Genomic DNA, 72,089 nt, shown 5'->3' with positions numbered 1-72,089 from the left:
ACTTGTTCAACCTTAAGTTGAACTAACTTCATTATTCTAAAATTGCTAGTCTTTAATTATAAGCACCATGCCCTCAAAGGAGATCTAAAGAATATTTTGACTGCTTTTTCTCTACCTACAAAATACTGATAAACAAAAAACAAAAAACAAAAACATACGATATGAGTAGATTTAAATGTCTAAATCTACAGGCATTACATCAAAACTTTGACCACGTTCACAGCTCCCAATTCATATTGAAGCTTAAAAAAGATGAACTTACTAATCATCAACAATTTGCTAAGTAAGAATGTCACTAGCCAAAAACTGCAACGGAGACAAATTGCCATGAAATCTATGATGCTTCTCAACGAACATTCCTTCTTTCTTACCACGACTCATCGAAGAAGATAAAGAAACTAGGGAAAAGAAAGCGAATCCTGTTGGGCAACAAATATAATTGATTGATACTATTATTTACACTACAATACAACAACAAATAAGTTAAATGGGGAACCTCCTAAGAAATAAGACTGAACCAAAAAGTAACACAAAAAAAAGGCTGAGGAATTTGTGGGATGGGGTCAGAATGGAAGTGAAGGGTTTTGGCTCTCTCCTCCCCAATAATTTGACGAGCATTCCGCACCACAATAATCAAAAAAAAGTAGAGAAAGATTGCTAATACAGATCTACTAACGAATTTCTAAATTTGGGAAGATGGAGAGAGAGCCCCTTCAGACCTCCGAGCAGCCTGGCCTGTAACCGATGACTTGTCTGAACCACGAACATTATATCTCTCATAAACTTTTTCACGGTTCTCTGACCACCAAGTCTCGGCTTGGTGCTCCCCGAATCTTCTGCGGCTGCAGATTCAATTACAACAGAACCAAGATTATATCAGAATGATTGGAAGCAATGTTATCTGAGCACAAAACAGATTAATCAAAACTAGGTAACACTAGCAAATTTTCCAAGATAAAAAAATTGAGTTATAAACAGAGGATTATTCTCCGCTGGTGTTGTTCTAGATATAAAATATTTCGTTGTATGAGGAGGACCATGCAACCATGGTGTATCATTAGTAAGTTGAGCAAAATCAGTCGAGCCAATTACCTGAAGCGAACTCGTTTGAGATCTCTAGTGCCATCTCGAAGAGCCATTAGGGTAATATACACTCCAGGCTCATATTGTTCAATCCATTCAGCCTCAATTTGGTTAGGGTTGCCAGAAGGCAGAGAATTTCTTGATTTCAATCCGTTTGCATTGTCTTGTAAAGATTCAGCGTCTTCATTATCAACAGCTTGAGATGCACTATTGATGTTCACCTGTGCCTCACTACCATTAGGCAGTCTAACTTCACCTCGATCATCGGTACCATTGGAGGTCAGGATTTGATTGTTTGTAATAGCGTCAATGCTACTAGAATCCCTTTGGTATCTGCTGGGGCTTTGCATTCCATATGTACTAAAGTCCATGCTGGTTTGAGAGGCCATGTAAGAGCTAGTGACAGAATCAGATCTCGAATGGCGTTCCCCATTAGCATCAGGATAGTGAATGCCATTTGCGTCCAAACCATTCGGTAGATAAGCTAGTTTGAGGCTCTCTACGTCATAAGCCCCAGGCGGCAACCTTTCAGCCATGTCTTTGAGCTGTAAAAAGAGAAAATAATAGGGGGAGGGGGGGGGGACACCTTCACATTCAGCAAAATAACAAGGGTCCAAGAAAATTCTAGTACGCAATAGACGACTTGAATAAATTTGAACCAACATTACATTTCAATTTGAAAAGTTTGCATACAATTTATAAACACATGTATATATGTGTGAGAGAGTATATGCGTCTGTTGTGAATGTGTTTGTGTGCACGAAATGTATGAGCATACCTGCGCCATCAGCGACTTCATAGCTTCTTTTGCAGCTTTGCTTTTAGCAGATTCTTCGGCCGCCAAAGCCATTGCTTCCTGGGCTTTTTTTGTTGATTTCTGCAGCTCCGACTCCTGAAGTTCACAACGATGTCTCAGGTTCTCGACCTAAGTCAACAAAAATTACATCAGTTACAAGGAACTAGGAAATACTATATAACTCGAGCAAGATGTAGAGAACAAATGGAAAAACTTAACATACCTGAGCCCGTAGTTTGTGAACTTCCTGATTTAAAAGCTCATTGGTCTTCTTCAAACTGTCAGCAATGCTTTTGGAGAATGAAAGTCCTGCAGTGGTAGGTACCGGTGTTGCTGAGCGTGGTGGACTTGGCTTCCTAGAGAAAGGTGACACAGATCTGGAACTAACACCCGATTGGATCATAACTGGTTTTGGAACTGCCCAACGCAGATCACCAGTGGTCGACAAAACTACATCTTTCAGCTGTAACAAAGGAGCTTGAGAGGAACGACCCAAGGAAAACGTATCAGCTTTTTTCCCTTGTTTGACTGCTTTACTATCTAGCTGCTTGATCAAATCAAGATTGGGTGGCATTCCTGATTTTGCTGATCGTATATCAGCCTTGTCCAGCCTGTCCTTGTTCTCACCAGAAAGGCGAGGTCCGGCACTTCTCCTGTTATTGATTCCGATCTCAGCAACCTTACTCAGTTTTGTAAAACAAGAATCACATACACGATACGGTTTGTTTGGATTTGGAGCCAGTGCTGCCCTTATCGCTTTTCTTGAAGTACATGCATGGCAATGCACAAGCCCGCAGTTGTAGCAATTGTGCCTTTTCCTTGTGAACCCAAAAGCCTGTCTACAGGCTGAACACTGAGACTGCTCAGCACCAGAAACCCATTTGTGAAGACATATCGCAGCAGTGTAATTAGAACCACAAGCAATATATTTCACATGTCTATCCTTCAAAGCTTCAACCAAAGTGGGGGCTTTCCTGTCCTCTACATCCCCGTGACCCAATCTCCCATTGGCTCCCTTGCCCCACGTATAAACCTCATTTTTGGATGTCAAAACAGCCACATGGTATGAACCGCAAGCAATATCTTCAACAATTTCCCCCAAAAGTTTGTCTTCTACCAGACAAGGCAACTTCCCATCAGAATAAGGATTTCCAAGTTGTCCATAGACGGTACTTCCCATTGTAAAAACATGGCCAGCTGTGGTCAAGCAGACAGTTAAACTATGCCCACAAGCAATTTTGTGAAAATTGTAATCAATAAGTGCAGGTACACAAGTAGGTTCCAGTCGAGGTTCTTTATCACCATGTCCAAGACGGTTTTTATCTCCATCTCCCCAAGTAAATAATTTTCCAGATGAAATACTAGCACTAGACTGCGTCACGATAACTTCAACTACAGCAGCAGTATGCCATACTCCACATGCAGCAGCAATCGTCCTCAGACCTGACAGAGACTTCACCTCCCTGGGGAACAATACATTTTCCCTATCACCATGGCCTAAAACACCAAATGTTCCATCCCCAAATGTGAAGAGCTGCCCAGTTGATGTTATTAAAGCAGTATGCCATGGACCGCATGTTACTGATGCAACTTGAAGTCCTTCCAGAGGGCCTGATATTCTCTTTGGAATCCAGTGGCTGACATCAGTGCCATTACCTAGAAGCCCAGCATTGTGTGTGCCATCCCCCCAAGTATATAATTCACCAGCCATTGTAACAGCGCAGGTGTGAAACTCACCACATGCAACAAAGTCAATGGTGCAAAGGGACAATGATTCAACAAACCGAGGTTGAGTGACATCCTTCCCAACACCATGGCCTAGTCGGCCACCAGATTCTTCACCCCATGTAAAGATTTCACCTTGCCTGGTGACAAGGGCAGCATGCTTGACCCCACAAGCTATATGATGAACATCCAAAACTACATTGGATTCCAGTGGTCTTGGAACAAGCACATCTGCCCTTGTACTCACCGTACTGGAATTTTTTTCAGGTCCAACCTTGACAATATTATCACATATTACCTCACCCCATATATAAACATCGCCCAAAGCATCACAATCATCTGGTGCAGAACCATGACTAGAAGTACTGGGGGCACTGGAAACACTAACTCGGAACACGTCTGAAGCAGATCCTTTGGCTTGAATGTTCTGCATATTTGCTTGATCCAAAGCTACATGTGACCTTTCAGACTGCACAAAGTTATAAGGTTGATAGCTCTTAGGAGAAGTATTTGGGTTGGAACTTAAGGAAGCGTCTGGAGAGCTAATTTCTTTTGTAGCACTAACAGAACTAGAACTTGGACTATTTGATGTCAAATCTCGATTATCCTGCAAAATTGTTCAGTTGGAGGAGTGAGGACATTAGAAATTTGATGTTCTTTGCATGTGTAACGTGCCCTAATATGAAGTACTACACCCAAAAAAACAATTTAAGACTAAAGGATACTGAAATAATTTTTTTCTATTTTTCTTTTTGGTGAGTATAGGGGGCAGAGTGTGAGGACCAATTGAATCAACTTGAAAAAATAATTCAATTATTCTTAAATTATTCGATTAGATAATAATTGAATAATCTTTGATGAGACGAAATCAATTCAAGTCATGAACTAATGCCAATCCAAATGAATCACATTCCTCATCAGGATTACAAATACCAAATTCAGGACAACAATCCAAACAAGCATCACCTGTCACCTTTCCTCAAAAATCAATCCAAAGAATACCATTCACTTCATTGCTCACACATAGCACTATCTCTTCAAGTGTCATTTCTTAGATATTATTATAATTTTACGCAGGCCACATCCCCATGCCGAAGACATCATCACAAGCTAGCATAAACATCAAACTAAAGAAATAGATAAAACACAACCAGTGGCCAGTCAGTTTGCCAAGATACACCCCAATGGGAACTAGACAATGGCATTCATTGCCACTTGGCAATCAGTAGAGCTGTTATCTTGTAATTTGTGTACACATGATCAGTTATTTGGTAGATTCTAAAAGGACCCCCACGTTATAAAACAGAGACTGCCCGGAACAACAGAGAAAAAGGAAGGGATTAACATTCTGCAACTAGTGTTATTTAAAACTGGAAGATGCCGTCCTACGATTGTGACAATAGAACCAAAATGGAAATATTACTTGCAATTCAAATTAAATTTCCAATCAGGATCATGCACAGGCAAATGATTCAAGGTCAATAAGAAATGTGATTTCGAAATACTCAATCCTTTAGAATTTCACATTAAATAAAAAAACATGATAAACCAATCTTAAAATTGAAACAAAGAAGTTGTTCAGTAGGTAGTGTTACATCAAAGTAGAGGCCTCCATCACTCCAACCGTCAACCTTTGAGCGTCCACCTTGTCCAGAAGATATCAAAGCTTTTAGGCCAGTGATCCAGAACTCTGCCTCAACCTTATCCTTACAGATCTGAAACAACAAAATACATGTTTAACTCAATGAAAACTAGAGATAAAACCGCGAAGTCGCAGGGTAGGGAAACTTGATCTATGTAACTCACCAGATCAAGGGATCTTTTTCCGTAATTGTATATGAGAGAGAAGGACAAGTAATCCTTTTCAGGACGAAGATAACGTCGAAAAACAGCCTGGAAGTTAAATCGCAGGTAAGACTTAAAGAGTTAATCCCAACTGTAGAACAATTTAAGGTTATTACGAGAGAGGTATTCATCATAAGTTCAAACTGGAGTTTGATAGAGAAGAATATGATCTCACAGTTCTTTGCCCAGGAATGATTCTAGACACTGAAGCTAACTTTAAACTCTTTTCACCGCTGCTAGAGATCCAAACTAAAGATAATTCATCCTGAAAATTTTCCATAAAGACCAACATGAGCACCATGTTGTCAAAGAAAATAAATCATAGAGAAGCCCCAAAATCTGCCGAGGGAAAGCACAATTGAAGACACATTTTAGTGGAAAAAAGAAAGTTCCAGAGGAACAGCACATGGTGCCAACACTGGAAATGTAACCAAAGCAAACAAATCATCAAGCCTATATTGCACCTAACCTCAGGGCTTAAAAAAAATAATTTCTGATTGGGCATAAAAGTTGCTGCATTTTGTCACCAATGTTAAGAGTGTCCGAAATATACTATAAAAAATTCATATGAAGTTCCTCCCAGAATGGTGTCTTTTTATGTATATCAACCCTTGTCACTTCAAAGACTAAAAAAGCCTCAACGAAGGATGGATGAAAGTTGCAGCCGAAGAATGAAAGAAGTCATTCATTTGACATGAAAGGGGAAAAGCTATCCACCATTTCATCTATTTCTTTCTTCAATTAAAATATGACCAACGTTACCATACTATACAGGAACAAGAAGATTTGGGAATAAATTTTATAGAGAAAACAGATGATTATGATGTAATCCTTTTTCTTTTTATTTAATGAAAAATGTGGTGTTCAGGTCAGCTTACGCTCACCTTGACCAATTCCATTGGATACCTGCTACTTCCCACCAACACATATACCATGGAACTCTGCCCATCAATGCTTGGACAGATAGGGAGTAATCATAGTGTTTTTGCCTCCAGGGGATTTTAACCTGAAACCTCATGGTTCTCACCCCACTTCATTGACTACTAAGCCACACCCTTAGGGTAGAAGATGTTGCTCTACTCGGAATTACCACAATTCACCAGTCCCCTACTGAACTGTGAATCAAAATTTGATTTTCTGAAAATCATTCAGTATCAAATTGAAACATTTTTTTGATTAATTTGGAATGCTTATACCACAAACTGTGTACATTCTTAAAATCATATCTTAGCTAATGCAAATTCCTAGCAGTTCATATCACATTATGGCACTAATTTCTGTCTCTACATCCAACTCTCTTTTTTTCTTGAAAAGGTAAAGTAGCTGTCTCCATATCCAACTCTACTGAAAAATATGAAATTACAACAATATCTGCTTCCACATTTTCTGTTATGCTTTCTAGATTCTTTCTAACATATGAAAATATTATATTTTAATAATTTATCAAGTATGCCGACATATGACCTACGCAAGCCCATCAAACCAGATAACATTTAGGCTAGGCAGAGTTCCCATTCCATGAACTGAAAGAATTTCTATGTCACAAAATCTCAGCTGATGTAGTAATGGGCAAACGAGAAAGAAGAGAAAGCAACCACTTTCAGATCAAGTTGTGGGTTAGGAAACACACTGGACACAGAAGTTTTGAGCCAAGACATGATTCTGAGTAAAACATTAAAGAGCATAAAAATATAACTAATATATAAGTATTTTGAAGTAAATAAGAAATTCTTAAAAAAAATTACAGCTTCACTTAGGAATAAGTTTGTTTAGTTTTATTGTTTCAACTCCTGCTGAAAAAAGTTGCTCATCGAGGCTTAGATCAATAACCCTACAGAACCAAGTATCTTATAAACAATGGGACCATGCTCCTTAAAGTTCCAACTTTTGTCTCCCTATTTCCATTATAATTATATTCAAATCTCCAATTCACTAAACCAAAATAGAAGTAGAAAGTTCCCGAGAAATATTATACTGCCATAGCAGGTGACTCAATATTCAATCAAAAAGACTATACAGCATCAAGAGAATCATAAGATCATGCTGAAGCTCAATGCCCATGATAATGCAAAACAGTAAGTATGATGCAGCTCTAAATCTATACACTCAGCAGTCCTACTTCATTAAACCCTAATCAACTAAAATGTGCACACATGCTAATGTCAACTTACATTAGAAAGTCTAAATGGATAGAACTTGGGCTTCCCTTTGCGTCCATATTTCAACAGTTGAGCTCCTTTCTTTAAAGCAATTAGTGCCTGCAAATGGTAATAGAAATGAGTCTAGAAAGACATTTCTTCTGGAACAAGATCATAATGAATTAGAGATCTATGACTAGACTTAGTTTTTTCTTTTTTTTTATCAAGAACTGATAACAAGATTGAATCCTTTAACCTTCAAACAACAACCTCTGTTGGAAAAAGAATCACTAACTGCTGAGCTCACTTCCATCTTTATATGACTAGACTTAGTAAAGAAACTTATGGCAAGAGTTAACTGAATAAATGATAATTGAAGGCTAAATTTTCATTTAAAAGAAGGGACTAGTAATCCAAATGCTGTCAGCCAGTAATTTACAACAAATAGACTAGTGGGTATGTGCGATTGTGCCACTCATTCCAGGCAGTTTTTCTATCACCATTTTATCTTCCCTCTGGAATAGTAGTTAAAGGTTAGCGGAATCACATCCTAATGGAATAATCTTGCCCTAGGCTTTCTATATGCAACGAATTTAAGAATATATTTGGCAATTTTGGGAATACTCATTTCAGTCTATAACATTTATTGATCAGTGTACGACAAGTTCTACTGCTTCTTAAAACAGCCAATTAAGGCCCTGAACGCTGTAACTCTGAACCATGGAAATGTGAACAAACTCAGGAAGAGCATTGAAGAGCATGCACAGAAACATTGGGACCTATAAAGTCTCCACCACACTGCCAAACCCTCCACAAAGAATCTTACTTCAAAGATCAACCAATCTTTCTTCTTTCTTTTTCTTTAACAGCTACTTCAAGAATCAATCAAGTTCATTTGAATCCCAAACTAGCTGTATAGTGATAATTACTTCTAAAATGTATCATAAAAGAAGGTTTAATCAACACTTTGGTGAAGTGCAATACGCTTCTAATAAAGATCATTTGAATCCCGAACTAGCTGGATAGTGATAATTACTTCTAAAATGTATCATAAAAGAAGGTTTAATCAACACTTTGGTGAAGTGCAATACGCTTCTAATAAAGATGCTTTTTTTTTGCCCTCTAAGACTGCATCTACACTTAGAAAAAACCTGACTACTGCTGTTCTAAATTTACCGAAACAGGAAAGGTCAAAGAATTCTTCAAAACAGATAAAACAAAAATATCATAACATAAGTTTGATGTCATCAACGGGCAAGAGAAGCAAAAACAGAATTAAAAGATCTCATATTTAACAAGTAAAGCGCACCTGCTCAATATCACGGTCGGCATCACCATAGCTAACAAGATCTGCCATTCCATGTGAAAGAGCAACCAATTTCACACCACCGCCACCTCCGCCACCTTCTACTCTCAACACCTCCGCTCATCATCAACTCCTCCTCCAACTCCGGCGACGACGACGACCACCGCGCAACGCCGTCCGTACACTACCATCCACACTTCAAAATCTTCCAAAACACCCTAACCTCAAAAACTTTTCAACATTCACTAAGAATCAAACCCTAGGAATAAATCCTCACAGATCTGAACAGCTCCACTACCTACCGCTTCTCACCACCAAAACTCGCCGACGTCCGGTCAATGCTTCAAGTCAAACTAAAGTCGTCTAAGTCAAACAATAATTGCAGTGATTCTGTATTTTCAACTGGAAAACAAAACTCTTCCGGCCGTTTTCCAGTGGCCGGAGAAAGGTGGCGCCGCTAGTGAAGCGGTTCCGGCGCCGGAAGTGTGAAAATTTGGATAAAAACGGAAGAATTGTGTGAGAGAGAGAAGAGAGAGAAAGTAAAATGGAGTTAGAGAGAGAAAATTGAAAGAGGAAGAAGAAGGTGGTGTCCGCGTAAGTACAGAGAGAGTCAAAGAACACAAAAGGCGTCTGAGATGAATGAAGAAAATTAAAAGGAAACACATTTCCAATGCTTTTTTTCTCTTTTTCTATCTTTTTCTTTTTTCCCTTTTTAACAGTTTTACCCATGAGAAAAAAAAACTGTACAAATTCACCCCATCAAAAATAAAAATAAGAATTTGGCACTTCTTTTCGAAATTATGTTTGAACATAAAAAAATTTGAAGTTGAATTTTGAAATATTCTAAAAATTGAAAAAAGGACTCATAATCAGGTGATTCATAAAGATCGAAGAGCCAGAACTTTTTGTAGTGCAAAAAGGCAAGTGAATGAATCACATCTCCTTAAGAAATCAAAATCGGGAGATTCAAATCCAAGAGTCATTCAAAAGGTTCACTTGATAATTTCTTACTTCAGTTGTTTTAAGAGTCTCCGCATCCAGTTTACTCCCCCTACAAAATTCTTCAAATTGTATTTGATACTTATTTTTATGTTCACTACTCTAAATTACTCATAAAAATTCAACGTTTTTTAAGGTTATATTCATATTCAAACACAACTTAAATTATTCATCGAGTGGCTCAAATAATTCATAATGAAGGTTAGATAGCGCTTGTTTGCATTAGAGTGAAATTTATCTAAGCGCAGTCAAAAATAGCAAATTCAAATTTCCTTGTCAAAAAAATATGAATTTAATTTTTTAATACTATTTTTTATTTCTTTTTCTTCTAAAACTACATTTATTGAAATTTCACATTTTTTATATTCAACCGCCCACTTTGAGGTGCTGATTAGAACAAAATGTTTCTCTCATGGCCCCCATGAAATTTTATAATTTCTACGTCACATAACTGTACAAGTATTTTTTTTTTTCTTTTTCTGAATGCTGGTTTTAGTTTGATTAATCTCACTTGGGGTTTCTATGTTCATTAGTCATACTTGACATTTGATTTTTATATGAATAAAATGAGGGAGACATTAAATTTTAGTCCAATAAAAGGTAGCCAATTTTGAATTGGATTATTTAATCATCACCCAATTTTAAAAAATAAGATTAAGATAAGATCAAAAAAAATAAGTTCTGCAAAATAAACATGAAGAAGTCGTCAAGATTGGAGTGTGAGATTCACCCTTTATTTTTAGACTAGTAAAGGATAGTTCGTACTGTGCACGGACTAAATAATATTGTGCTAAATATTTATGTAAAAAAAATTATTTCAATTAGTTGAATTTATTTTATTTTATCAAAAATTGTTTACATAAAAAATATTATATTATTTATTTTTATAAGAAAAACCAATTGTATTAGGAGTTTATTTTATTAAATTTAAATTATAATTATATTTTAAAATGATAAATCAGTTTTATTAGGAGTTTATTTTATAAAGGTAAAATTATTAATTATATTTTAAAAATTTTAGTTTTGATTACTATTACTTTATACATTTATTTAATGATAAAAATTGTATTGAATGAAAATAATAAACTTGTCTTGATATGTTAAAATAGATAAATAAAATAATAAAATGACAAAAATATCTATTAAATAATACTAATTCCGGGGTTATTCCCTTGCTTATACAGTAACTAGAGTGTTTTAGAATATTGTTTCGGAAAATGGTTAAAAATATCACTAAACTATAGGAAAAGGTTTTAAAATATCATTCATTCATCTTTTGATCTAAAAAGATAATTATATTCATCTTTTTGGTCTAAAAATACTCTTACATTCAACTTTTTGGCTAATTCTAACCCCTTGAAACTAACAACCCTTTTTTTTAATAATATTTATCATGTGTCATTTTTTTTATTGGATGAAATAAAAATCCACTTCCACTAATTTTTTTCATAATTTATCTAAGCCAAAAACAATATACCTATTCAAGATTCCAATTATTTTTTAAAAAAAATATAATAGTTTTTTATTGCTATAGCTTTTTCTTCTTCTTTTTTTTAAGTTTATTTTGGAATCATGAAGAAGGATATTGTTTTGATTTGGATAAATTATGAGGAAAATATAAAAAAATATTATTTTTTTTTGTTGTAGTTTTTTTTTAATTTGATTTTTTTATGGTCATCAAGCATGTATATTGTTTTGATTTGGATAAATTATAAAAAAATATTGAAAAACTTATTTAAAAAATCTTTTAGTTATATATTTTATTACAAGATAGATTTACAATAACTATCTAAAAACTATCTTGTAATAAAAAATTTATTTATTTATTTTTAACTATTTATAATAACTAATTTAGTTTAAAATATTTTTTTACTATCCTGTAATAACTAAAAAATAATTTAGTTATACGTATAACTAAAACCTTTTAGTTATTTTATTTATACGTATTGTAAAAAAACAGTATTATTAAACAGAAAAGAAAAATCAAGCCAAGAACTAAAAAAAATCTAGTCTTTTTTTTCTAGTTAACCGGATAAAAAATCTAGTCTTGTTTATTAATGTTGCTTTTTTCACTACAAAAAATTGGATAAATTATGAAAAAAAATTAGTGGAGGTGGAATTTTTATTTCATCCAATAGAAAAATGACACATGATAATTATTTTTTAAAAAAAAAGAGTTGTTAGTTTTAAGGGTTATAGTTAACCAAAAAGGTGAATGAAATGGTATTTTTAAATCAAAAAGATTAGTAGAAAGGTATTTTTAGACCAAAAGATGGATAGAGGGTATTTTAAAATATTTTCTTATAATTCGGGGTATTTTTGGCCCTTTTCCGATATTGTTTAAGTTTTTTAAAGGAAGAAATGTTGCTATCACAAATTTTATTAAACTTGAAATCATATCTCATTAAACCTTGCTCTTTTTGATACTATTATTTTTTAATTTTTTAATTTAAATTTTAAAAAAACGAATTTTTAAAAAATGTTCGCTTGGCATGTAATAAGAGCGAAAGTTTATTTTTATTTTAATAATAATGTAAAATCAATAAATCATTAGTTTAACTTTGGAATAATATATTATAAAGAAGATGAAACCAAATGTGTTATGTTTGAATTACATATATTAAAGATATTGAGACGCTCGCTAGTTGATTAGAATTATATAAGTATTAGTTATTATACTTTCTATCCTGCATAAAATAATACATCAATTTCTTCATAACTTATATATGTATTTGATATGTATTTTTCTATAAATTGCAAACCAAACATAGTATTAACTTTAGAGAAAAGGCTAAAATATGTCATTGAACTTTAAGAAAAGGCTCATCAATGTCATTCGTTAAAAGTTTGGCTTATTTATGCCATTTTCGTCTGAGAAAAGGCTCATCAATGCCATTATTTGTAAACTAAAAATATTTTATGTTTTACAAAACTATTTTATACACTTGATCAATTATGATTCGGCACGTCATTAACTAAATTATTATTTAAAATGGAAAAGGTTCAAATATGTCATCAAACTTTGAGAAAGGGCTCATCTATGCCATCCGTTAAAAGTTTGGCTCATCTATGCCATTTCAGTTAACAAATAATGGCATGGATAAATCTTTTCTCAAACGAAAATGGCATAAGTGAGCTAAACTTTTAACGGATGACATAAATGAATCTTTTTTCAAAGTTCGATGGCATATTTGAGTTTTTTTCTTTAATTTTATACATGAATAACTTACTTCTCATTTAAATACCAAATGTTATAACTTATACAGAAATTAATACATGAATAAGCTACATATTTATCAGTTGCCAAACTACAAGATTTTGTCTAATCTTAAACTTAAGGAAATTAAAAAAAAAAATTGAATATCAATCTGTTCTACATTAACAAAGTAAAGCCAATCACTAACATAAGCCAATCTGTTCTACATTAACAAAGTAAAATTTGAATAATCAATCTTTCTGATTTTTTATTTATTTTTTGACTAAGATCATGTGTATACTGCAGAATATGTGCCTTTAGCTAAATTAATAAATATGTTTGTATTAATTATTTCAATATAGATCAGTTTGACATAGATCCTAGAGAACTTTTAATGATTAATAAGGCTATAATATCGAGTGAGCAAATTTGGTAGGAAAAAACTGGTGTATATGTATTTTATTATTAAAATAAAATATTAAGTGTATGTTTTAATGGATATAAATTGATAAGAATGTGGTTAAAATTATTTGAGTGAGTATTTTTTAATAAATAATTATTACTTTTAGCGATACTTTTTATTTATTTTTATTTATAGCAATACTATGATAAATCTGCACTATATGTTAAAAGTAAATTATGCATATGATATAAATGTATTATAAGTGTTTTTAAAATATATTATACTTTTTTGTAAGAAATTGACACAATGTATTATAAGTGTATTAAAGTATGTGATAAATATATTATTCATCAATAAAATTTGTATTATAGGTATTTTATAAATTATTCTCTGTAATATGTATTATAAATGTATTATAAGTGTTTACTGAAAATAAAAATGTTATTGCAATAAATAATAAATATTTTCTTAATATAATATATCTATGTAAGTTTTTCATTATTTTTTGTGTTAGGTTATGCAACCACTAAGCCGTGTTTTACTTCATTATGCCTTGTAACCTATGTAACTTCCAAGACATAATTTCTCTATTCATTTACCTACATAATTATCCACTTTATTTCTATTCAAGACGAGGAAGAATTCCTCACCTATAAATAGTGGTTTTCTTTCTTTATGAAATACATGTCAAATAAGATGAGATGAAATATGTTTTAAGTGTGGAAAAATATTATAGCGTGAAGTAGTGAAAGAGAGAGCTGAGACAAGAAAATATTATAAGTCTTCAACTATATTCACTGGACAAAAGAGAATATCCATATGTTGAAGGAATGTCTTCTCTTGGTGGAGTTTTGGACTTCAACTAACCCGGAATTGCTTGAGTTGTACAACTTTGTTGAGTTGTTGTATCCTAGAGGGGACAAGTCAAGAGTATTGCTGTTGGATCGATGTAGATTATGTCGCGGTGGACTTGAATCTTCTTAAAGAGAGCGAGACATCTAAGCCTCAGGTTGAATGAATTATTTGTTTATTTATTGTCATTTTATTTTTCAACTGTAATTTATTATAATTGTGGTATATTACACCAACAAAAACTATCTAAAATTTCACGAACACCATATAATCATTTTTTATAATCAAAATGATAAAGCAAACAAAAAGAGATAATTATTATTTCCCGTCAAGAAATAAGATTATTGTTTTTCTTGACAATTTTTTTTAATTCAATACTGTAGTGCTCCTACTGAAGTCATATAATTGATAAATGGATAAAGCGCTCCATAATCAAGATGACTTCATATTTAGAGGGACTAAAAATCGAGACCTCTGATTAAGAAAATAAAAGAGTACTTACTCCTCCATCACAACACTTGTTAGTGTAATTGATAAATAGTTAACATCTCATACATACTAAATCTTATTTATGAACCATGTTTTGAGTTCAAAATTCTTTTAAGGCATTTTACTCCTCTTAAAAGTAAAGGGGTGAATTAAGTAATTTAAGGAAACACTGGGGTTGGGGTGAAAGTAATTATACATTTGTCTCTGTTGCATATGCCGGTGTCATCGGATTTGGACCAAACGAGGGATGCTGGTCGGGACGAAAGCCAGTTCTCTTTGACGGAAATACCCTTTTCATTGTTAAGTTGACGTGATATATTATGATTATCGGGAAAAAATGCTCCTGCCTACATGGAACTCTAATTTCTGTGTGATACATAATGCCACGTAGATTAAATTCCTATTAAATTTAGGCGGAATGATCTGTGAGACCCTTATACTTGGCTCCGTTTGTCACCTGAACTTTTCTACTTACGATTTTGCTAATTGAACACTTAAACTCAGTGAAACTTAATATTTTAAACACCTCTGACTGTTGACTGGGCTTATGTGGCAACTTGACGGCTGAGTTGGACAAAGTGCGTGAGTTTCACGCATTTAAGGAGAGTGAATGATTGAATAAGGACTAAAATAAAAAATAAAAATAAAAATAAAAATAGGGTTATTACTAAAAAATTTGACTGATAATTGATATTTATTCTTCCATCGTAAAATCAATGGCTCGATTTATGAAAATTATTGAATTTTGAAGTAAATGCAATTCAATTTCTTAATTAATCACCCGACTCCACCACTGAGTCGAGAGATCGCCGGTGATAGAGTGCAAGATCGGAGAAGGAAGGTGAAAAAATGGTGCCGAATCAACTGAGGGCATCCCACATACTCATCAAACACAAGAAAATTAGGCGCAAATCTTCTGGAAAGATCCATAAGGCCGCATCATCTCCAACACCACTAGAAATGTCGCCATTACCTAGCTCAAATCTTTTTGCGATGACATCATCTCCGGCAACTTTCAATAAATCAAGAAAAAAAGGGTTATGAAAATAAGTTTGAGATTTTCATTAAAAAATAATATTTGTTATAATAAAAATGATGTGGCAATTTATATCTGATGTGGATAGTGATGTGTTATCCACATCAGCGCGTTTGAGAGACAAACATGATTATAGGGATTTAAAATAATATTTTTTAATAACTTTAAGTGTTCAGTTAGCAAAATCGTGAGTAGAAGAGTTCAGGTGACAAATGGAGCCAAGTATAATGGTCTCCCAGGTCATTCCGCCTTAAATTTAAACCATTAGGATATCTCCAACTCCTAATCTAATTTTCTATTTTACTCGGGAAAAAAAATTCTCCCCTTTTATCAATATTATATTATTATTTCTATTTTATTTTTATTTTTTTATTTTATAATATAATTTTTTCTCTTTTTTTTTTCAAATAATCACTCTATATAATTTTCATGTAATATAGAATTTATGTTTTTCAAATTCTTTATTTAATATAAAATTATATTTTATTCTAAATTCTAAAGAACAACTACGAATAATTGAAAAACGAAATCAACAAGCACAACCACAACAATTTTCTGAATCACACACACTAATTTTTTTCCGAATATTGTTAAATCTGAAAATGACCTACTGGATTACTAAATTATTATTGTGATTTTAAAACTATAATGTTATGTATTGTATTGTTATCTTGTATTTAAATTATTATGTTATGTATTGTATTTTTAAATTAAAATTTTCATCTTATCATTTGAATTTTGTGCATTTTTCATTGTGGAAATTAATACTAATATCAAATTATATCACTTAATGTGACGAAATTGACAAAGATGTTTAAAATATTATTAATTCGGAATGAAAGTAGTAGATATTAAATAATATATTTTTTAAAATATTATATTATATTATATTTAAAAAAAATTACGAATATTAGAGATTTAATTAATAGTCTTATATGAAAAATAATATATTAATTACAAAATAATAGAAATAATAAGATAATATTCAAAAAGTGAAATAGAGAGTAAGACTATTCAACTCTCTATAATTGAAAAGTAGAGGCGAATTGGAAAGGGCATTCTCTATTTTACTCTCCAAATATATAGAGTGGAGAGTAAAATAAAGAGGGGTTGGAAATGGTCTTAGAATTTCACAAATTCGCTTATGAAGTATCTATCCCTTCGTGAGATGGTTTGGTGGAAAAATGAGTAGAAAACTCATATTTTATAACACAAATTTCTTATTGATTCGTGATGAAAAAAAACTTTGTTTATGTTAGTGAATTTTCCTCCCCAATGCTAAGTAAGGTTATATTAAATTCATTGGCTTGTGCAGAAGAAAATCATATACTTAAAAAGTCCTTCTGAATCTACTTTTCGACCATTTTGCTGTTTCTTATGATGAATTTTAAACTATTTAAAGCTGTGTATGATTAAAATAGGTTATGTGCAAAAAAGTATTTTTAATATTTCAAAGATGACTTATATATTAATAAAATTTGGGAGTACAAACAAAACAAAGAATTATTTTTAGGATTTATGTCATTCTTTCAATTTCATTTGTTTTAGTACTATTGACTTGATATTTCACATTGCAAAATATTTATTTTTAGTTAAACTTGATAGGTTATTTTTTTGTCAAATGTTTTAATAATTTTATGACATTATATTTATAATATTCACATTTTTGTCAAACATACATTTCATAATGTTCATAAAAATCTTATACTTTTAGTTTATTTGATTAAATTATTTAAAATATACTAATTTAAAAAATATAAATAAATTAATTTTTTTATAATTTTAGTTAAGAATATATGTTTATTAATCAATATTTAATTTAATGTCATTTATAAAGATCCTTATTTGTCTAATATAAATTTTAAATTTAGAAAATTAACTTTTATTTTTAAAATTTAATATAACTTTGTAATTATAATTGTGCAACCAAATAGAACAATTATAATTAGTGGCAAATAAATAGATCATCGTAATTACTAGACTATATAATTACTATCCTAGTAATTATACCAATTTTAATTATCAAACAAATCCTAAATGTAGAATCGAAAAGTATTTCTAAACTAATTAAGATTGTAATATGATGAATAAAATTTATTTATCCCATAAATAAAAGTTTAGAATTTAAGTCTTCACTTCCTCGATATTAAAAAAGCTTGGTCATGCTCGATCGGATATATCGGATGGAGATGCGGGGTGAAAATCAATTTTTTCAGAAATTTAGGCGAAAAGGGTAACAAATAAATTAGTACTACTAGTAAGGTTGGAGAAAAAAGTGCAGAGTTAAGGTAAATTATCAATGTGATCTTCCTTTGCTTTTGAGAAGTTTATCTAGAAATTGGAGAAATATTTTATTGGAGAGTGAGCCCTCCTTCTTGGATTTGGTAGGTGAGCGACCATTGTAGGTTTAATCATCATGCATCAAAGCAACAAAATCATGTGGGCCCTCTTTGTTTGGAAGATCACCAACCCCGTCCCACCTCAATGAAAGATTATACCTAGTTTTTTTTTTTTTTTATATTGTGTATTAAAATGTGTGAGTGTGTTAGAAAACAATTGAACTTACATGTTGTTTATGAGAAAAATCATAATTTTGATTAACAAGTAAAATTTATAAAAAGAGATTAAAACAAAGGGTAGGTTAAAGTCGATTAGGTTCACTTTTTTTTTTTTTGGGGGGGGGGGCATATAAAAATACAATCTTATTCATAGAAACTATAAACAAATAAGGAAAAGAAGTAAAAAGGTCTTTTATTCGCTTCAGAGTCTTTTTTCGGAGGCCACAAAAATTGAATTACTGCGTCAACGATAATACGTTTGGCACTAAAAAGCTATTTTATAACACGTATCTATGTTTTGATTTCTCATCTGAAATTAATATGAATAGGTGATTCAGACGCTCGAGATTGATTATTGAGCTTCCGAGGATCATTATGATATCGTGTCCAGTTGTAAGGAGGTCTTCCCTGGTGGACCCTCTTTTGAATGCCCAACCATGTGTCGGTATTATAGGGGCAAGCATCAAGGCTTTTCGTGACATATCATGGACAATCTTTTTCATTTTCTCCGAATCGTAACAATATTTCTTCGCAATCAATTTTACCACGTGTCATAGTCTAATCAACTCTTTTTAGTGGACTCAATTCCATACAGATAGTCCCTTACTTTTTGAATATCTAATGCAACATATTCAAAGTAGAAGATCCTTCGCACTGATTTTAGAGATGTAGGCGATTAACATTTTGTCACATATGAAAATGTGTTGGTATTTGTTATGCTTGTGGTGCCTTGTCGTGTATTAACTTATAGGTCGGGATCGTCACAAATTTGAGGTTGCCTTGAATGTCCCTTGGCAATACATCATGCGTCTGTTTCCTCGTTAAAACTATCATGAAAATTCACCCGGAAAAAAAATCTTGGTCATAAAAAAGAGTGTAACATCTGACTTTGGCTTCCTTGGGAATTTCGCTGCCCTGGGACTGCAATCAAGAGTGTTTCTTCTCAATCAATTTCACCACGTGTCATAGTTTAATCAGCTCTTTTTAGTGGACTCGATTTTATCCCATACAGATAGTCCCTTACTTTTTGAATACCTAATGCAACATATTCAAAGTAGAAGATCTTTCGCACTGATTTTAGAGAAGTAGGCTATTAACAGTTTGTCACAAATGAAAATGTGTTGGTATTTGTTATGCTTGTGGTGCCTTGTCGTGTATTAACTTATTGGTCGGGATCGTCACAGATTTGAGGTTGCCTTGAATGTCCCTTGGCAATACATCATGCGTTTGTTTCCTCGTTAAAACTTTGTCATGAAAATTCATCTAGGACAAAATCTTGGTCAAGAAAAAGAGTGTAACATCTAACTTTGGCTTCCTTGGGAATTTCGCTGTCGTGGGACTGCAATCAAGAGCATGTTCTCCTTAAGTCTTTTAATTCGACGTGTTTTTGATCATGCCACATTCTTCAGTGTTCTCGTAAGTTTCTTCATTGAACAACTTAAAAATAATTAGTCAAACTAAAGAAATTTTACATGTTTAAGTGGGGGAAGTGTGATTCTATGTGACTATTTGAATAGAAGAGTCATATCATCTGCTCGAAAAGCAATGTCTTTTTTTATATCTAGGAGAGTATTCCATCTGACATTTGGTCGGTCTGTGGTCTTGGTGCCTTCCTGCTCGGAGTCTGGCCCATAACTCGATTTGAATATGCTTAAATATGTGTTTGTCTTATTATCTCATGTTGTGGAATTTCACTAAATTATTGTTAATGTGTCTGTCTTATTAGAAACTGGGGAGAGTTCCCTCAATGTTTTTGAGAGATATCAAGGATATTCATCTGATCTCACGCAAAAAAAAATATTTTATCATAAAAGATTAACTGCCTCGATTCTGATCGAAACAATATTAAATTTTGTCATTGGTCGAGAGTAATGGTTTGGTCTATGCTGGAGAACATGTAGCCATAAGGACCATTTGTCATGATCCTTTTTTGAGAATTGTGTTCTAGCAAAAAATGGAGTAAAATGAAATATTTTGAGAACATTAACCTCTTTATAGTACATCTAATGTATGCAACTGATTCGATTTGGACAAACATTCTAATAATGAGTTATGAAAGAACTATTAATCCTTGTAATAGTATTTAATTAGGTTAGGCATAGCCCAAAAACTCATGTTTTTGATCTCGGTTAAGGGTCTATAACTTTTTATTATATATTATCCATTAACACAAAAAAGTTTATTTTTTCTCCTAAGATCTTATTTATTTGCACTTAAAGAAAGTTTTAATCTTAATCATTCAGTCGGTCATTAAGTCTGTTGTCATGACTCAAGCTAATTCCTATGCGTGACACGACGATTAGAATCTCGAGGGACTCCAACCAAGCCTCTTAGCATATCTTTCATGAGCATGCATAAGGTAATTAAGACATATAAAGAAACATCCTAAAAGTGAAAGAAAGGTCTAAAAAAAGATGTCTTGATAAATGAGGAATCAAACTCAAACTCCAATGGAAAAACAACAACATAGACTCCATGAACATCTAACACACCTCTACTAATCTAGATGGAAACGTAAGACAAGTTCCTAGCTCACCCAATATAAAAGATAACGTCGTAATGAAAGAAATTAAACTCATGTTGGTTGCGCTCTCGGATCATAAGGACTCATCAAACACATAGTGATAGCAATAAACCAACTCTAGCCACGAACGGGACTATGAGCATGATCGTCGGACCCTACATTATGATACAATGTAGGCAAAACATATGCTTTAGTACATGAATTGCACTAAGTATGTGAGAATCATGCATGAACAATAATTATCGGACATAATTAATATGAAAATGTGATGCATGACCAATACCTTAAAAACTTGAGTAAAACTTGAGAACATTTGAAGACATAATCATGTGGTCAATGCATCATAAGAACATCATCATAAGCTTGTAAACATAGCATATACATATACAGAGGGGGGGGGTCTTAAAAGTCACTATGAAAGTCATAAGTTTTTGTGAGAGATATCGTTAACCAACATAAATCATGTGAGCTATAACATGGAGTTCAGTGTTTTTCTCACAAACCAAAAAGATAGGGCCCATACTTGCCAGGGTAAGTACCATAACATCGCCTAAGTGGATCCACTAAGCTACTAAGAAATCAAGCCTTAACTATCGGGTGACCCTTTCTAAGGAATCAAGCTTCTACTAATGGGTGATCCTTCTTTCTAAGGTGCCACATAGTTATGGGACAATAAAATTTCTACTAACGATCCCATGCCTCTACTAACAGGTGAGCCTCTATCCCAAGATCCACACGGTGCTAGGTCAACTCTCAACGAAAAATCATACATAATATAACATATGATTTGAAGATGGTAAGAATATAGTAATACCAAGTTCATCGTAAATACTTGAAAATCATAAGAATAGCTCCTTCAACATATCATGACATCATAACATATTCATAAGGATACTTATCTAAAGCATCAAAATAATGATAAGCTTTCATATTGTGAGACAATCTTTCACAATCTTTATACTTGCTTGAACCATCATTCATTACTTTCATGACTCATTCATAAGTCCTCGAGGACCATTCATAAAATCATTTATCAATCTTGATCATAATTCTATAAATTCATATTTGAAAATAGCACAGGGCATAGATCCATGAAAATCAACTTGAAATCGTGAAATTTAGCTTGATTCATGCATAATTAAATCAATGATAATGAAATAAACCATAATTGATTAACCAAATGCAATCTCATAAGAATTAGGGCTTAAAAGAAAAATTCATAAAGGAGAATTTAGAGAAAACCTTGGAACTCCATGGATGAAAGAATCTATAGATGAATTTTCACATACCTTAGACAATTAGAGCCCTAAATGCACTTGAATTGGAGGCTTGAACTTGAAATCCCTTGAAAATTTGCTTGAGAAAGATGATGACCTTTGGGAGAAATTTTTAGAGAGATGATTTGTGTTTTGGGTGTTAGGGAGTGAATGAGGGGTTTCAGTGGATTTGGGATAGTTAATAGAATATGATTTGTACCTAGAAATCGTTCAAATACACTAATAAAATAATAGAAAAAGACCAAAATACCATCTTTAAAATAATTGAATGGGGACCCTTCACGAATGCCCTTGACGTGTCGTACACTATACCACAAACTTAGAATTTGGGTTCCCAAAGAGTGACCCACACAGAGGCCACTACGAGTCTTACAACGTGCCATAGACCGTACATGAGTCCGTGGAAATGAAGGTGATCAGTACTTTTGAGTGTGGATTATACGGAAGCCCTTATAGGCACTAGAATCCTTGACGGGTCGTGCAAAGCGTCCGTGAACAACCTTCCTACGATCTGTGAAAGTCTTTACGGAGTGCCCTTATCAAAATCTCTTGAACCCTTTTCTCAGCAATCTTTTTCACGAGCCATCTACGGTGCGTGGAACGCTATATGGATCGTAGGACCTTCTATGGTATTCAACTTCTAAACTTCCCCTTACCGCATTCCCTTCCACGATGGGCCACCACGGATCGTGGAGCCCTGAACGGTCCATAGGTGGGTCCGTGAAAGTGACCACCGTACACTTTTTTCTGAAAAATCTTTTCTAAATCTCAACTTTCTGACTTTTCAACTTACGGGGTCTTACATCTGTTTGTTTTCAAGATCTTAATCTTAATCTTTAAGTGCATTTATTTTTCTTATTATACAATTAATTAATGATTAATATCTTAATAAAGTTTTAATATCATCAGGATGTCTATTTAAGAATTTCTATAAAGATGACAATTTATCGCTACTCCGTTTACTTTCACCCACCATCCATAACCACCACTTCAATCACAACTACTACTACCATGGTCAATCACCACCACCTATTATGCATCCACAATAACTATACTCAGTCTAACCACAATCATCATTACAGTCAATCACCAAATCAATCGTCATCACCATTAAATATCATTTGCAATCATCACCATCAACCATTATAATTCATTCACTATTTTCTATCAATATTTTACCACAATTATTCAATATTGTATATTGGTAACCGCCATTAGTATTCACCACTGTCATTAGATATCAATATTCCACTACTAATTATCAGTCATCACCACCACCAACTATGATTAATACTACTGCTAACCACTATACTATGAGAAACTACCTACACACAATTACCATCGTTAGTTATCACCACCACCATTATCATATAATTTTTTAAAAATATTTTATTTATAATATTATATTAATTTAATATTTTTTTAAAAAAAATTATATTAATTATTTTTTAAATAAAGATAAATTTTATATATTCAGATATTGAGAAACCAAACAGTCTTTACTATTTAATATTCGAATTTTTTATGTAACATTTTAATATTTTGATGTGTCTTCAAATTTAAACCTATAAATCTTAATACATAATTTAATATTGGAGATGTGCATTAAAATTTAATTAACATAAATGAGTCCTAAGTTTCATTACATCTAACGAAAACTCCTCCTCTTGTTTAACCATTACAGAAATCAGGAAAAAGTTAATTAAAAGAAAGGTACAACAAACGAAAATATATATTTAGTATATACTACTCGTATAATACCACTCCACTCATATCACTTTAGATTATGGTATTTAAATGGCACTAATTTCTTTTTAAAAAAGGGTTTAATACATGGAAATTAAATATATTTAATGACCTAAAAGTACATTTACAATCTTACAGTAATAGTATTAGTTTTCGAGATGTCATGTTATTTCCATAAGAATATGTCATTAAGGTTAAACTTTAAAAATTAAGAAGAAAAAGTTCTAAAGATCTTTTTGACATCATAATTTCGGTTTCCAATTTATTTTAAAGACAACATTTGACTATATATTAGATGATTTTTTAGTTTTTTGTTTGAAAAAGTGATTTTTTAACAGCAAAAAAAAATAGCTGAATATTTTCCCACACAAAATTTCTAACTTTTTGCAAGTTACATACATTCTCAAATAACTTCAACTTTTAAATATTTTATATTTTTAAAAGAAATATTTTTAAATACTATTACTCTACTTTTTGAAAGATATTATACTATTCATTTTCAAGTGCTAAGAGTAACTATAAAAAGAGACTACAAAGGGGGGAAATACCATATATAAATAAAATAAAGGGAATACTCTAATTTAACTTATTCAAACAAAGTATCACAACAAGTAGTAATTCTTTGAGAATGAAAAAGGATATGAGAATTGCAACTAGAAGATGCCAATATTACTATCATGGCAATCATAGTGGAAAAAAGGATATAGTAAGCTGAAAGCCGTCATTTTGGTAAATGCAAATAATTTAGTATGTCAATGCAAAAAGTGAAAACCAGACAAAAGTAATAATGAGACTAGAGATACTATGGATTATGGTGCATTTTCACTCTTAATTAAATATGAAAAAAAATATTATTGAGAGTGTTATTTTAAAATAAATTTTGCCCCAATTTAAATTTACTCGAAACTTAATAAATTTTGAATATTAGATAGAAAATAAAAAAAACTTATAAATATATATGAAAACAAGACAAAAGTAATAATGAGACTAGAGATACTATGGATTATGGCGCATTTTCACTCTTAATTAAGTATGAATTTTTTTTATTGAGAGTGCTATTTCCAAATAAATTTTGCCGTAATTTAAATTTAATCAAAACTTCATAATTTCTGAATACTAGATAGAAAATAAAAAAAAAGATTTAAATATTTATATATATATATATATATATATGGAGAGAGAGAGCAGGAAAATGGAGGAGCAGGAGAAAGAAGATTTAGTAGGCATTTGTACCTAATTTTAAATGGCCATTTGAACATGTGATATGAAATCTCAATTTTTTTAAAAAAATATGATTTAAAATTTTAAAATTTGTGATTTTAATATTTTTAAAATAAAATTTAATTCATAAATTTATATTTTATAAAAAACATATTTATTATTTTAAATTTTATAAAAAAAAACTCATTTTTGGCGATAAGAGTTTTCATATCATAAGTGAAAGAATTATACTAAAAATAATTAGTATTATATTATAATTTTTAATTTATAAAAAATTAGAGATATGTTATTTATCAATGTGGTACTTTATGATATTTTGATATCTTGTTTATGAACTATGATTTGTTCGTTCAATAAAATTATAAAAGAATTGGGAAAATTTTAATTATTTCGATGTTTATGAGAAAAATATAACTTAAGAAATCGAAAATACATACTAAACCTCTAAAGAAAACTTTAATTTCAAATCATGATTCCATATCACCATATTCAAATGGGCCCTAAATTTCATGCATTAACTACATGAATAATATTTATATTACTATAAATTAGGTTATACTAATTATATAAAAATATTTATAATATTACTATATACAATTTAAATTCTACAATGTCACTTAAAGTTGTGATAGAATAAATAAGAATATTTCTCTATTGTTAATTAGAGATCTTAAATTTAAATTTTGAAAATATTTTTTTGATAATTCATATATAATTTCCTTTTCATGAAGTTTTAGGTTATCTAAATTTAAATTAATTGAAATCGTAAATTAGATATCCAACATCAAATAACATTATTCCTAGTGAGCATTAAGTTTGTAAAGAGCAAAATGCAAACTTTAAAGAAGGAAAAAGAGTGTCTTTGATTTGACACAACGTAACAGTGTTGGTCGGCTTGTGGATGACATTACGCAAATATCAATGCCACTTTTTGTTACACTTTATTAATGTTGGTTTTTTCTTTTTTGTTTTAGTTCCAGCTATTTTATGTCCTACAATTTTGTTTCTTTGCTCTTTCAACTTTTCTAAATTGGTGTCCATTCTTTAAGATCTCTCATACTTTTTATATGATAGTGCTTGGTTATACATAGTTAAAAGTTAACATATTAAGTTAAAATTACTTTTAATTGTAATTACCTATTTCCACCGTTATGAATAAATTAATAGGGAAAAAATTTGAATAAAAAAACTCCTGAATAGTAACTTAAAATTTTTGAGTCTAGATTAGATTTGGACGAAATTCGAGTCAGATAGGTCTGGGATAATTCGATAACAGATTGGAATTTGATTCATGAGTTAGGTCTTTTGAGTTGATAGCCAAGACGGTAAGGAGCCTGTAAGGCTTTACAGAATTGAATTCAGGCGGTAGAATTCCCAGAATTGATCTTGGCGTGAATGGTTGATTTTAAAATGTCATGATTTGAGGGTGTATTGTTTAATGGGGATTTGAGACGCGAGTTGCGAGTTTCTATCTCCATGCAATTCGCCACGTATTATTCCCTCTATGGCGGAGCCGCCGTGGAGGGATGGGCATCGTCATGGTGGGGCAGCCGTGGGTTTTAAGTTTGAAAAGTCCCAAAATTGTTTCTATTTTTGCTGCTACATTTTTGAGAAACCAAAATTGATGTAGGGCTTGTTCTTTTCAGTTTTCCACCTACTACTTCGTCAAAGGTAAGTTAATCATTCCTCTAACTTGTAATTTGATTCCTAGACCTTAGAATTTATGAGAATTCTCTTAGGAGAAGGTTTTGACCTGAAATTAATGGTGGAAATTTTTTTAGTTGGGGGAGATGATCATGAAAGTGGACAAGGGTTAGGATTTTGATATAATTCGGGTATTGTAGGCCATTGTTCATTGCTTATTTGCATTTCTTGTTTGTGTTTAGACCAAGAACGACCCAAAATTTGAAAAAAAAATGAAAGTATAGCATGCATGTATGTGAATGGGTAAAGATGGAATGAACCTAATAAAATAACTATTGTGATCAATTGCATGCAATGAACTTGATACTTGATTGTACAAGTGTGTGAACTATCTAATGTTGATTTTGATTGTGGCTGTTGGATCGGGTACCACGCCGGTACATATTGGATCGAGTGTCATTCTGACACATAATTGGATGGGGTACCACATCGGCACATATTGGATCGGGTATCATGCCGACACATATTGGATCGGGTACTATGCCGGTATACACTAACTATTGGATCAGGTGTCATGCCGACACACTAACAGTTTGGGTACGGGTTCAATGAGAGGACCATTGTTGACTGTTGTATTTGAGTTTGACATTGTGAAACTGTATATTGCTCATGAAATAATAATTGGTAATGTGTTTGTGTATATGCTTGTCTTTACTATGTTGTGGTTACCTATATATGTTGCACTTACTGGATTAGCCGTGTGATCCTACCAGTACACTTTTGTTGTGTGTACAGATATTGCATTTGCTTTTTCTTTGTTAAGTACATGGCATCTTCAGGCAGCTACTGACAGACTTCAGTTAGGAAATCAGTGATTGCAGAATTCAAGGGTGAGCCAACTCTTTCAAGCTACCGTGAATTCTTCTTATTCTTAGTCCTTTTTCCTTCGAACTTAGGACGTTATTTTCAGACTTTATTTTATATTATTATTTTTGGGGTTGCATCCCTTTTACTCTAGACCGTTAGTAGAGTTTTGGTACGATGACTTTCAAGTTCTAGGGGTTAATTTCCGACTTGTTTGTTTGTTTGATTAATTTCATGAGTTTATGGGAACTAGGTTTTAAAACTACTATTAAAAGTATGTCTCCACATCTTTAAATGCCTACTTCTGTGTTAGGATGCTAGTTTGTGGTATAATATTGATTCTCCCACTGGAGGGTTAGTGTGACTGTCATTCATGATCCGATTTGGGTCGTGACATAAATACAACAATAATAACATAGCGATATTTATATATAATACCACATGTGAGATTTAAAAGAATAGAATGTAGGTAGATTTTTAACCTTTTTTTTTAATTATAGGTGTTTAATCGGTTCGAAAGATAAAGCAAAGCCATGTGATTCTCCAAATTAGCTCCTAGTCCTGTCCAATTGAATCGATTGAGAATATTCTGCATAAACGAAAAAAGCATTTAAAGGGTTATTTCACTTTTGATATCTTATTCTTACCTTTATAAAGTAACGAAATTGTTTACGATAAAATTTTCGATTCAAAAGAAGGAAATCGAAGCAATATATTTGCAAGAAAAATATTACAATTCATCAACAAACTACAAAACAACTAAAACGAGAAATCAAGAAAGGCTAGAAAGAGAAAAAGATGACAGCAAAGTGACAAGATAATGGACACAACCAAAAAAGCAACATATAACAATGGATTAAATAGAAACATTACTCAAATAATAAATAGGAATACTTCTAATAAGGAGAAAAGGTGAAAAGAATACTAGCCTCATGTTCTTCCCATATAAAAGTGTTGTAACACTCGAATATCTTCTTTAACTTTTTATTATCCTAATTTTCAACCTTCAATTTTTTTAATTTAAAATATACTTAAAAATTTAAGATCATATTTTTAATAAGTCAAAGGTGTGTCGTTCTACTGGATCAATTTCTCCAATATATTTTTGGTCTATCTCTAACTCTTGTGACATACACTATAGCCGACCTCTCACACCTATTCACGGGTGTGCACACCTCCTTTTCACGTGTCTGAACCATTTCAGTCTCGCTTCATTCATCTTATCCTCCACAGACCACCTTGCCACAAATAACTTTGTTCCGAAGTATATCTTTCTTAGTATTATCCATACATCCATTTCTACTATTTTCATCTTCTGAACTTGTGCATTCTTGACTGACCAACATTCAGCCTCATACAACAATAAAGGTCTAATCACTATTTCGTAGAACTTGCCCTTTAACATTGATGACACTATTACACACTCATAAGATAAAAAACTCACATTCATATTATAATAATATCTTTTTTTAAAAAAAAACTAAACCCTTTACTTATTGTTTAACTATATTTCTGAGGGGGCCGGTTTTCATGCATAAGTATACACATAAAATAATATTAATAAAAAGGGAGGATATCTGTTTTGGAGATATAGAATGTTTCAGTCCATTTCTCAGGTTCCCTATATAATAATGTATCCCATAGATAAGTTGCAATTGTCTATAAGTGATTTCCCCCCTTTATGTATGAAAATTAACATCTCGAGAAAGATAGTGATATTGTTATAAGTTAAACAAAAATAAAAATAAAAATAAAAATAAAAATGATGATCTCAAGATTGCATTTCTTAAGGTTGACGCTATGGAAGGTAAAATTAAAAAGTAATTTATGTAGAATACAAATATTAGTTGTTCACTGTGGGGTATCTTTAATGGTGTTCAGCATATATCGTAATTCGTATATAAACCAATTAGTGTTTAGAAAAATAAATAATGTGGAAACAAAAATAAATTAAAGAAGGCTTGATGCGTGTGAACATTCATTAAAGAAGATATTTATTTGTATATAGATTTGAAAAAAAATACTAACAATCTACTTAAGAATACAACAAGTCACTATACAATAATATTTTCTTATACAAATATATGAGAATATCCTTAATTAAGTGCATAGAGTAAGAACTCAAAAGATAAAATTAATGACAATCAATAAACGATAAAATTAATGACAATCAATCAACGATGTAAGATAATTTTAGGCCCCGCTTGGTCCTAAGTTCTCAAATATTCTTGACAAGTTATTTTTGGGAGAAATTTTGGTGAAATTGCACCATGCGTTTTGGCCCCAAGTTTTTCCAAGTTTTCCAAGTTTTTTCAAGTTTTGGTGAAATTTCAAAAAATATTATTTTATAACCGTAAGTTCTAAAAATTATTTAAAATATCCATAAGTTTGTGTTATCATTTTATAATGAACATGTTTCGTTAAAAAAAAGCTTATAACATAATTGATAACAATTAACAACAACAAAATAGCATTATAGGCGAGAGCAATATATTAATCGAATTAAAAACAATTTTTTTTTTCAAATCTTGTCACTCAAACTATTCTTTTCTGGAGGAGGTAATACCAAACTTTTCTTTTATAAAATCTTGGTTGATCATATTAATGGAGTAAATTGGTAGATAAATATTTAGTTGGAATTAATAAATGATTGATGTTTTTATAAAATATAAAAGTTTGAGGTTATTTTTAAATTTTTAAAACTTCCCAAGTTCTATTTTTTTTAGAACTTGGGAACTTGAGGATTTTGCCAAGTAATGACAAATTGTATGGACAAATACAAGTTCCCAAATATTTTTTAAGTTTTTCCCAAACACTATTTAGGGCCAAACGCTATCTTACTTTTTCCAAATACATGACAAACTATACAACAATTAGTAATTAGAAGGTGATTTGACTATTTTCTCTCTTCAAATCATGTAAAAATAATAGTCATTCATGAAAAAAGTTGAAAGTGCGTTTGATTGAGATCAATGACTCAACATATATAGAAATTGTGTGACTTTCCTTTGAAAAATGATGTTCAAATTACATTGTACAAAAATAATATTGCATATATATCTAAACTGTCTTTTATTTTTCGAATGAGTATGCATCCCTAAGATAGTGACCTGTGTCATGATATCTCATTAAAAAAATAGAATAAAACACATTTTACCAATGTTCCTTCTCACTCATGCTCTTAAGAACAAGGTAAAAATAAATGCTAAACAAATACGTTCCATCGATGATTTGATGGATTTGTTCACTAAAATATTATCAACCTCAACATTTGAGAAATTGAAATAAAACACTGAAATGTGCTATTATCGAGAAATAATATGATATTTTTATCAAAAAAAATAATATGCATTGTACTCTTTTCCTTTAGCATAGGTTTTATCCCACTATACTTTTTTGAAAAGGGTTTTAATGAGTCCATAAATAATGTTTATTACAGGATATGTGTACTCTTTATGATCTTCACTTTAATGCTTTTCAAAAAAATATATTTTTCTAGTTAAATTTTAATGAGATATATTACATATCAATTGACATTCAAATAGGGTATTGTAAATCATATTATTATTTAGTCAATGTCCATTATTCCTAAGGTGTAATTCCTACGATTATGTAATTAACTTCTACACCTTCATAATCTCCCTTGTAATCTCCCATACCTCCAAATCTTTCCTCATGACCTTCATAGTTACTATCATGTTTGTAGCTATCTTTTGTATGCCCCATACAACACTATAAATAAAGAAATAAAAATTTATATTATACACACTTGAAAGAACAAGGTTATGTCTTCATCTTTATATTGTTATTTCGAGCTTGATTTTACAAGAATTAATTGTTATTATTATTTTCAGAAAGTAAAAAAACACAGATGTTAAGACAAGAAGTCACCTAGTTGTACAAAAGGGAATAAAAACAGATCTAGGACCTCTAAAGGTTTTCATCTATTTTTCTCTTTATAGGTTTCATATCATTTTCAATCAACATGCATAATGGAGAGGGCTTTGCAATAGCCAATAGGCTATATTGTAGTTTCTTTTTGTATGGTAGCTGTAACATGCAAAAAAGGACCACTCTTTAGCTCCAAATAGAACAAAATGTTATGTTTTTCTTTATCAAAATCTTATATATAACAAGTTAGGTCCTTACTAGAAAGCCAAAGTTGTAATCAAGACATAAATTAAAGAAGAATTATGTCTACGTAGATTTAAGAAGTGGACCCTTCTGTCTTCCCTATTCTTGACACAAAAACCTTTCTAATGTAGAGAATAGAGATTGATATCGATTTTCACTCGTTTGAAAGGAACATTTCATGAGCTACGTAACTACGACCTCCGATCAGCACATGTATCGGTAATTCTCTCTATCAAAATTTGGAGAGATGAGAAGAAATTATCAAATCATATGATTTAGTCTCTGTAGAAATATGAAAATGCAACGCTATAGTTTCACACTACACCCAAAATGATCTTTAGCGTCAATTAATTAATGACAATATTTTAATTGTCACTAAAAATATCTTTTTAGAAGCAATTAACACTCTTTGTAAATGTCGCTAAAGCCTATAGCGACATCGGATCTAATGAAAATTAACTAATGCCGGTAAAATTTTTAGCACTCTTTATTAATATGCATATTTATTGCCGCTAAAAGTTATTTTTGTTGTAGTATCAACTCATGACTTCGTTAAATATTAGGTCACGCCCTCGAGTACCGTGCCAAAATATGGATATGTAATAGGCTTATTTTTTTGTAATTTAATTTTGATGTAATTGGTGTGGGGTTTGGGTAGGGGAGTGGTGGTTAATTGTCATAGTCATTTTCATTATCACAAATTATGAAATAGGCTTGTAATCACATAATGATGAGTTTTGGTAAAACCCAAGCTTGACGCTAAGGTTAAGTACAAAAAACATCATTTTCGTGGATGATTTTTTTTCATAAATTATCATCATTTCTTCACCTCTTGAGGGCCAAAAATTATGGAGAATTTTCTCCACGGTTTTGAAAATATTGATTTCTACCTTTTCAATTAGGGATAATGTACAAGTACCCCTTCAACTATGCCCGAAATTCCAACTACACATCTTAACTTCACTAAAATTCTATTATCCTCCTGAACTCATTTATTTTGTAATTTCGTGCACCTTATATGTATACGTAACACACTGAATCAGTACACATGCCTCAATTGCGTGCATTCATGGGGTGTGCCACGTATACAATAAGGGGCACGAAATTACAAAATAAATGAGTTCAGAGAGGTAATAGGACTTTAGTAAAATTAATGTGTAGAGTTGAAATTTCGAGCATAGTTGGAGGAGGTACTTATGCCTTTTTCCTTTCAATTATTTATTTTATTTGTCTATTTTTAGATGGATCATTGTGTGACATAGAGATAAAGGGGGATTAAATTCCTTTAGCTGAAAATATATATACCGCAAATAGAATAATTTTTGTAATTATTATATATAAATTGTTGATTTTTCTTAACATAATATAAAGCAGCTCATGGGTTCAAAAATTGGTCTCATTAATTAGCTTCACAAGTTCAAATCTTAGGTCAGTCGACATTCTAGTATTTTCTTAAATAATTTTTTGGTTGCATTAGTAATCACAAATTTAAATTATGTAAATAACTTCTTAGATAAATATAAGATGAGATTGCATACAATAGATTTGATATGATGTAATTTTTTCGGATCTAGCACATCTTAAATAAAGTAGATGGAGGATAACTTGATCTTCTAAACATTAGATCAAATAAAGAATTTAGCGGCAACAATATAATTTTTCAATATATTATATTTAGCGACAATAATAAATTTGAATATTTATAACCAACACCTTATATAAATATCGTTGAAAGCCTTAGCGACTTTGCATATAATGACATTAACTCGATTGTCGCTAAATATTTAAAAGACAATTAATCTATTACCACTTAATGTCTTTTCTGTTATAGTGAAACGGAACAAACAAAAATATAACAGCTTATTATAGTGTTCAACATAAGCAGATTCAGTGAGTGGATTTAATTGAAACATATTGTTTTTAAATCTATACGTATAATATTATCATTTAAAGTGTAATAAATTAATACTATGTAATAATCTCAATTTATAAATTAACATAATTTAATGTCTTCGATCGGGACCACAATATCACGAAGTGGAATTAGAAAATTGGTGATATATATAGTTGGAAAAAGTATATATGGACAAATTAATTTATGGGACATGGAGAGGTTTATTACTTTGGTACAGAAAAAGTAAGGAATCCAATTAAATTCCCCAACAAATTAAAAATAAGGAGACCACCTGTATGCTAAACAATATGAAAGAATTAAAATATGACTAAAGTAGTATATTTACTACTACATTATTCACGTGAGTTTGTAGAATAGTAATGTATTCATTTCATTGCTTCTATTTATTTATGAATATAAATGTCTTTATTTTTACAGTCATTCAGATCTCATGTTTTCTCTTGTTACAAGTATTTTGAATTAATGCTAACTGTTTTTTTTTTTTATGTATATATAATAAATATTGAATTTCTTAATTTCCTCATACACTTGCTTATTTATATTTTAATTTTTTTAAATGAAAATCCTAACTCTATCAGAATCCTCTACATATACAGTTTATAGGACATTAAATTAGTCCTTAATATTTTTTTAGATAGACAGTAAATTTTCCACAACACTACTCCACCAACTAACTTCTATTGTGTTTTTTTAAAGAGGAACTCTTCTAAAACTTTTACTCAAAATAGAGGTGGCAAGTGAGTCGATTGGGTCAAGTTTGGGCGGGTTATAATGGGTTAAGATAATAATTGGGTCAAAACTCAACCAAACCCAAATTAGTTTGGACCAAAATGGATTGGGTCTAAATGAGATAGGTAATGGGTTATATAACAGGTCAAGATTCAACTCAACTCAGTTTTTACTAAACTTAATTATTTTATTTGTTGTTAAAAACTATTTTAGTATCTAATAAAATTATTTTTTTCTTTATTATGGCTATATATAACATATCAAATTGAAAAAAAAAAGGTTTTTTAAAAATATTTTAACAAAATTTCTCATAAGCCAATTCGAGTTACATATCAATTCAATTTTTAATGGGTTGAAATAGATTGAGCTAATGAATGAATGGGGCAATAATCAATCCAAACTTAAACGGGTTGGATTGAATTGGGCGTGTTGGGTTTAATTTTGCCACCCCTACTAAAAAAATGATGAATTAATTAAAAGAATATATAATATTGACATCAAAATATTTTAGCCCTTTTGGATTAGTAACATAGACAATAAAATGAAAATTACATTTCAAATAGATAAAATTCAGAGTTTTGAAGTCTAAACTTTCTAGTTTCTACTTTGGGAAAATTGCACCCAAAGGAAAGCAATCTAACTTAGTGGACACACTAACGGCCCATAAAAATCTTGACTTTCGGCCCAAGTTCTGAAATAGATTTTTATGATAAGCCCACATAATTAGAGTTACCGTATGAGAAATTTTCACAAATAACGCTACTTTGCTGTTGATTTATCATACATAGGGATATAGATAGATTAGGTAACTTGTCTGCACTTCGCGCGATTTTTAAATGATTTTATTAAACTAATCATGAATTTTTCCTTGATCATTATTTAAACTACGTATATTTTTTAAAATAATTGACATAAATTAGAACATTTGAAATTGTCATCTGACTGTATCATGTATCTCTCAGAGATTTTTCAGTCTGAATGATCTTTTATGAATTTAATCAAACATCGATTTCTCTTTTTTTTTTCTTTCATAAAGTACACAACATTCAATTATATTGCATAGACCTTATGTTTTCTCAAGAAATTCACATGTTTCCCAAAATTATCATTATTATTAATAGGGTTGTACAGGGCAAACCGATAAACCGCACCAAACGACAAACCGAACCAAAATGGAAAAATAATCCGACTAGTGGTTTGGTTTGACTTGGTTTGGTGTTTGGAAAAAAATCCCGACTATTATAGGGTTGGTTTGATTTTAACTAAAAAAAGTCAAACCGAACCCAAACCGACCCGATTATAGATATACTACTTTTAAATTATGTTATACATAAAAATATTTATTAAAATATAATTTATAAATATTTTTTAAAATTTTTTCATAATTTTTATTTTCTTTCTTACATTTAGATTTGGACTTGAGAAGCTCATTTAAATAATATACAAAAAAAGCTCATCTTATAAAGTTATATTATAAAGTTAAAACTTCAAATAGTGTTCTGCCTCCATCTTATATGTTGATATTTTGTACTAGAACTCTTTTTAAGAAGCATTACTCTGTGTTTTTTATTAGATACTATGAAAAACCCGAGAAATCCGAAAAAAACCAAAAAACCCGAAAAAACCCGAGAAAAATTGATATCGAAAAACCCGACTTTTATTGATTTGGTTTGGTTTATAGATTTAATAACCCGACACAAATGATTTGGTTTGATTTGTAAAAAATCCGAACCAACCCGATCCATGTACACCCCTAATTATTAATGAATAATTTAAATATGTTGGACCTGCTAATAAATTACAATAAAAATTGAAGAAAAAAAAGTCGATGATTGTCTTGATTGAAAATTGTTGAGATAATGTTCTTTACTTCATTAATTTGTAGGCAGAAAGACCCTTGTACTTGGTTCCGTTTGTCACTTGGACCCTTCTACTCACGGTTTTGTCAAGTGAACACTTAAAGTTATTAAAATACTTTATTTTAAATCCTTATGACCATTGGCCAAACTTATGTGGCATTTATTTACTGAATCGGATGAAATGCATGATTACACGCATTTAAAAGCAAGTGAAGACAAAATTTTAGTTAAAAAATATTAAAATTAAAAAGAAAAATATGATATTTAATAAATTTTAAAAAAGAAAGAGATTCACATATTCCCCATTTCCAGTCACTATTTCTCTTCTTCTTCTTCTTACTCTTTGCCGCCGCCATCGCTTCCCCCAACCCTCCTACCTCCCCCCACTTCTTCATCACTTCTTCTATCTTTCTCCATCTTCTTTCTATCATCTACTTGTTTCTCTATTTTCCTCTTCTAACACAAAAGGTTTACAAGAGAAAAAAAAATAAAAAAATAAAGAAGAGAAAACAAGATTTAAATAACAAATAGATGAAAAGGTTTAGAAGAGAGGAAAAAAATAGAAGTATGTGAAAATTTAAGACTTATTCTAGTTAATTAAGAAAACAAGAAAGAAACAAAAGATAATTTTTTACTCCAATTTCAGTTTCGATAGATCTTCTAGCCAAACAACTTGTCGGCGGTGACTATTTTTGAATAAAGTAGAAGGAGAGATATTTTTTTCGGTGAATTAATTTGAAAAGACTAATTTTGGAGATGAAATTGAGATTTTTTTCTTAGAAAATTATATTTGGAATGATAAAAATAATGTGGCAATTTTGATCTGATATGGGTAGTGATGTGTTATCCACATTAGCGCGATTGAAAGACATTCATGATCAGAGGGGTTTAAAATAACGCATTTTAATAACTTTAAGTGTTCACTTGGCAAAACCGTAAGTAGAAGGATCCGAATGACAAATGGAGCCAAGTACGAGGGTCTCCCAGGTCATTCCGCCTTAATTTGTACCATTCAAGTTATAATAGGAACACTTTGTGTTAGTTTTTTGGCTACTAAAGAAACACCAAAAAGTATAGAAGATACTTAATAAAGTAAAATACAGAAGCAATCATAACTGATTTTTTGTAGTTTCAGTATGTAAAAGATTGAATCTTTTTGTAATTGCTCTTTGATGCGGAACATTCACTTATTTTGCCAACCCAATTTTAAAGAAATTCTTTTGATTAGGAATGATGCAGCACGATCCACAAGATTTATGTCCTTCTAACACATTTATGATTATAAAAGTGACAAAGGTCATCTTGATAGGGGGGTGACCTATGATTTGTTTTTAATGTTTCTAGTGGTGGCAACTTACTTTTGGGAACTAATATTTATCTATGATATCTTAATGTTAGAATATATGATAATATATTCTGACATATTTGTAAGATAGTTAGTTTCCTTGTATTAGACGCTTATATTAGATGTATATATACTTATTATGTTAATGAAATAAGTATATATACACCTAATACAAACGTCTAATACAAGAAAACTAACTATCTATATATGAAAACTAAATATATACAATTTGTCAGAATATATTACCATATATTCTAACACTTAAGTATCTACATTCATATCCCGTGGACTTAAAAAATGAGACAAAAAATTTAAAAAGGCATTTGAGAAGAAAGACAATAGTTTCAGCACCTTCTAAGACTTGTTCTTTATCCAAATCGTCTGCTTAAGAGCATGGGGGTCAATGCCAGATTCTGCCCTTCCTTATCTGAAAGAAAAGGCAAGCATCTCACATTTTTTTTCTACAGAGCAGAGAGCATTAACCAGACATGACTGAAACATGACGTGTTTACTGGACTGAAAAATTTAAACTCATAAGTATCAATTAAAAATAGTAGAATATAAAGTAAACCCGACAAAGAAATTTTGTTTATAATATATCCTCAAGGTATATATAATCAAATATCAACAATTGATGGAAATTTCAAGCTTAGCTGCTAATATTAGTAATATGTCAAGCACCGATGCGATTCACATTTCAATCTATTTGATATTTTTCAAGAGCTCTACCAGTTGTATGTAGTAGTATACTATACAACTAACATTTGATGTCTCATACAAATGTCCAGAGTATTCTAAGGCAAGAAAACACACTCGATCACATTCATATTTCCAAACAAGTTCTTATACTCAATCACTTTAAAGAAGAGAATGCATTATAAGCTTATGGGTCTGAATTGTGCAAACCACGTCAAGTATGGCATGAACCTATTTGAGATGTAGTTGTTCTAATTTTGGTAAGCTGAAAAGATTGTGGACAACAACAGCTATACTGTCTACCTTTCCTTAATCTTTTCCACGATTGGTCTTATTAAAGCGAAGGTACGAAGTGAAGAGCGAAGTAATCTACATTCATAAGCATTTTATGTTACAATTTTTAAGAACAATTTAATACTTATAAAAAGAAGATAAAACACTCTGTTGCTGATTACGTTTCACTCTACTACAAGAAGGTAATTAACCACTGGATCTTTTCCTATTTAACAGACTGTTAAAATGTAAAATTTCTAATAGCCTAATCATTGAAAGGATATTTTTGATTTTAGGTCTCTTGTCATCTCAACTGAATGAGTAGTCGTCTTCATTAGCATCTATAGTTTGACCTTCTGATTGGATGTAAGCAAGATAACGAAGAATCTTGTGAAGTCTTGATACTCCACATAGAAGTTCATCTTGACAAGACGACATAAGTGTGTATTCACTATATACTATGAAGTTACCTTTAATATTACATTGTAGTGCAGTAAAATGTGCAAACCATTGAACGAAGCCTGTCACTATAGGAACCTCTATACTTCTCCGAAAAATCAAACATCCACAATATTTCTAATATGTGTAAAATTCTATGCATAAGAATCACAAAATAAAAATGTACAGAACATAAATAACTAGTGGCATGAAAATTTTTGTGCAACAACCTACTGTGCAGTATGCCAATATTTAAAGGAATAACGAGGGTCCGAATATTTGAACACAAAAAATGCGATAGCCAATACAACAGCAATTGAAGCAGCAACATCAAAACCAAGATTTTGGGGGCACATTGTTGAGTTATGTCTTCATTACTAATTACCATCTAGTTGTTATTTCAAGCACACACCTTTTTACTTGTTCTCGAAGTAATTGTAAATCTAGTAATTTGCTAAATTCATCCACAACTATACAATTGGATTAAAGTGTTGAACCATTATGAAAATATATATTGAACAAATTAAAAACATTCATTTGAAAGTAGATGAGGGCATTCAACCTTTTGTAAAATATATATTGATCAAGCAAACATTCAATAATTGAACTTGAAGGGTCTAAAAGAATTGCCTGACCTACATCTATAGAGTAGATTTTGGAGCCATTTTCTAAAGACGCGGACAATGTGTCTTAAGGTTTTTTTTTCAAACACTTCATGGGCATCAAAATAAGCATTTCCTGTTGTTTTGCCATTTCCCCAAAACTAACTTGGTAAGCACTTATGAACCAGAACTACACTAAACATGATATGCATTTGAAGATAATAAGTTCACGAAGAAAGATAAAGATCTGGCGAAGACCAAAATGCACTATTTCATTTATCAAAGTATTTATGGTAATCGTAAATTCTTGACTATTCATTGAGAGAATATAACAACAACAATAATAAATTCAGTTATAAATCTCATAAAGTGGTTTGAGGAGGATAAAGTGTACGCAATCCTTACCACTACCTCTTTGAGATAGAAAAACTGTTTACGAAAGACCTTGACTCAAGAAAAACAAAACAATAATTAAAAAAAATATGTCACATCAAAGCACAGCTGTAAGAATACAGTGAGTAGAAAATCATTTTTTTTACTGACTTGGTGCATAAAGTACAAGAAGGTAAAATGACACATCTCAAAATATTAAAGAGAAAATGAATAAAGAGAGAAGTCATTCTCTACAAAACAATAAATTATAGAGAAACTACACTGTGAAGTATCAAACCTCACATACACCTTAAAGACTACTAATTGATCAGTTTATTCTTGTAAATAGATAAGCTATTAACGCTACTTCCACTTGATGATACAAGGAGGAAAATATACAAGAAAGTCACAAGAGAAGTAGAATCACACTGGTCCATGTCACGAGAGATCAATCTTTCCATTGCAAAGTTTAAAAAGTCAGACAATAAATTAAATTTTATGTACCATTGATGTTGGAGTCTTCCCCTCAAGAACCAACACTTATTATGTTATTTAAATTGAAATCTGAAAGAGGTAATAGAGATGTTGAAGATTTGAATAATATGTAAAAGTTGATCTTATAAGAAAAGGATAACTCAACCATTCATTGTGACTTTGCTTATGATACAACTTAATTATTGAAGAGAGATATTATTATAGTAAATTCATCAAGTGGTTCATTGTGATTTAAGATTATTTTTTTCAATCAACAATATAACAAAAACAAAACTGAAAGGATGGCACAAAAACTCTAGGTACGAAATTGAGGCAAGAGATCAGAGCGTCTTGACAATTGCAATCGATTTGGAATCATCCCTGAAAAACAACTTTAGGGCTGAATATAGTATCAAAATTTTGGGCTGAGAGAAGGAAAAATAAAGAGACTTACAAAAAAAAAAAAATAGTGCAGTGGACGAAAAATACAGAGAAAAAAGGTGCGAATAAAGAGTCAAACTGAAAAAATTATGAAAAGAGGAAAAAGTTAGAAAAGTCGGAGAGTTCAAAATCTATTGGGTTGCCGAAGAGTGTCTCATTTTTTCTGAATGTTGTGTTTTCAAAAGAAATTGCAAAAAAAAAGTATCATCGTTCAAGTTTCAGCTATGTATCCATCCCTAGTTAAAAAATGATTTGTGACTGTAAATACTCTAAATTCATTGTTTAGGACACAATTGAAGAATGGAATGTTCGAATTAACTAAAGAAAATAAAACTGAAAAGAATAAGAGAACCGGGAACTTGCCTGAGAGAGCAATTTGAAGTTGAGAGAATAGTTAGTTGTTGAAGCCTTTAGCATACGTTCTATGGTGTTTGATTGATGCATGAGTGTTATCCAAATGAAGACAAAGAAGAAGAGATGCAGAAGCCGACTTATTAAAAAGAAGACAACGAGACTGAAAAAATGATTATTTAGGGAACAATAAATTAAACTTAAAAGACCCAACTGTTAAAATTTATGAGTAAACAGAAAAAACTCAAAAAAGATAAATATAATTACATGCATAAGAGAGCACCACATAGGCGGATCTAAGATTCTATTTTATATATATATATATATATATATGATTTAAAATTTACATTGTATTTCATATACAATCTTTTGAAATTTGTGTTGTATCTTATATATAATCTTTTAAAATTCACATTGTATTATTGATATAGCAATTTTATTGTATTTGTTTGTTCAATTTTATTGTACCTATTCACTCAATTTAGTTAGAAATACTGTATCTTTTCACACCAAGTTGTATCAACGCTTTCTCATTTTTGTCATATAGAATAATTTTAGGGCATTGGAAACAACCTTTGACAGAAATGCAAGGTAAGACTGCGTACAATAGACCCTTGTGGTCAGTCCTTTCCCCGGACCCCACGCATAGCGGGAGCTTTAGTTCACCGGACTGACTGCCCTTTTACAATAATTTTAGGGCAAGCCACTGTGTTGAAATATAACATTCATTTGGAGGGATTAACAAAGTACTCAATTTTGTTGGATACACTTTTTTAATTTTACTGAATACATCAAAAAAATCTAAAATTATTTTCAGATACAATATTTATTTGAATGAATTAGCAAAATCCTCAATTTTGTTGGATATACTTTATCAATTTTGTTGAACACACTGATACAACCTAAAAAATTCAAATACAACTTTGAAGTCACTAGATTTTCTTAGACATAATCCTTTTTTTCTTTAGATACACAATTTACAATCCTAACTACACATTTGAAAATCATAAGAAACAAGTAATAAGCCATTAAAGTCGTGCAATGATAATTACGGACTAAATTAAGCAAAATCATTAGAAAAAATGGTGTAAGTCCAAAGCAAAGCCAAGTACAACCACAAGATAAAAATTTATTTTTCTTCATTTTAATCGCAATTTTATTTGGCCTTTTTTCTTTCAAAATGTCATATCTTGAGGGAACCCTTTGTTTTAAGCAAAAGAGGAACGCGATAGAAAGAGAGAGGATATGAGGGTGAGAGTTGTGAGTTTTCTTTTCTTGTTTTATTTATAGAAACTTGTTATAAAGCTCTAATTATAACTATATTGGTAGTATTTTAAAACATAACAATGTATTGTAGATATAGTAGCTATGTTTGCCTAGCTAAATAATTTTTCCTTATAGCAGAGAGTAAAGAGAAATTTTCATAAGTAGCCATGTGAATTATACTGAATAATAAACCCAATTAACAGTCCATTATAGCAGTAAATTAAATATAATCCTACTTAATTTTGTTACTCTTTTTACACATTTTAAAAGAACATGGTTACGCTTCCTCTTTGTCTAATATTTCATTTCACCTTTTGCCATTGTTTTTTATCTCTTAATTGATTTTTGCCAGATTCAAATTTTTTCTTTCATTAACTCCACTTGTTTCTTTTATTGGTGATTTCACCTTTTCATTACTTGATTATAGTCAATCGATTTTTCGATAGTAATGACTTCATGACATAGTAGTTGAATTAAAATATTTGCATTTCACTCCAACAATATATGAATTTGAATCAATGATGGTCTCCACTCAAGTTGCCCTCTTATGATTGAATGTGAAAAGAAATTTTCTTTGTTCAGTTACAATCTTATAAGAATAATGCTTTTTTGGACTTTGTATCAATAATTAACAAGGATGAGTTTGATTCTCATTAACTAACTTTTTGTTGTAGTGGCAGTGGAGCTTGGTGGAAATGGTGTTAGCAACTTATGGTTTTCTGTGGAGGGAGGGGTTGGGGGATATTGTCTATATATAAATTATTACAATTTTTCACACGGTGTATATGAAATATATATATATATATTCTCTGAATCTATCTTTTATTTACTATTACTTGCTTTGCTGTATAGTGAAATTTAACAAGTTGTCGAAAATTGGCACCACTTATTCAAGCAAGAGTTGTGCTTATCGGGTAAGTTTGAAGAAGGAAAATTGAACTCTATGAGAGTGAATCTTCTGTTGTTTCTCAATAGCTCAGTAGTAAAGCGGTCGACTATTAACTGATTGGTTGTACGTTCGAATCCTACTTGGAGAGATTTGATTAATGCCTAATTTAATAATTCAGAATAAAGGGACTCGCTTTGTCCATTACTTTTAATTAGAGCAATTCTGATGCTGATAAAGTACGAATCTGTTTTGTCCGTTTCATAACCATCTTAATTACCCATATTTTTATGATTCTTTATCTTGTAGCAATCCTTCCTTAGATTACAACACTAGTATTAATTCCTGACCCTTTTTTTTTAGTAACGATCATATTAGTAGCTCATTTAACTATGCGAGCTAGTATAATACTGTATTTCAAACACAATAATTTTTGTTGCACCCTACTAAGCGTAATACTATAAATATTTTCTTCTTGATCAGCAAGAGTATGAATTCCATTTATCTTGATTCATTTGGTACATTCTATTTTTCGAGATTTCAAATTATATAAACTTTGATCGATATTATTTTAAAGGCATTGCCTATTTTAAACATTGACATGAAATAAATTTCAACTTTTAATACTTATCATATACAGTTTTTGGATATCTAATTTTTTTTGAATTTTCTAATTCAATTTAATTTCAAACAAAAGTTAAAATTATATTGGTTTTGCCAAAAAAATAATAATCAAAAAATAATAATCTGGGATGTCCGTCTTGTCTTACGTGTCAGATAACTATTGGGTGTATTATGATACAACATACACCTGCTACACACGAGATACAGAACAATAAAGCCCCAAGCTTCTCCCCCAAAATTTGCTTTCGCAAATCCAAATCCCCACACTGAGTAACTGGAGCTAGGGTTTTCTTCCTTAAGGTTTCTACTTTATTCCTTTATCTCTCTCTGCTATATACAAATTTGTTACTTTTTTCGGTTGTGAATTGTTCTTTAAAGTGTAGAGAGAAGAAAGAATGGGGGATGCTTATTGGAATCGTCAACCGCAGTTTCCACAATCTGCTGGATTGCTCAAACGACCTCGCACTGAATATGGTACAAATTTTATTTTTTTTACTAATAATTCTTCATGCTGCTTTGAAATTGCCTTATAATTATCTCTTAAATTGCTAGAAATTATCGAATCCTGGAGCCATTTTTGGTTTTTCAGTAATGGAGAACTACATTTAGATATTTGGAATAGTTCAAGTTGTAAATTCATGCGTGATGAGATTTTGAAGAAAGAGAAATTCGTTGTAAGTTAGATGGAAGTGCTTTTTAGGTTTTTATGAACTTTGGAGACAGTAGAAAAGCTAAGTTCAATTGAACTGAAAATAATAAATACATTTTTTTCATCCGTGGTGGATCCAGGATTTTTGTTAAGGAGGTTCGAAAAATATAAATGTAGTGCCTAAGATTTGAACCTGAAATCTCAAGTTGAATTTTGAAACCCCTAAACCACCGAGCCAACCTCTAACTTGAAATCTCAAGTTGAATTTTAAAACCCCTAAACCACCGAGCCAACCTCTACTATTGTGTTTAGGGGAGTCAAAATCTATATATGTGCATAAAAATAAAAAAATTACCATATATATATTGTATAATTTTTTGCCGAGGGGATTCGGGTGAACACCCTCCCACCTCCCTAGATCCGCCCCTGATGTAAATTTTTTAATAGGGATGGCAATAGGGCGGGTTGGCGCAGATGAAGCCTTACCCTGCTATAAACTCAACCCTCTCTTCCCCGCCTCGTTTGATAATTTTTCTTTTTTTTAACCTGCCCTACCCTGCCCTATTTAGCCCTGCCCCGCTCCACCCCGTTCAGCTTTTTTACTTTTAAGTTTGCGACTGTGCACTTTTTTTTTCCTACAACCCAAAGTCATCTTAATTATTATCATCCAATGGTTTGGGGGTATTGCAAATGCAGTATGTTCTGAGATTTCATTTGTTCTTCTTACTTGATTTGAATTTGATACATTCTTTAATTCTTTATCAAACGTTCAAATTCAAAGTAATTAATTAGTGTCCAAACAGGGATTTGAAACTACTGTTGCTTGGAAGTTGTTTGAATTTTTGCGAATCCACAACAAAAATCTAAAAGCAACCCGCCCCGCCCCACAATTAAATTTTCAAAATCTGCAAACTGCCCCGTCCCGCCCTGCCCCACAAAATTCCAAACCCGCCCTGCCCCGCATAGCTCCAAACCTGCCCCGCCCCACATATGCCCCACCCTGTTGCCATCCCTATTTTTGAATCCCCGGGGTGTAAGGGAAAATTTACATTTAGTAGTAAACGGGTTTCAAAATTGCATTTTCTCACAAGTTTTTTGAACCATTTTGTCACAAGTTTGAATACTAGGTGTTACACTCTTGCATTTGTGAATCCCTTTATTAGGGTTCCTGGCTCCGGCACGGTTGGAGATAGACTGGTTGAAAACATTGAAGAGTCTAGTGGTGATGTCTTCTGGTAATAAATCTCCTTTTATGTTGTTTCTCTGGTCATGTATTGAAACACAAAAACATCGGGGGACTGGAGGTTTGTAGAGCATTATCTTGGAAATGGTAAGATTTGGCTCTTAAAAAGTTAGGGTTAATCCTAATTTTTTTTGCTGAGGGGGCTCGGGTGAACATCCTCCCCCTCTCAAGATCCGCCGCTGATGTAAGTTTTTGAATCCCCATGGCGTTGGGCAAAATTTAAATTTAGTAGTAAAGGGGTTCAAAATTGCATTTTGTCACAAGTTTGAATACTAGGCGTTGCTTTCTTGCATTTTTTGAATCCCTTTATAAGGATTTCTCACTCCGGTATGGTTGGAGATAGACGGATTGAAAACATCAAAGAGTCTAGTGGTTGTCTTATGATGTCTTCTGGGAATAAATCTCCTTTTATGTAGTTTCTATGTGCATGTATTGAAACGCAAAAACATCAGGAGACTGGAGGTTTGTAGAGTATTATCTTGGATATGGTAAGATTTGGCTCTTAAAAAGTTTGGTTAATCAATTACTTAAGCTTTATGGCCAAATTAATCATGGTTTTATTGCTGGAGGTTTCTTAAGGAAACAAAAAACTCGATTTGAGGCTGGAGTAACTTTTAGATTTAGCAAGGACATGTCTTGAGTTTTGACCATCTATTCTAGGACTTCCATGTGTAGTTTGTGCATACCAATTTACAGTTGTAGTTATATATGCTTAGGTAGCACGTGTTGTATAGCTACACTTTTTTGTTCATTCATGTTGTCATTTGGATCTACTTATTTTTTTAATATTCTTGGCACATGTGAGTTGAAACCAAATGTGTGGAAATTTTTGTTTTTGTGAAAGTAAGACACCATTTCATCTTTGAGATTCTCCCGTCCCGTTCATAGACTTTTCACGATTCACTGAAAACAAGGACAAAAAACAGCGAAAGAAGAAGATAGGAAGGTGGAAAACCGGAAAGGCAGGAAATTGATTGTTCTTGTGCCAAATGAAGAGGATTTTAGCTCCAACTTCAAAATTTAACCTCATGCATTTCTTTTTCTTATCACTTTGTGGTGCGTTTCGATTGGTTTCAACCTTAACCAGCCCCTTTGACCCAATCACAACCTACCCAATGAATTCTAGTAAGTTGCTTTCTCCCGTCTCCCAGTTCTTTGTACGATTAGTGGTGTTGGATCTTGTTGAGTAATGTTCTATGTAAAACAGAGTTCTACATCTTAGTGTTACTTCCTCTTCTCAATTTCTCATTACTGCAGAAGCTCCTTTTGAGAAAATGATTGTCCAATTTCATCTCATTCCTCTTTACTTATTGTGGAACTATTTGTGGTTTCAGAGTCAATGCTGGAACTGTATATGCATCCTCCCTGTATTGGTTCTACAATGGTTGCTAACTTATTATGGCACCAAGTCTCCAGTTCTACCTTGAGCTTGATGCTGATTTCTGAAATTGGCCCTGTATTTTCATGTCACTGATGATTTTAGCTACGAGAGTCCCATCAGCAATTGCCTTTTATTCATTACATGTTCCCAGTGCCCTATATTCTTGCTTCAGTCTTATTGTGATTGCTGTGTATGCTGTGCTTTTATGTGCAAGAAGGCCATTTTGATCTTAACTATTGTTAAATGAAACTTTATCCTTTTGAGGACAAAGTATATGCCATGCGTGTAACATTCTGCACTCACTTTGTTATCTGTTTCGATAAGCATATGTGGTTTAACCATATTTCTTTGCATTACCAGATATTCCACAATCTGGCATGCCATCAGCTCATGAAGTGCATCATTACTTAGGAAGGAATGATGATCGTGAAGGACCTCGAGTGCTGGACACACAATCAATTGGATCAGCATATGATCGTGGTGTACCTCGAGTAGTGGACACACAGTCAATCGGATCAGCATATGATCGTTATCTACAGAGTTCGGTAATCACTGAAACTGACAGTGCTCCTACATTCCTCAGGCATGCTTGGGTTTCGTGCTAATTTTGATTCTGTTTTTATTATTCTTCCTCTTCCTCCTGTAGCAACTTTCTTCTCTTCCAGTCGGAGAAGCTAATAACAAGGGAGTTGGATTAGCTAGAGCAGGTGGTGGTGGTATACCTGCCCTTCCTGTTCGTGATCCGCTTCCATCAGCTCGTGGGCCAGAGCTAGCACCAAATGGAAGAGCTATGGTATTCAGTGGCCAACTGCCAGTCGAATCTATGCCGAGGCCTCGTGAAACAATACCTCTCCCTCCTGATGCTTCTAACACCCTCTATATAGAGGGACTTCCTTCAGACAGCTCCAGGAGAGAAGTAGCCCGTATCCATTTACTGAATCATTATTGGGCAGTTTTACTTAATTTCTGAATATATCTGTTGCTTGTTCCCTAACTGCACTTAAAAGATATTTTTCGTCCTTTTGTGGGCTACAAAGAAGTCAGGCTTGTTAGAAAGGAATCAAAACATGTAAGTTGATGTTTATGCCTTTTCTATTAGTATATTATTTATTTACCAGGTGGTGTTGTGATAAAAACTTCATTTTGCAGCGTGGTGGAGATCCTCTTATCCTTTGCTTTGTGGATTTCATAGATCCAGCGTGTGCAGCTACTGCTTTGAGTGCATTGCAAGGTGATCTTTTTCTAAATGATAATAATCCACTGTCCAACTTCCGTTAGTGACTTGTTATCTCAGCTGCAGTGATCTGATCTATCATGATCACTCAGTGTATGTGGGTGTTGCTAGAGTGTTTTTTAAGTGCCATTCTCGAACTTTGCTTTTTCAATCTATAGATCATTGGCAGTTCAATTTGTTTCAGATGCATGAGTGCTCTAGTTCTGATTCAATTTGTTTCAGATGCATGAGTGCTCTAGTTCTGATTCTTCATTCCTGTATATAGTTAAATTGTGGGGTAATATGTGGAGTAAAACCCACTTGCTTTATATGCTATCTTCCCTTAGATCTGTATATCCACGGATGACTTCTCCTCTTTGTGCACGTGCAAAGCCCTATGGCAATGCACCTCAGGGAAGAAGCTCTGCCTCCTTTGACTTTTGTCTGTAGTTCTTGTCTTTTGATCTGTCCATTTTCTTCACCCATTTCATGTGTAAAATACCGTAACTATATTTCAAATAAAATATCCAAATCTATAGAGAAATTTTACTGTTGTTCCACTTATTACTCCTAAAGATCCAGATTGACTTGTACGACTGCCTGTTGGGTCTGCCATTCAAGAATGATGTCTCTAATATCTTACATAATTTTTTTTTTTTAATTTTCAAATTTGATCATTGATGAGGCAAAAATTACAGCTTTGAGTTTGGCATCCCGAACTTTTACATGATCAAGAGTAGAATACTATAAACAAGCTCTACTAAGTTACACCAAAAAAATGTCCAAGTTATTATGGAGGCTACCTGGACAAGATAAGCTATGCGTAAAACTATGGAGGGTCATAGACAAGGTTGGAAGGTTTCACTGGTTTCTTTCTAAAAGATGGGAGCTCCCACCTATCTATGTTGGTAAGACCTTTGACTTGTTTAGTAGAGCGGAGAAGGAGTTGAAGACATGGATCCCCTCCGTGCCATGGTTAAGAGATGCAAGTTTGTTGGCTAGTTTATTTGCTTCTCTAAAGCAATGGCTTATGTGATATCCATGCTCTTCAACTACTTTCCAAATTTCTTGGATCATATCATTGATTCTCCGGGGGATCTCCATTCTTTATTGGAGCAATTTGCCAGAAGCATTGAATCAGTTTCCCCCAGACATTTGTGAGACCTTTATTCGCACACCATTTAAGGCCATATAGTAAGGCTACTGCTTCAACCATGTTACTTGTGCCAGACCCTAGATTGATCGAGTAGGCAAATATAGTATGACCAAAAGAGTCTCGGACCAATCCTCCTCCTCCACAAGAACCTTGAAGGCAGCTACCATCACTATTAAGTTTAAAAAACATGGCAGGAGGTTTGATCCATCTAATGGGGTTGATGATATGTTGGCGAATGTTGGCATCAAAATTGTTGTATAAGCTTCTCCATGTCTCCCCTATATTGGCTTCCCCAAACTTTCCCTTAGTGATCTGCAAGAGTGAATAAGATGTTAGCGTTAGTTCTGTAGGGAGAGGGTTTAACTTTCTCAAACTTGTTAGAACATCTCGTCTTCCAAATTTCCCAGCAAATTATTGGGGGGGGGGCATGGATAATGAAAGACGCTATGGAGTTGTTGGTATGAGTGTTCCACCAGTTAAGTAAGAGAAGTTTGAGAGAATTCAACGTTAGTCTCACACCCAAGGAAATCACAATACTTCGCCAATTTTTTTTAGCAATGTACCCTTGGCAGAAAAGATGATCCGCAGTTTCCAACAAATTGTTATCAGGGATATTCACGCAACAGTAGTATCCAGGTTCAATGTTGATGCCTAGTTTTACCACTTTGTCGTCTGTTGAGAGTATTATAAATAGCCCTCCAAGTAAGGAAACACCTCTTAAAGGGGACGGTACAATTCCAGATCTTATTAGTAGCAATGTTGGGAGATCTTTTATTCCTAATAATATTCCAAGCTGAGTGAAGAGTGAATTGGCCATTGTTGGACTTCCAGATTGCTGTGTCATCAACATGTTGTTTAGAGAAATTCCCAAGCTAGCAATCTTATTTTTCACATCATCAGGAAGTTCTCCCTGAATAGAGTTCCAATTCCAAACACCATTGTTATAAACTGTGTTAAGCTTGATCAAAATGTTTCCTTCAATATTGGGTTGTAGTAAATAAAGAGGCCCTAGGCTTGACCAATTGTCAAACCAAAAATCTACCTCTCCTCTACCAACTTTCAAGGAAATGTGATTCTCGGTATACAATCTGGCTTCACACATAGCTTTCCAACCTTGTGAGTATGCAAGTACTTGGCTTTCATGTAATCTCCCCAGAGAGAGGTGGTGGTTCTAAAGTTCCACCACTGTTTTGACTTAGAAGCTCGACAGATGTCTGAGATTTTCCTGAAGTTAGCTCCACCTTCATTGTAAGGATAACTCAAGGTATCCCAAGAGATCCAATGATGTTTACCACCAGCTTCGTTCCCTGACCAGAAAAACCTAGCAATGATTTTCTCAATAAGCTCAAGTGTGCCCTTTGGAGGGTTAATAACACCCAGGATATGAGTAGGGATGACCATGAGAACATGTCTAATTGAAACTTGGTATGCCATCCTCTAACTTTGGTAGTCACTTTATTGACAATGTCAGAGTAATATGACAATTTCTTTTTACCAGTGATCAGAGGGCATCCAAGGTATTTGATGGGGAATTTTTGATATCTTATGCCAGTGTATCTTTTCATCCTGTTAATGACAAAGAGGCTGGCTTTGGATTTAAGGGAGAAGCTGCTTTTGTTCTTATTGATGAGCTGCCTCGAAATCTTCTCATACCTGCTAAGAGTATCAATGATTAGTTTGATAGAGTTTTTACTACCATTACAGAAGATAATATTGTCATCAGCAAATGATAGATGATTAACTCTAGAGAATTATTACAATGAATAGAAACCTTTGTTATTAGGAAGATTGTAAAAGTTATTAAGCATATGAGAAAACGTTCAACACTCTGAATAAAGAGGGAAGGAGACAAGGTGTCACTTTGTCTTAAGCCTCAGTCTACCACCGTTTATAACCCCAGAATACCAATTATTAGAGAGGAAGTTATAGATGATGTCCATCCAGTTTTCCGAGAAACCTAATTTTCTGAGAGCTAAGCAAAGGAAGGTCCAAGAAACTCTGTCATAGGTTTTCGTCATATCAAGTTTCTTAACTACATTGCCCCATCTGTTAGGCTTACCAGTATCACTAACGATCTCTTGAGCCAAAAGAATATTTTCAGTAATAGATTTACCTTTGACAAAACCACTTTGATTTTTAGAGATGATTCTAGGGAGGATAGGAGCAAGCCTATTGTTAAGGATCTTAGAGAAAATTTTACTAGAAACATTACATAAGCTTATAGGCCTCAAATCTGAGAAAGATTGAGGATGGTCAACCTTAGGAATAAGGACTAAACAAATGTGAGTGTAAAATTTAGGAAGGATATCACCTGAAAAGAAAGCAGATACAACTCTATGGAGATCTGCAGCAATGATATTCCAAGTGCTTTGGTAGAAGTGTCCACTTAGGCCATCTGTACCTGGAGAACTGACAGGATCTAGGGAGAAGACACACTCTTTCTATTCCAGCATGGTAGGAGGGGAAATGAGCTTGTCATTATCCTCTTCCGTGATGCACCTGCGGAGAAGATTAATAGGACTAAAATGTGTATTAGTTAAATCATGTGCGAAAAGATTTTGGTAGTATCTCACAGCCCATTCAGCAATGCTATCATTTCCTTCTAGCCAATTGTTCTGATCATCCATAATTTTCCTAATGTTGAGCGTTTTCCTCCTGTCTTTTATAATATTGTGGAAGTAAGCAGTGTTGGAGTCCCCTTCCTCAAGCCACTTGACCCTAGCCTTCTGTCTAAGAATAGAATCCTGAATATTGAGAACCCTGGTAAAACTAGCTCTGAGTCTAGATAGTTCTTCCCTGTTCTCTTCAGAGTTATTACTCACACTTTTCTCTTCCAAAATTCTCATTTGAGCTTCAAGTTTTTTGGGCTCTTCATAAATATCACCGAAAGCTTGTCTCGACCAAGTACTAAGAGTTTTACAAGTTCACTTGATCTTTTGATGGAGGACATATAAAGGATTGCCAAAGACTTTTTAATGCCAAGAGTGTTCTACAGTTTTCAGAAATTCAGTGTGTTCTGTCCACATGTTGAGAAATTTGAAGTATTTAATAATATGAGGATTGTCAATGTTCATCTTGACCAGGCGAGGAGCATGGTCTGAACAGGTTCTAGATAGATGAGTGACACTAGTAGCATTGAACACATCAAACCATTGAGAGTTATGAACTAATCTATCCAGTCTTTTCCAAATGGTAGCGGGGAAGGGGGGGGGGGTGTTTCTATTGTCGCACCAAGTATATTTAGAACCAGAGAAACCAGGATCTTGAAGACCACATACATTAAGGCAATCTATAAAATCCAAGCTCTCTTCCATTCTATGAGGTCTCCTTCCAAGTTTTTCCTCACTAGAAACCACAGCATTGAAGTCTCCTATAGCACCCCATGGCTCCTGAACAATATCTGATATGACTCTTAGTTTTGCCCACAAGCCTTTCCTTAGCTCTTTTGTGCATTTAGCATAGATTACAGAAAGAAAGAAAACTTGTTCATCATTATGAGCTACTCTGAGGATATGCTGCTCTTTATCATGGATAATCTCAACTTGGTCATCATTATGAGCTACTCTGAGGACATGCTGCTCTTTATCATGGATAATCTCGACATTGATATCTTTGGACCAAAGAATCCAAATTCTATTAGAACAGTTATTGAAGGCCTGATGAAATCCCAATCTTCTTTTGAACTTATTCAATTTCCCACAGTTTACCATAGGCTCTTGAAGACAAAAGAGAGGGATGTTGAATTGTTGTCTGAAAAGAGTGAGTCTTTCTAAGGATCCATTGGACCCAATCCCCCTAATATTCCATGAGATAAAATTAATCATTAGAAACATTAGGGAGATGGGTTCGTTGAATAGTGGGTTGAGTTGGGATTATCACAAGATTGTCGCTTAAGTTCCCGCCTGGATTGTAGCTTTTCCTTGGGCTTATATTGTTAAAAGGTCAAGCATTGATTTTTAGCATTGTGGTTACCTCGATGAGAGTCTTCTTTATTTTGCAATCATCAGATTTAGATGCGTTGATATCCTCCTCAATACATTCCATAAACGTTTCAGAATCTCCACTTCTAATGGTATTCGAGTGGTTTACGACTTCAAACTGATAGTTACTATCCTCTGCTATGTTATAATCAGGTGGATCAGGTTCAAGATCCACTATGTCTCCATCAAATTTTCCCTGTGAGCCTGCTTGATTTGAAATGCCAGGATCAATTCCTTGGATTCCTATCTTTTTCAACCTTTTAGCTGAATTTCTCAATATCTTTTCAATATTTATTTCTGGCATCTCATTGCTGCCACTTACCTTACTGTAAAAGATTTCTCCATTTCGTGACACTTGTTGAAATTCCCCTTTTAGTTTAATACTGGTAGGTGTAGTAATTTTGTTTCTAAGTTTCCTCTTACCCTTGGTGAGGGATAAAACCTCTTCTTTGTTGATTTTACCATATTCTCAATTTCACTTTGGATCTGTGCTTCAACATTTTTAGATTTTGGATTCTGGGAGATGTCTTAAGCTTCTCACGTTTAGCTTTCCCTGTTGGTGGTTGTGTTTCCTTGTTTTTCTTTCTACCTGAGCCCTTTCCCATCTGGACAGTCTGACGAAGACCTTGGATTGGCCTTCGTGAATCTTTGGGGACCAAGTAGCTTTATTTCCTTGAGCAATTTCCATGTCTTCACTCTCTTCGTTGACTTGCAATTGATTATATCTGTTGCTATGATTACTATTAATGGTGTTGTTGGGGAGTTTGGTTTCTCCTATTTTGATACCTTTGTTGTTGCTGCCAGAGTTATTCTCTTTTCTTTCTACCTGGTTCCAACCATCCTCGAAACTCTTTGAAGAACTAGCTTCAGCTTTATAATCCTTGGAGTTCTGTGTTGCCCCATTGTTGGGGGCTGTTTGATGGTTGCTGGTTTTCTTAGAAGCATTGATGAGATTATTGTTGCCCACCATATTTTTGTTGTGTTGAGAGTTATGCCTGTTCTTTATCTGTTTCTCTTCTTCCTTTAGATAAATCTTCATTTGTAATCTGATGAGGGAGTTCCGGATGAAGAACTCTGCAATTTTCATTAAAGTACCCTTGTATTTTGCAATGAAAACAGAAAAGAGGGATGGTTTCGTACTCTTATCTTCTGGATAAAGACCTCCATTTCCCATGTTGAGTTCCTTATCTCCACTGCAACCTCATGAACAAGAGTTTTGGTAAGGTCTATTTCAACCCTCATCTTAGCTGTTGCTGGTCTAGTCTTGGAGAGTGTTACTTTGTCCATTACAATAGGTATGCCTATAGGACTTACAATTCTGCACAGTGCAGCCCACTCGTAGAAGTGCCAAGGGAGGTCTGGAAGATTAATCCAAACCGATGTTAGAGTAGTATCTTCCTTCTGTTTGAATTTCGTAGTCCACTTTTGGATTTTCATGCTGTTATCATCAGAGAGATTAATGAAGTTTTTCGAATTTATAGTATTGTAATCCTCCTCGTTTTCAACATCTATGAAGACATGTTTAAGGTCCTTCACTCCAATTTTCACTGAACCTCTAAGAGGCACAATTTTAACAAAATCAGCTCTAATTTTCTCTATCGGAGGCCGGGTTTTCAAAAATTTACCTACAAATGTCCATTTGCAAGTGGTCGCTAGTAACTCTTGTTCCTCTTTGGTGAAGATGACCCCACGGGCTTACCGTCGATAAACTCATGCTGCCTTGGGGGAGCTTGATCTTTCCCTTAATTTGTGACAGAGAATTTTGGTTTAGGACACCTGCACAAGAGGTGTTTGTCCCCTTCATTAAATTGCTATCTTGAATTTTCTTGGTGGTGAATTGGGTAGGGAGGGGGGTTGTGGGGATGTTCTAGGGTTTGGGGGATCTGGTGGAATTGTGAGAGGAGCAGCATAGAAGCCAGTGGGGAGGCTCATAAGACCTCAAGCAGCAAGGTGGTGGCCGAATCCGGCAAAATACAGACGTTGTCGGCCTAAATTAGCCGTTAGCGAGCTGAACTTTGAAGGAGTTTCTTTTTTCTCTGTTCAGAAGTTTTATATCTTACATAATTAATGTGATGATACTTGCCGTGCAATCATTTATTTAGAGGATGTGGTTACTCTCTAGCTGCTGCTGTGATAATTGACATGTTCTGGTTGAAATATATAATATGCCACATTATCTTGTTGTACTTGCATTCTGGGTCATTTATTTGCATGACATTCCCCGGTGGCAAGTTCTCATTCTCCTATTTTGGTTCAACTAATTTTTTACATGATTATATGACACTACTTGCATTCTAGATTTGTTAGGACAGGCATACCTTCTATCTACAGCTGTGGCATGGTGTCCTCTTTTCTTTGGTTTCTTGCTAGTTGCTCCTTTATGAAAATCTTCTCATATTTCTGGGTATGATTGATCGGGTTTTTCATGCTTCTCTGCACTTGCAGATGCACATTTGCGTTGTGTTTATGAACCCAACTCACGTCAATAGCTATTATATTTAAGATTAAAAAAGGCAACTTTTTGGAATTTACTACCATTATCTATGAGGTTTCTTGTGGAATAATCTGATGAATTTGCCAGGTTACAAAATGGACGAACATGACCATGATTCAGCCTACTTGAGGTTGCAGTTCTCAAAGTTTCCAGGTCCGAGGTCTGGTGGCTCGGGAAGTCGTGGGAAGCGATGAATAACATCCACCAGCTTCTTATTTACATATTGCTGTCTGAATTTACTTATGTATTATGTACTGTTACTGGAATATGCAATTCACAATTGGTTCAACAGTAGGCGCTAGCCATGGTTACAGTAATATGCACGCTATTGGTTTTTGAAGTGGGCGTTTTCCACTTCAACAGGCCTTTAAAGCCAATGAGACTTTGTTTCTGAGACTGTACAACTTGATAGGTAGACGCAGGTTATAGTAAGACTTCCAGTAGTTTGAAGAAAAATGCTTCTAATTTTATTCCAGTCAGTGGATTTTTAAGAGTTAGTGATAAATTCTGTGCAAGTGCTTCTCATCTTACTCTATTTATTTTTTGCACCGTTTGGGTCCTTTGTGTAGTCAGTCACTAAGCTTAGCTTGATTTAAGGTTAGCAAGTGTTCATTTGATGTGTATTTGCTATAAGCTATCTTAGAAAAGTTCTTTTTGATGGTGTAATTGGATTTTTCGGAAAGTGGAAACTAAGCGTCGCAAATGGGTAGTTTGGGTTGATTAAGTGAGTCTCGTTAGTTGAATCAAAGGATTTGTTATTTCTGTCTTGTGCAGAAGTTGGGCTAAAATGGGTTAGAGTCTAAGAGCTGGTTTGGATCGGCTTATTTAAGTGTTTTTACGTTAAAATAACTTTTAAATATTTTTGTAGTGTGTGAATTAAAATGTGCTTAGAAACATTTGTTTTCTAGTCAAATAGTTAAATACATCAATATCAAACAAAATAAAAATATGTATTTATTTTGACAAGTTATTTTAAACGAAGAGGGAAATAAAGACATTGTGTTGGGAAATTTTGAGCATTTAGAGAGGAGTCACGGTTATAAATATTATAGGTGTATAAAGGTTGAAGAAGTTAAATGTGTTATTCTTAGAATGCGTAAGGGTATAACAATCGAGGCGGACGAATTTTGATGGGATTTTGAAAGAAAGCAAGTAAGGTAGATATGGAGTGATTGACTAAGTTGTTTATTGTCGTTTTCAAGACATTAAAGATGCCTGAAGAATGAAGATGGAGTACAAGGATTATGTGTACAAAAATAAGGACGACATTAAGACTTGCAACAACTAGATGGTAGCAAGTTGTTAAGCCTCACTATGAGGTTTGAGAGAAGGTGGTGGAGATGAGGGTGAGAAGGGACTAGGCTATTTTCAAGAATCAATTCTAATTCACGCCGGAGCGTTGGACTACAGAAGTCATGCATCTCGTAAAGAGATGGTGGAGCAATGTAGAGAGAGGAAAGGCTTACACAAGGTTTTTATTGACTTAGAAAAAGCTCACGACAAAGTCCCAATGGAGGTTCCATAAAAATGCTTGGAAGCTAGAGTTGTACGAATATCTTGGGTCTATCATCCAAAGAAATAGGGAGATTAAAGAGGATGTTACTCATCGTATTTGATGCAGTGTGGATCAAATGGAGGCTCGCATTCAGAATCTTGTATGATAGGAAGGTGCCACCAAAACTTAAAGGCAAGATCAGCTGAGTGATTATTAGATCAAGTATATTGTATGGAGTGAAGTGACAACTAGTCAATAACTCTTACATTCAGAAGATGAAATATAAGAAATGAGGATGTTATGATGGATGTGTGCATACTAAGAGCGATATAATTAGAAATGAGGATATTTGGGACAAGGTGGGAGTGACTTCGGTAGATGACAAGGCGCGAGAAGCGAGGATGAGATGGTTCGGGCATGTGAAGAGGAGATGCACAAATACTTTAATGCGTAGGTGTGAGAGGTTGTTATGGATGATTTCAAGAGAGGTAGATGTAGACTGAAGATACATTGGAAGAGATCATAAATAGACAGGAGGTTAGTAGGTAGTAGTGTGTTTCTTGCGGCCATTTCATATTAATAGTCATAGTATTGCTCTAGTAGTTTCTTGTCCTTCAATTTTTGTTAATCTATGTTGTTCCTTGTACCTCGATAATCACATTATTTTGTTGTAGTTTTTGTATAGTTTCTATTTGTTGTTTTTTGTACTTCTGTTACTTCTTTTTCACTATTTTTTTTGAGTGTCTATCAGTAACAACCTCTTTACCTCTAAGATAAGATAAGATCTCCATATACTTTATCCTCTGTAGACCCCACCTTTTGGAACTACATTAGATATATTATTGTTTTCATATGTCAATTTAGGTTGTATATTTTGCCCAAACAATTCATTTACATGCATAAAAAGGACTATGTAAAAATATAAGCTGCCCAACTTTTGACAAGTTAGGTGGTGGGTTGTAGGTATTTTTTGCCATCCTTAATGGGAACCGGTTTCTTTGTGTTCAAATAGAAAATGTTGTAATCAAGAATGAACTAATTCAAAGAATATAGGAAGTATTGAGGAACTTTTAAAAATAGCAAAGGTTTAAAATATGATTAGGTTCCTTAAATACGGTTTGCTTAATTATGTTTCATATTTATAGTTCCAGTTGTTATGCTAATTTTTGTTTGTATATTTCACTACATTATACAAATGGGCTTTCAAAAAGATTGTATATACAAATATAAATTTGCTTTAGAGATTTGTATATGAGCCCCTAAATTCGGTTTGTATACAAATACAAACCTTATGAGATTTGTATTTGAGCCTCCACATATTTGTATATGAGCCCCGAAATATACAAATACAAAAGAAAATACGAATTTGCTTTAGAGATTTGTATAATATCAAATTTCATTAAACTATAGCGGTGACTCATAATTATGTAAAACTATAAATATATTAAATAATACACTAGTAATGTTTGCCATTTCGCGTAATTTTTCCTGTAATATAACCTCCAAAAACACACACAAAAAGAAGAATAAGATTATATTAAACGAATTTCTCTCTCAGATTTTTGAACACAGCTTCAACTTCTTCTCTTCATTTAAATAAACCCTAATCTTTATTTCTAACAAAGTTTAACAAATATGATTATGGTATAATATGAGTATATTCAATGTATATATATATTATACACTTATTATACTTTAAATATACACTGACAATAGCTACAAACATTTACGGCTAGGGGAGTGAAATTCTTTATGCCCGCTTGGCTGAAAATGTAGTTTTTTTTTTGTTTTCTTCTAGCTAAAGATGAAGAAGTATTTACCACTGCATCACAATCCTTGTTGATTTGGCTAGAAATGTTAAGATCATACAAGTCGATTAATATTGTGTATAATTTGTTGTACGTTTTTCATATGATATAATGTATTTAACTCTACATTAGATAAAGTAAAACCATATCATACAAAGAAAAGAAAGAAGAGGAGAAGTTTAATTTGCAAAATCTATTTACTAATGTTCTAATTATTTCATAATTTAATCCTTTCCAGAATATTTTAATTAGTTGTTGAATCTCAGATCAATATACATGTTCAGCACGTACGATCACCCTAACTTGTATACCATTATCTTTTCCCTTGTATATACATTAATCATTAATTAACAAGTAAAAAGAAAATAACGATTTTTATATAATTCTGTGTAATATCTACTCTATTCATTTTAATTTATGTGACATATTTTAGATTTCGACATTCAAATAAGTTTATCTTTGACTATAATTTTTTTATATATCTTTTAATATTTTGATTTTTCAATTATTGTAATTTATAACACTTTTTTACGTAGTTTCAAATATAAAATAAAGATTTCATACCAAAACTCAAAATCAAACTTTAACAATTTGACTCTCGAAATCTGAACTATACCACATAAATTAAAATAAAACGAGTAATATTTTTTTATAAAAAGATAATATACGTCAGATCTTGGAACTCAAACTTGGTGGGAAACCAACTTTGCCTATATAATGGGAATTTCGAAAGTCACCTAGAGCCTTTTGACTATACTTTTGTGAGTTTTCATATGCTCCGTTTCAAAATAATTATCATATTTTATTTTTTAAGAATTAATTTAAATAATTTTTAAAGTTAAATTAGATTAACGAAAAAACAAAACTCATGTTTATGAGAGAAATTAGGGTATAGCCTTGTCGCATAGGACGAATAATGCACTGGCAGCTAACGTACATTATTAGACTTAATTCACAATGTGGTCCAACCTTTCTCCCAATTTCGTACATTGTGAAAGTTTAAGTGTACTGAATTGTCCTTTTGTATAATTGTTTTTTTTCTTCTTTTCACATTCTGATCATATATTAAATTTTTTAAGGAAAAGATTCAAATATATCATCAAATTGTGAGAAAAGTTTTATTTATATCATTCATTAAAAATTTGACTTATTTGTGACATTTTCGTTTGAGAAAAGACTCTTTCATACTATTATTTGTTAACTGAAATGACAAGAAAGTATAAGCATTTTCTCGATAAAAAAATTGCTGGCACTCGCAATTTACATCACAAATTAAAGAAAAAATATACATTAATTAACTATTATTTTGATGATAAGAGTGTATTCAATGAATAAAATGTTTATCCATGATGCTATTTAGTAATTCAGAATTGAATTCTCACTAGAAAAAAAAGAGAAGGAAAATTAAGGTATAATTAGTTAAAAAAATTGTATCAACAAATATCACTTAAAAGTTTTCAAAAGCAAAGCATGTAATAAGTGATTATAAAAAGAATTAAAAAAGCTTTAGTAGGTAAGTGGAAACAAATTTTGTAAATCAAAAGGGGTAAAGTAACAAAGAAATAGATCTTGTTTTCTAATTTATCACAAACCCCACATGCATTTAATATTTCTATTGACCTTTCAATATTTTTTGTTTTTTTTTGCATGGCATCTTCAACGCTTTTACCTACCACAAAAAATAATATTATCTTACGTGACACAAATTTAATTGAAAAAGATTACTGGTCAAATGATATTTTTTTAAATATAGTTTTATTATATTTACAGTCCTTATTTTGTGTGTGTATAGAGACTGATTTTTGACTATAATTCATAAATTGTTAATTCCGTGTTTAACGGCAGAAAAATGTGGAAAAGGGAACACGTTAAAACAATTAATTAATGATACTTCATTATCTTTGATTTGGACTTCTTTTTTTGTCCTTTTTACTAGCGTAATTTAGTTTTATTATAATTAGATACCAATTTTATCATATTATTCATTAATACTAATATCATAAAATATAACCTTTAATTAGTCTAATTATGTAAATATTATTGATACAATATACAATAATAGCAAATTTAATATAATCTCACGTTGCATCGTTTCGCATTTTAGCCATATATATATTTTCAATTATTTTCTATCATTTGTAAAAAAATCAAAAATTCCTGATACATAGGAATGATGCTGATACATCGCGATTTGATACATAAGTCATTTTCATGATACATCGCTAGTTGATACAAACCAAACACAAAATGTATCAGTAAAACATAAGTTTTATTGCTATTTTTGTTGTGTTCATGATATATTAGGTGTTATAAGCTGATTCATAAGTTTTATTGATATTACAATGTTTGATTTGTATCAACTAGTGATGTATCATGAAAATGACTTATGTATCAAATTGCGATGTATCAACGTCATTCGTATGTATCAGAAATCTAGAAAAAAGAGGAAATTTGGGTAATTACCAAAAAAATGAGGATAAATTGTGATTGGACTTTTTCAGGGATTTAAGTAAAATACCTATTATTGCTCTTGATACTTTTGAGCCGAGGGTCTGTTGTTGTTGTTAGTATTATCTCACGAATAAGAAACATACGAATATTGTTGACACTGTCATTAAATAGAACTAGTATATTGTACGATACATTTTCAATGATTTTATGAAATTGCTGAAGTTTTTGTGCGGGGTAGGTCAAATAGATTAACTATGTAATTATTTATACTTTATTTAGATTAAATTAATGCTACTTCAATTATTGAGTATGCGCTATTCTATCTTTAGATTAAAGTAATGTTAACTCCGTGTTCCTCGGATTTTTATAATTATTAGTTCTATACTATACCACAACCCATGTTGGTCATCTCTTCCTCAATTAATTATGCAAATAAAGAAAATATAATATTGTTACTCATGTAATAATCAAAAAAGAGATTTTTATGTTCTATATCACTTGATCCAATCTTATAATTAAAACGATCTTATATTTTAACATTTTATTTTATTTAGTTCATTTTTTGTAAATATTTTAGGAAATATTAGGTGTACTAAAGTGAAAAATCAAAAACTCTGTTGTTGCAACTTACTAAAAGCTTGAAAACTCAAATGGATATATTGTGATTTGTTGAAATTTTTGATAAATTGATGATTGAACTTTGTTGGAATATTATTTTTATGTTGTGGTTGTAATTCAAATTATGATTTGATCCATTCAAATAAAATTTCGAGATTAAATTTCACAAGGGACAACACACATATTTTATAATATAATACTATATAACAATGTGTCTAAAACACCTCTCATATACTATCTTATATTTTTATATAAGATTGACATGTTGCTTACTATAAATACATAATATTGTATAATGTTTGTATAAGTATATAAATATATGCTGTTATGAAAAAAAAAGATTGTGAATGTAAACTGAGAATGTAGCTATGTGGGTGCAATGTGTTATGTTAGGCACTATATTTTAAAAAAATTACCACAAAAAAGTTATAAGCAATCTAGACATAGATTAGGAAATATAATAATTTTGGTCCTTTAAGTTATCGTCTTATTATGATTTTGATCCACAGGTGAAAGTAACCGATGTCTTGATCATTCAATTAATTAAAATATATTATTTTAGTCTTTAAATTAACAGATGTTTAAAAGTTTAAAAAATAGAGTATAAAGAGAAAATATTTAAGAATTGCGGAAACATGAAAGAGAAACATATCTTTGAACATTTTCAGATTTTCTTCAACTCTTTGTTTTGTAAAGCCGATAATTAATGTGAATGCACGTTCGATTGTTACGAGGGAACTCAAGAACTGAGGATTATAATCTAAAGTCAATATTTATATTTATTTTCGGACATCCTTTTACCTCTATTAAAACTCAATTATTATCTTTTTTAATTTTAAGAACACCGATCTGCTGTTAGAATCATTCTTTTGGCGATTAGCGAGACCCTAATGTACTTGAATTTGCCTATTTCTTGCTTCCGATATATTTTGCATCTTCATTGCCGCAATGTATTACTCCATTACATAGTTTCAATGCCTCAAAAATTTATTCTCTACTTCACAATTGATTGTGCATTTATTATTGGCTCATACTTCACCCTCAAAATTTAGAAGGATCAATTTATACATACATCTATTTAACAAATCACAATATGTATTGCATTTTTTTACCTCTAGCTCTTCGCTTGTGTAGATTTTGTTAAATATTCCGTGTTCTTAATAAATATTTTTAACGTCCATTAAATTTAGGGACTAAAATAATATATTTTAATTAATTAAATATTAAATATACTAAGCTATATAAGACAAGGACCAATATCGCTTCAAGGTAATAACTTGAAGACCAAAATGGCTTATTTCCCCATAAATTATTACTTTCTTTATTTTAATTTATTTGATCTATTTTGTTTTAATATGTTTCAAAAATAAGATCTCTTTCTCTTTTTAACAATTTTTTTATTTTCAACTTTTCATTTTGACATATATCTTTAGTCTGTTTCAAAAAAGGACTCTCTCTCTCTCTTTTTAATAACTTTTTAAATTCAATTTTTCACATAATATATTTAACACCATAAAATTAATAAACATTTAATACAATTGATATATTTTTAATTTTGAAATCACAAAATTTAAAAATATTTTTTATTTTTTTAATTTCGTATCAAATCAAAAACATCCAAATAAATTAAAACGAGACGAGTATAAACCGCTAAAAACAAAAGAGCAAACAAAAGAGAATAGAAGATCTCTGACTAGTTGTTACAAGTATTTATTTAATATAAATAGTATGTCGGTAATAATTACTGATCGACTAGGTCAATGTAGGTAAGATTTGTTAATAGATCCATATATCTTTTTTAAACTAATGGAATCCTATAAGGAAATTAGTAATTTTACCTATGTCGGTGATTAAGTTATGCTAATAATCAATTGTTTTGCCAATTAAAATGTCAAATTCATTGGATGAACCAAATGAAGTCCTTCATGTAGATGGAACTACTATTCAATTTTATGAGTATTTATTATTTAGTTATTTATTTTTAAAAATTGAGAATATAAGAGGAAATTATAAGATGTAGAATCGAATCAATACAGTACAAGAGATATTCAGTAGTAATATTTTTTTTTTAAAAAATAAAACATTTAGCGTTAACTAATTTAATGTTATTGCATCTAAAGTCCCTAAAATCTTTAACAATATTTATATAAAGTGTTGGTTATAAATACTTATAATATAACGATAATTATATTATTGCCGTTAAATAATTATCGCGAAAACCTTTAATTTGTTGTAATAAATCTTTTCTAACAAGGTAAAAGTTTAGATGATCAACCAATTGTGCTATAAGATTCTCTATTCAGTTATTGAATAACGTTTTTTTAATTAAACATAATTAAGCGAAAAAAGAGGCACGTCTTTGGTTTATTAAATATGTGTATTTGACAACTTGGCAAACATTCATTGATTTCGAGAGGAAAAACAAAAATCAACCACAGTTTAGTTAGTGAATATTTTAAAGAAATGTGAAAAGATTAATTTACTTGCATGGATTAGACAAAAGAGGAAGAAAAGGAGTACTATAATATTATTTTGAAGAAATGAAAGAAAAAAGTGAAAAGGACGGGTTTTGTAGGGCTAAATTAATTCATAAGCAATCTTGATCCCATTTTGAAATTGCAAAATTAAAAAATACAAAATTCATAATTATCATGATAATTTTAATTGCAATAATATTATTTGTTTATTCAGAGTTGAAGAGACAGACATGGGAAGCTTATTAAAGCATTGATGTAATGACCTGTTCTCGTCGTTAGGAATAGATCAATGAAAAAGGATTTCGGCCAAGAAAACCCCGGGTAGTAACTTCGAAAAAATTTAGCCTAGGACAGACTTGAACGAATTTTGAATCAGGTGAAGTTTAGAGTGGTCATGTTAATGATGGGAGGTTAAATTTCTAATCTGATTGGATAGACTGATAGCCAGGACGATACGGAGTATTTACGGCTTCGCGGAATCGCATTCAGACGAGTAAAACTCTCGGAATCGAAATTGGCGTGAAGGGTATAGTTTAATACATCTTTGGAAGGGGGGGTGTTGTGAAATGGGGGCATGTAGCACAAACTCCGAGCTCACTATTTCTGTGCAACCCGCTAGAGCGGGATTTCTCCTGCCAGAGCTGCCCCGCCAGAGCAGGGTAGTCGCGACTTAAGTCGTGACAAAGTCCAAAAATGGTCTTTTTCTGCAAAATCAGTTTCTAAGACTTCAAGAGGCGATCTAGGGCAAATTCTATCAACTTTCCACTAATTACCATGCTTAAGGTAAGGATTTTACTCCCTAAATTCATCCTTTGATTCCTAGAACCTAAAAATTATGGTTGGTAATCATCGGGGGAGGATTTGAACTGAAAAATAATGGTGGAAAATAGCCCTAAGGTGGGGTTAGGATCATAGGTTTATTGTTAGGCCATTGTGTTGATCCTTTATATGTATTTACTGTTTTCTAAACCAAGAACGAGAAGAACGAACCCGGAAGGGAAGACTCTTGCATTGTAAGATTGTTGAAGCTTGAATTTGAGGTAGGTGATGGTCTAGTTCTCCGTATGTGTTTCATATACTTGCTAAATTACTTTATGATATGCATATGTGTATATGAATAGGAAAATATTCTAGATTATATGTGAAATGATCACTTGCTGGCCTGTTTCTGTGATAAACCTGTTCTTGGTGATATAAATGTTGTAAATAGTGAATGTAATTGCGATTGTGGTATGTTTGGATCGGGCTTCACATTTCGACACATAATTGGATCGGGTGTCACGTTCCGACATAAAGTTGATTGTTTGTAGGTCCCCTGAGAGGACCTCTGTGTGAAGTTATAGCATGTGGAATGTATTGAGTTGTGATGTTGCTGAATATGGTTTAACTTGAGATTAGTTGACTTATTCTGTATATGTATATGCCTATTATATTGAATTTCTGCTTACTGGCTAACCGCGTGATTCTACCAGTACGTCGTTGTTAATTTTTGTGTACTGATACTACTCTTGCTTTGCCATTTTGTTGAGTACAGGACACATTCAGCCAACTGCGGAGAGACCTCGGTTAGAAGAGTGAAAGCTTGTTCGAAGTTCAAGGGTGAGCTATTCTGTCATATTGCCGTGAACTTCCTCATTAGTCTCAGTCCTTCTTTCGGAACTCAGATGTTCAAACTTTGTTTAGTATTTTGACTTCTTTTGGAAGTGTTCCCCTTTTCTTACATTGAATTTGTTAGAGTTTTAATATGGACGAATTTCAGTTCCTAGGATGTATTTACTTTCGCATATTTTGGGTTAATAACTAGGCATTTTTTGAGTTTATGGAAACTCAACATTTATTCTTGATTTAAACCTACTTCCGCATCTTTAAGATTGTTTATACTTTTCGATTATTGTTGTTGGGCTGTTTAGGATGGTTCTCCCACCGAAGAGTTAGAGTGGGTGCCAGTTATGACGGATCGGGGTCGTGACAATTGAACTCTCAACTAGTTCAATTAAGCTTATTATTATTATTATTTTTTACTCTCCCTAACACTCATGCACTAATTAAATATAGAAGAACGAAAATAGAAGTGCAATTATTGTAACGACCTAGCCCGTCGTTACTAAAAATATCTGGGGTAAAAATATACGAATCTCATTAGTCATAAGACTAGGATCAATTCTTTGGTATGCGAGTGCATTAGCTGCGAATTAAGACCGTACAATGTCCTTATCTCAAAGTTAAGTTGAAAGTGCTTTCGATTTAGTTTCGGACTTGAGTTTAAACTAGGGTAAACTTCAAACGGCCACATCTCTCAACCTATAATGAATTAGGTGGCCATGACCTATAAAATTAAAGTTCTATGAGTCTTCTTTCCAACGCCACTGAGTTGGTCTCATTTGGAGTTCAGAGTAAACATTTATGCCCATTTTACTGAGCACTGTCAGTGCTAGGCCGCCAGAATCAGGGGCAGAGCCACCTATTGAACAGGGGGTTCGTTCGATCCCCGTTTCAGCAAAAAATTATACTATTTATAGATGGTAAAAATTTGAAGAAGTTGACACATGAACTTGCCAAAGGTGGTTCAACATCTACTATATATATATGGTAAAAAATTGATGAAGCTGACACATGAACTTGCCAAAGGTGGTTCAACATCTACTATATATATATAGTAGATGATGAACCACCTTTGGCAAGTTCATGTGTCAACTTCTTCAAATTTTGAACCCCTTAAATCAAAATCCTGGCTTCGCCACTGGTGGGGAGGATAGAATGTATGCAAATCTTGTCATTACCTCTATGAACCATTTTCAAAAGAATCTCGGCTCAAGCAAATCAAAGTAGTAATTAAAAGAAAAAAATGATAGTGGAGAGAAATATGACAACTAGTAGCGAAGAAATACAGAATATATATGCAAGAAACCGCAACAGGGATCACCTAATAATACTATAAAGTCAACATAAAATTATTTTGACTAAGTATACCAACATGGATTGCGGTGTAGTAGTGAGATTGTTTCATCTTTAACCAGAGGTCTCGGGTTCAAGCCCTAGATATGGAAAAAATCTTATTGGGAGCGCCACCCTCGAATGGGCCCTGCAGTGCACGATCTGAATTTAGTTGAGTCTGTAATGCGGACTTCATACACCTGGTAGGAAAAAAAAAAGAGACTAAGTATTCTTTTCAGTATTACTATTTCTTTGATAAGAACACAAATGGGGTTAGAAAATATAAAAACAATACTTTATTTATTTTAATTTAGTTTATTTTATGTGATATTTTTTTATTGTTTAAACAAAATAAATTCAATTTTTATATTTAAAATTATTAAATTTCATAATTTCAGTTTATACTTAATCATATAATTTGCGGAAACACTACTTTGTAAAACTTAATGACACAATTTGCTGAAACACTACTGTGCAAAACTCTCTCAATAACAAGAAATATAAAACGGAAAAATGATAAAACAATAAAAAATGTGTGGAAATGAATTAAATTTATCCTTCTTTCATAAGTTGGATCATAATTGTTTGTAATATGGATTTTGGGTTAAAATTACCCCACTTTTTATTTGTTGGACCTCAATTACCCTCTATGGTTAAAAATGTCTCTTCTTTTAACGAAAATGAAATGACATATATGAGTTATAGTGTTAAGTCCCACAACAATAGGATGGAAAAAATAGTCTTTTTTACGAATATGGATAATTCTCCAATAATGAGTTAGTTTTGTGAGTGTGAGTTAGATCAAAAATTTAATTTCATATTAATTAAATAAATAATATTAATTTATTGATACTCGTGAATATTAGACCCATAATTAGCCTGATTTATCCAACTTTATTTGTTAAAAAATATTGTGATTTATTATTTAAGAATTGATTATTGTTAAAGGATGAAAGAGTTGAGTTGAACCTAAATGTGAAATCGGTTCTATAAAGATCGTTTAACCCAAAAATCACAGTTTCAAACGAAATAGACATTATTGTCTTTTTGATTCATTCAATCGCAAAACATGAAGCATCAAAGAATTTGAGTATGAATAAATAATTTTTAATTTTTTTGAATTAACCTAATAGATCGGATTAGTTATGGTTGGGGTCATGCAAATCAATAAATCAGTGTTATCTATTTAGTTAAATATGTCATATCATAATTACGTTTAAAGAATGAATAATTTTAGTATGAAAATTAACGTTAAGAATGAGGTCCAACAAATAGAACAATAAAAAATTTAAGCCATTTTTTTTAATACGTTGAAAATATTTTTACCTTTTTTCCGAAAATAAAATCACACATAATATTTCGAATTTCTCTTTATATAGAAAAAAAAATTATATGATCAAAATGCCGCCACATGGAAAAGGACAGTGGAGTAGTAAATTTGTAGGTCAATAAGTTGTCCAATAAATCAAAATGTGTACCACAAATCAATTCAATCATATCATACACCAAATTTTTATTAATAAGTGGCATCATCTCATTTGATCAACTCATTCTAATAATCTTTTGCATTAACTTGTGAAGCGTCAACTAAGGCGTCAATCCCTATAATTTTTTAATTTCTTTTATTTCGTCTTTAGAAGACTGCATATCAAATTTAGAGTCATTTAAAGTTGGTTTGAAATAAGTTAAATCAATTATAAAGAAAAGCCATGTTAAAATTTCTACGCAACATGTTTAACGAAGGAGATCCCTCAGAATTATTACGTATGGTATCCAATTTTTAGCGATCTAAGAATTAATGACAAGATAAATTGATTATTTTTATGGCGATACGTCCAAATCATTAAGATTTGATGGTATTTCTTATGATCGTAAGAATTTGTAACAATACAACTATCTAATGCAACTACAATCTATAAAAACTATCATTCAAAGGTCCAAATATTATCAGAAAATAAAACTAAGAATCATCTAATTTTCTCTAGGATTTGATCACATTGGCTTCAAAAACTAAAAAAGAAGATAATTTAAAAATCAAAAGCAACATATGACAATGCATTTGATAATATATACTTAAAATTTCTGACAAATTGAATTGGATTTTAGCCCTGGATATATGATAAAAGCATAATCTGGTGCTGAATTCTTTTTCCCTTATACTAACAAATTATTGTTCATTAGTTAAGGTGGAAGCTTCCTTTTATTTGTTTTTGACTTCTACAAATTACTATAAAAAACTTATACTATTATATATGTTTTTGAAAATTAAGGTCCTAAGCTTCACATCAATGATAGTATAGGAATCAATAATTGTTATACAAGTGATATTGGATCTTCTCTTTTCTCATAAAGTTGTTACAACATTTTTCTTCTTCTTTTGAAGATAAATTAGTAACAATACCCTCACACAATATTATATCACTACAAAAAAGTATGAATTAGCGCCAGATAAATTTCATAGCTAAATAGTATATATAATCCATTGCTAATTTTATTTAGTGACACACTACTTGCTAGCGACGGATTTTCAAAAGAAATTGATAGCTACGAACAATTTAGCAACACAGTTTGTATTCAATTTCATATTTTTTTAGTGATATTACATTGGTTCTTTCCTCTCTCCTCGATAATTAATTTTATAATATTATGATTGTGTAATACTAAAATGCATTTGCCTACCACAATTTGAACATACATGTTATGTCTGGATCCTCCTGGATTCCATTTTTCCTTTTTTCCTTTTGGATACCTTTTCTCAACTTTAGTTCATTACTTAAACATGACCTTTTCTACCTCTTTATCTGTTCCCATGATGATAAAACTATACTAAATAAAGAATTTTACATCAATTATTTAATGATAATAATATAATTATCGTCATATTATATTTAGTAGCAATAACACATATGAATATTTATAACTATCATTTTATATAAATGCTGCTGAAGGCTTTAATGATTGCGGATGCATTGATATCAACTCAATTGGCGCTAAATATTGAGAAATATCTTATTGAATCACATAAATTTTCAAATTGCTTCATTTGGTACTGAAAATGGGCCACATGAGAAGTTTTTCTCGTGTCTTCTCTATGATTTAACTCTCTGAAAATGACCTTATAGTACTACACATGCATGAAATTTCCCCACACCCCTCCATGTTGGGGTGTGTGCGGCTGTTGGAGAGGTGAATTAAAAGTTTGATTTTGTTATGAGTTATCGAATCTAAACAAATTAGCTTGTAGGGTTCTAAATACATTATTATTTATAAATAACAAGTTGGTTTCTTAACACAAATATAAAATTTTGACCAAAAGCGATGGAGTACTTCTGTTTAACATGTAGCTAGAACGCCCTTGGTTTGGAGCATGACCGGAGCTAGGGAACGAAAGATGGTTCATCCAAACGAAAAATTTACTTTACATATATGAGATCAACTTTTTATTTATTTATAATATATCAATAAATATGCTATTGAATCACATAAATTTTCAATATTGAGCTATAAAAATGATTGAATTTTTTACCTTCTCTACCACCAAAAAGTAAAGAATACTATTGCTTTATTTGGTACTGAAAATGGGTCACATGCATAGTTTTCCTCTTGTCTTCCCTAGATTTGCATCAAATATATTTGGGAAGTTTTAAAAGAAATTTGAAAATTAGTATTTGATCAATAATTTTCTATTACTTGATAAATATATTTAAAAAATATATCATGTTTTCAAGTTCTAGAAAAAATTAGAATTTGAGCCAAATTCTAGTATTTGAGAATTTTTAAAAATTTAAAAATTACCTCAAACTTTTATATTTTATAAAACACCCATCATCTATTAATTTCAATTAACATCTATTTACAACCAACTCCATTAAAAAGAACAAATTGTTTTTAGTGAGTTATAATTTATCTTAATCAATGATAAATTTGAGTGTGTGATTATTATACTGCTCTTGCCCATATTATTTTTTATTGTTATTAATTGTCATTAATTATATTATAAAGTTATTTTTTAACGAAATATGTTCATTAGAAAATGATAATATAAACTTATGATTAATTTTAATAATTTTTATAACTTATGGA

At 32.0% G+C, this 72,089-nt stretch overlaps 2 protein-coding genes across 5 annotated transcripts; one reads left to right on the top strand and one right to left on the bottom strand.

Moving 5' to 3' along the window:
- Positions 1–422: 422 nt before the first annotated feature.
- Positions 423–9,536, bottom strand: LOC129902174 (PH, RCC1 and FYVE domains-containing protein 1-like). Its single transcript, XM_055977250.1, has 9 exons — positions 8,897–9,536; positions 7,621–7,707; positions 5,625–5,714; positions 5,411–5,497; positions 5,200–5,319; positions 2,103–4,211; positions 1,862–2,008; positions 1,093–1,628; positions 423–842 (listed from the first exon to the last, which is right to left on the bottom strand). The coding sequence occupies exons 1-9, from the start codon at positions 8,942–8,944 to the stop codon at positions 683–685; spliced, it is 3,384 nt and encodes a 1,127-aa protein (XP_055833225.1). The 5' UTR covers positions 8,945–9,536; the 3' UTR covers positions 423–682.
- A 34,763-nt stretch (positions 9,537–44,299) lies between these two features.
- Positions 44,300–56,738, top strand: LOC129903342 (RNA-binding protein 2-like). Of its 4 annotated transcripts, none has more exons than XM_055978874.1 (8): positions 44,300–44,407; positions 44,491–44,581; positions 45,920–45,991; positions 47,741–47,925; positions 48,027–48,303; positions 48,388–48,449; positions 48,530–48,611; positions 56,311–56,738. In XM_055978874.1, exons 2-8 carry the CDS (start codon positions 44,503–44,505, stop codon positions 56,415–56,417), a joined length of 864 nt encoding a protein of 287 aa, XP_055834849.1. In that variant the 5' UTR covers positions 44,300–44,407; positions 44,491–44,502; the 3' UTR covers positions 56,418–56,738. The 4 variants fall into 4 exon arrangements, with proteins under 4 accessions (XP_055834849.1, XP_055834851.1, XP_055834850.1 ...); XM_055978875.1 differs by having other exon boundaries at positions 44,305–44,407; positions 44,486–44,581; XM_055978876.1 differs by lacking the exon at positions 45,920–45,991.
- The last annotated feature ends 15,351 nt before the right edge of the window (positions 56,739–72,089 follow it).

Source organism: Solanum dulcamara, chromosome 9, assembly GCF_947179165.1.
Source record: "Solanum dulcamara chromosome 9, daSolDulc1.2, whole genome shotgun sequence".
NCBI lineage: Eukaryota > Viridiplantae > Streptophyta > Magnoliopsida > Solanales > Solanaceae > Solanum > Solanum dulcamara.
The sequence above is the reverse complement of the archived record's forward strand: the minus strand, read 5'-3'. Positions and strand labels throughout refer to the sequence as shown.

Coding starts and splice junctions, on each gene's coding strand:
- LOC129902174 (XM_055977250.1), bottom strand. CDS start 8,944: ATGGCAGATCTTGTTAGCTATGGTGATGCCGACCGTGATATTGAGCAG. Junction 5,498..5,624: donor TCATTCCTGGGCAAAGAACT/GTGAGATCATAT, acceptor TTTAACTTCCAG/GCTGTTTTTCGACGTTATCT. Junction 843..1,092: donor CTCAAACGAGTTCGCTTCAG/GTAATTGGCTCG, acceptor TTGAATCTGCAG/CCGCAGAAGATTCGGGGAGC.
- LOC129903342 (XM_055978874.1), top strand. CDS start 44,503: ATGGGGGATGCTTATTGGAATCGTCAACCGCAGTTTCCACAATCTGCT. Junction 48,304..48,387: donor CTCCAGGAGAGAAGTAGCCC/GTATCCATTTAC, acceptor TGCACTTAAAAG/ATATTTTTCGTCCTTTTGTG. Junction 48,450..48,529: donor TTAGAAAGGAATCAAAACAT/GTAAGTTGATGT, acceptor TTCATTTTGCAG/CGTGGTGGAGATCCTCTTAT.